The 72089-nt window shown below is 42.3% G+C and overlaps 1 long non-coding RNA gene across 1 annotated transcript; it reads left to right on the top strand.

Annotated features, from left to right (window-relative positions):
- The first annotated feature begins 32332 nt into the window (after positions 1 to 32332).
- On the top strand, positions 32333 to 36717 carry LOC123395710. Its single transcript, XR_006609814.1, has 2 exons — positions 32333 to 33143; positions 36284 to 36717. It is a non-coding gene; the product is annotated as an uncharacterized LOC123395710 (long non-coding RNA).
- The last annotated feature ends 35372 nt before the right edge of the window (positions 36718 to 72089 follow it).

Below are 72089 nucleotides of genomic sequence, written 5' to 3'. Positions count from 1 at the left end.
TGGTTCCATCTGAACCATTTCACGAACTCGACTTTGTATAGGGAATTCACGACTCATCCTACCCTAGGGGTTTTCGGACTCAACAGTCGTGCTTGCTTCATGTCTTGAAGAGGGGTCCGCTCCATCTTCTCGGTCTTCTTATGGCGTTGCCATGTCTCTTGTTTTTTTTTGCCAAAACGACTCAGTTTGAGCCGGAAAGAGTCCTTGACGACTTCCTATTTGGGGAGCTGCTGGTGAAGGCAATTCTTCATGGCTGTCGTTCACACGGTCTTCTTTTGGTGTCGTAATCCTGTCAATATCTCCTCGACTCCGCACGCGTTGAGTGTCCCAAGTGGACAAACTTTATGCAATGACATCAGCAAGGCATGATAGATTTCCGACTTGTCATTCACGTTGATCACAATATCCACACCTAGTGCGGGGGATGAAGAGAACCGTTTTCCAGCTCACATAGGTGAGGCAGACCAAATGACAAGGTTCTCATCCATCGGAGGTGGTCGACACAACTTTGATAATGACAGGGTCACTCTATCAGCGATGCATAACATGGTGTTGCATATATTATGTCCTGATCATCGTAGGTAAAGGTTGCATCACTCCGTGATAGTCTCGAGGGTGTCACCATCTTCTGAGTCTCGATTTCCTCATTCCTCGCGGAGGTAACTTCTGTTAGTGTCATCTTGTCACAACATTGCCAACCTTGTCTTCTAAGGACAATGGCGATCACTTGAAAAGGTTGCTCCCTTCCAACGAGGACTTTAAGCAATACCATGATCAGGGGCACAAGGAGGCTAGGGATCATTTGCATGTTTTGAAAGGTAGAAGGGGAGAGTTAAAGGAACAAGGGTGAAGTGTTAAGGCAAAAACCTTCGCTTCCTTCGGAGATTTAGGAGAGATGACAAATATAGAGGTTTGTAAGTGCTTTTGAAGAGACTGAAAAACACAGTTGTCCTAACTAACGTCCATGCTAACTAAGGGCTTCCTACAGTCAATATGGCTTTGGTACTAGCTCTGTGGGCACCCCGACTTGTAAGTCGAGATCGCCAAATGTACATGCTCAGTGATCCCAGAGATCAATGCTTACCGAACACACATAAACTAAATAACAAGAGTCTTACATCCATACATACCGTCTGATATAAATAATGACCAATTACGATCAAGCCTTACATAGACAGGGCCATGATGGCCAACACACCAATCTCAACTAATAGCGGAAATCTTGGTTAAAAGCATGAACCCATGCCGTCAGCCTTAACCTACAAGCATTCTAACTAGGAAGCGTCCTAGCTCGCAGGAACGTCACCAAGGTACTCTTCACCATCTCCTGTTCTCTCTTACATGGTCAATAAAATAAACATTGGCAAGCCAATGAATACTTTGAATGTACTCGCAAGCAACCCATGATGCGGACAAGGCAAAATGAAGCATGATGTAATTCCAGTATACAGTCTTTGTGGAAAGCAAGTTTTTTCCTAAATGCAGTAACATGATCAAGTGCTTGTATGAACATGCATCATAAGGTAAATGGTAACCACATGTACAGGCTACATATGTCAACATATTACACCAAGGGCTGCACACCTCATGTTCAACCTCTATGCCAAGTCATCCGACTTGACTCAAGTAACCTCTTTCTCATTCAACATCTTTATCACACACGCACACTTGGTTTAAGCGGAAACCACTAGACTTAGTTTAAGAAGGATTACCCAACTATCCTTGACCGTGGACACGACTATTCGAATAGTTTTACACTCTGTAGAGGTTGCGCGTTGTACCCACAAGATTCGGAACACTTCCGTGTCATCCACGACTCGCGGTATTTGTCATACCCGAGGTAAGTACCCGATCAATGTCTTTCCCCCTGTGACACTAACCAACGAGTCCACTCGATTGGTACCCAGGCCTCATGACATACATATTACGAGCCCCACTCTAGGTCGTATCATCCATGTAGAGACCAACGGTGTGCCTGGAACCTGTAAAAATAGCATAGTCGCCCTTCGTGGCACGACCCCGTCATGAGAGTGACCATGCCACTCCCGCCACTAGTAATGCGGGCTCTCTCCTAGCATCGACCAAAGTAGTCACCAAAGCCCCGTTCACATATTGAGGTATCCTGGTCGCACATGTGAGGTTGGGACGGTCGACACATCTTAAATCTAATCCCGTTTCCGAAACCACACACACAAAACCTTTTGTTGGTACACCACCTCTTTCTCAACTGGTCATCAAGTCTTCACCATCATCATCGGGCATTAGTGGCACCCGACGGGGTTTTCAATTTTATTTTGAAATCACCTATGTGTTACCACCACCGTGCATATGCTCACCCTATGGGTAGCACTACTATCAACCTACCAACTTTTTATGTGTGTGACCCTCATAGATGCTAGGGTCATGCTCAAATGCAAGTGCTATCGTGGAACCATCGGAAACACCATACCGAGGGGTTACCGATTTAGTCATGAACACTATACCGAGGGTTTCTTGCCTTTCTCAAATAGGTCTTTGAGGTCTTCGAGGTTTTACGGTCCAACTCCGAGTACTCCATCTATTTTTTCAGCTATCGTCGGAAATAACCACGATAAGCCACACAACCAGATGAAAGACAAAGTGCTCTAAAAATAAGGGTTTGATTTTTCCTGGACATCTCTGGTCATAAGAAAAATACCTAAAGCTTGGTCTAGAAGATTTGGATCACTAGATATATTGAATGATGGAACTGGAGGAAGCACTAGCCCCACAAAAAGTCTACAGAAAATATTCTACTAAAAATAAGTGGAGGCACTCATTTAATAGGTCTTGATTTTAGAAATATTTAGGTAGTGGTTTGACTGGATTTGGAGTTGGTATGAATTTCCTATGGATATTATAATATGGAATAAATAGCAAAAAGAGGCTATTTATTTGGTGCAGCACAAATGTTGCAGTCAAAAATGTTCACCTAGTCTAGAAAATTAGAGAATGACAATCATATGTCGTTTGCAATGAAATATTGGGAACAAAACACCCATATGTCGTTGAGTCGGCCTCCAATGCTTTGTCATGAAAAACCATGGCACAAGTTTGCAAACTATTATCGTGAAGGTTCATCCGCCGAAAAGTGTCGTAATATAAGATGTTGATGCTGCTTCCTCCATCCATTAGGACCTCTATGAGGATATAACCACCAACCAGAGGTGCCACCGCGAAGGCTAGATTTCCTGAGTTATCAACCCGGGAAGGGTGATCCTCTCTGGTCAAAATGATTGGTTGCTCGGACCAGTTGATGTATCTAACGATGCCGGCTCGACCATATTGTTGGCTCTCTGCTTGCGCTCCTCGTCTTATTTGCAAGTGTTGGTGATGAAAATGTGGTATTGACCATTGTTTAGCTGCTTAGGGTTGCTTTCAAACCAAGATGGATTGTTATGCTGCTTATTGCGCTGATCAGGATGTTGCCCATTGCCAGTGTTTCCTTGGTGTTGAAAACCCGATCGCGAGCCGCCTTGTTCATTGAAAACCTGATCATGAGAACCCGCCAGATGAGCCGCCTTGTGATCCAGTTTGACCATACTAACGTAGATGTCCTCCAGGATTAACTCCTTCAAAATATAATAATTCTCTCATGAGTGAGTAGATGGCTTGTCTTGGGTACTATGCTTTGGGCGAGGCGCCTTGAGCGCTTCCTCATAATTGTGCAGCTCTGGCTGCTTCTGTTTGTTTTTTTGACCTTCAGGGTTTTGACCTTGTTGATAGCTCCTACCACCTTCATCTTTGTTGTTCTTTCCAACTTTCTCCTCGTCCGATCCGGGATCCTTCATGTCGTGTGACTCAACATACCTCATCAGAACATCCATTAAATCGCCCATATCTTGAGTCTTCCATTTTAGGGGACCGAGCTTTAGGACTAGTGGCTCAAAAATGGAATTTTTTCTTCAAAATTAGGACGGCTTGGAAGGACGTAATCTTGTCCCACGAGTGGATGGTTTCAGCAACCCAGTGGGTCCAATGATAAGCTGACTCGCCTATGCGCTGGACACAGTGTTGATGATGCATAATTTTCATCGGCCATTTGTATGCTCCTTGAAAATGTCGGGTCTTGATCGTTGGTCACACCAGGTCAAACAGTTGCACTCTGGTGGATCTTAGAAAATTATTGGGAATAAAGAAATCCGCGTGATGCTGAGCCGGTCTTTAAATGTTTCAGCTAGATAGAAATATCTTGAGCCGGTCTTTCAATGCTTCAGATCCACTTTAAAATTGATCGATTAAGGATGTTCTTCCTCTCTCTCTTTTTTATCTCCAGATTACTTGTAGCCCCCAAGCTTCGAGTTTATCAGTTCACGATGACTTGGCGCTTCAGGTAGAAAAATATCTTGGATGTAGACCGCAAGTGCCAGCTTGTCTTGCCTGCAGCAGCCTGGGACTTATAATTTTCTATACTTAAAAAGCTTCAGCTATTGTAGCCCCCAAGGGCCGGTTTGTTTTTGCTTGCAACAACCCAGGACTTTTAACTTGGTTTTCAAATGTTGCAGATAGATAGCTTTGGAGAAATCTGGGTTGTCATGTGAGTCGCCACATATGAGCTGAATGTCTTGAATTTCACATGTGTATCCCCCAAGTACCGGCTCATCTGTATGTGATGGGTCGAGTCTTCAATTTGGACCTCATAATGTGTTAAAACAGCTGAATGTTGTGGCCCCCAAGGCGACTTGGGACTTCCGTGTACTCCTTTCAAAAGAAAACATCATATGATGTAGCCCCCAAGTGTCGGGTCATATGCTTGCAGCGACTTGGGACTGTGTGATACCAATATAACCCATCATAATGCACTTCAAAAAAATTCTGGAGCTGATATTAATCAGATTTGAATGGATCCTTAACTATGGCTGTAATGCAACCCGGTATTTTATCGTTGAAAGAATATCCTAGAATAATGCCTTTGTGCTTGAAATAAAAATCCATGTTCGTGGTTGCGGTACAACACGGCAATTATATGTTTGAGAAGTCCAGAAGCGTTGATTTTTACTAGAAGCACAAGTTGAAATCCAAGAGCAGTCAATTAGATGACCTAGCATTATATGTGATGGGCCAGCTCAGCAATATGTAATTGAGGGATCGATAGAAGAGGTGTCTAGAGGGGGGGTGAATAGACTACTTGCATAATGGTTGGCAGATTTTAGCGATTCTAACAATTCTAGTGCACCCTACACATGGTAGTCAACAAATATGGCAGTGGCAAAGTAAAGACTTTGCACATGTAGTAAGGAATAGAGTTTAGGAAGATCAAACGCGAAGAAGTTGACACGGCGATTTTTGGCATGGTTCCATAGTGGTGCTATCGTAAGTCCATGTTAGTGGAGACTTCGACCCACGGAAGGTAATGGTTGCGAGAGTCCACGTAGGGCTCCACCCACGATGGGTCCATCAAGAAGTGGCCTTGTCTATTCAACCAAGGCTGCCATCCACACATGACTAGCCTCGCTCATGGTAGATCTTCACGAAGTAGGCGATCTCCTTTCCCTTACAAACATCTTGGGTCAACTCCACAACACGAAGTAGGAGCCTCTCAAGTGACACCAAAACAATCTTGGAGGCACCACCCTCCAAAAGGTAATAGATTTGGTATAACGATGAACTCCTTGCTCTTATGCTTCAAAGATAGTCTCCTCAACATTCAATCACACTCTCACAGATCTGGCATGGGTAGGAGAGATTGATTTTGTGGAAAGCAACTTGGGGACGCTAAAAATGAAGGTTCAAATAGTAGGAATGGAAGCTCTTGATCTCAACACATGAGTAGGTGGCTCTCTCTTAGGAAAATGAATCTGGCAATGAAGTGTGTGTTCTGACTGCTTCCTCTATGAATGAAAGGTAGGTGGAGGGGTATATATAGGCCGCAATCAAAATCCAACCGTTACAACTAAATTGACCAACTCAATGGCACTCACCTTATAAACTCGGTGGTACCGACTTTCTCAAAAGGGGAAACTTTTGAATCTCGATGGAACTGATATACACAACTCGGTAGAAGTGAAAAGGTGGCTAACGGTCATATAAGCCAACTCGGTGACACCAATAATCAAACTTGGAAACTCTGATTTTGTGTATCGAGGCAACAGAAGGTTGGTCACCTCAACTCGGTAGCACATACGCAGAATCGGTTGTACCGACATGATAGGTTTGGCTAGGGTTATGTTTGGGTTCAAAACCGGTAGGGACGAATATGGAAACTTAGTGGCACCAATTTTGGATATTTGGCTTGGGACAGAAGTGTTATGTGGGACAATGGCTGAGTATTTTTGCTGGCTATCTCTGACCACTTTAGCAACCAATTCATTTTAATACATCATCCCCTTTTAATAGTATTGGCTTTCCTATGCACTCCAAGTGATTTCTCACAAAGTGAAAACTTAAGAGTCTTCTTGCTTGAAGCTTTAGCCAATACTATTCCTTCCTTCATCAAGGGGCTTCTCCTCACAATCCTATAGCCAAAGTTGTGTGTGGACTATACCTAAAATTTACTAGGTAAAAGTGTTAGTCCAAGAGACAATGTATGTTGTCATGAATTATCAAAACCACCAAGGGAGCATATGTGCTTTCAATCTCCCCCTTTTTGGTAATTGATGACAACATACAAACAAAGCTTCAAATAAAGATAGGCATTAGAATATGACAACTTTGAAAGATACATGACTGGTACAAGCTCCCCCTAAATATGTGCAATCCCTTTTAAAGGATAGTTGCTTTGGAATGCATGGGCACACACAAGGTAAAAGGACAAGACAATTCATATAAATCTTGGCTATATGCATCAAACATATGTGAATGTAGAACTTCCATGTTCAAGACTCACACTTGCAAACAATATGTGCAAGAGACAAGAGACCATCATGAACAAGGATATGATGCATATACTTACCTTCAGGTTCCTAAGCGTCTTAGTAGTAGAAGTACACTTGGGAAAACAAATGTTAGATCACACAAGAGTAATCTATTATAAAGACGCAAAGAGATTCAAAAATACCAAGATATTGAAGACATATCGAAAATAGGATTTGATCACAGATATGTGTCCAAAAGAAATAAGAACTTTCTCCCCCTGAGAATGAATATGTAAGAATTTCTTCTCCACCTGAATCATAGCATGTAGATATTGAGAGTAGGTAGGGTAAGAAAGTTCAATCAAAGGATATTAAAGCAATGATAGAACAATTTTATCTCTCTCCCCCTTAATATGTAAGGTTTGATACATCTCCCCTAAGGTAGATTTCCCTTAGGTAAACCTTCCCTTAGGAACAGATATCTCCCCCTATTGATATTTCCCCCTTTTGTGTAAGCTTATTGGTGATATTTCTCCCCTTTATATTGGTTCATTGGAATCTTTGATATTTCTCCCCCTTTGACATTAATTGCCAAAAAGGTAAGAGGGTTAGGGCCCATTGAGAGAAAAGTATCCTTTATTCTTCTCTCTTTGATAAGGGTTCCTTGAAATTTGTCCCCCTTAGATAGTAGGTAAGGGATCATTGAATCTTCTCCCCCTTTAATATGATTAAGATTTCCTTGAACTATCTCCCCCTATGTTAGGGATCCTCGATGATTCTCCCTCTTATATTGTATGGGTTCACTGAGGATTTCTCCTCCTAGAGAAGTTTCCCCCCCTAGAAAAAATGCTAACACTAATTTTGTTTCCCAATGTGTTCAATAAAATCTTATAGGCAATGAAACATGCGATCATTGATAATCTTTTCCCCCTAAGGAAAAAGTCCAGAAAATATCACAAAATCGAACCGAAGTCACCGAGGTAGTATGGTTCGGTAGAACCAAGAATGATAGCTCGCGTGTGGGAGAAATCGGTTGGACCGAGTTTCCCAGATCGGTGAGACCGAGTTGCGCAAAAAATCAACTCCTGATATCAAAAATAGACACAAACAATATATGTGGATTGGTATAAGATACTAATTGAGAAAGGAAATAAAGACAAGAAACATTTTTTTCGAAATATATACACACACACACTTAGATGAGAGTTGAATGGTTCCAAGAAGATATGAAATGAATAATATGAACCATACAAGAAACTCCATCAAGATGTGGGGCGGTGACTAGGTCACCTGAGTATTTGACTTGAGGATTCAAGCAAGAATACTTGATCATAGGTCATACTCACCGTTAAGAGACCCATTTTGAGCTTAAGATTGTTAATGTCTTCATATCAATTGAGTTTCTTTACCTCATGAATTGGTGTAAAGCTTTTATCAAGCATATGAGTACATACCTTCGAATGATGTGGCATATAGGTGAAGTTATTGTGGATGCTCAGCGTTGATGATGATCATCTTTAGTTGGGAGCTATACTTCTCGTTTTGGTTCACTTTTCACCTACAATAGTTAGTCATGCAAGGAAGAACATAATATATCCAAATGACATGAGTGAATTTCATCAATTGTGAAGGATATGATTTTGTTGTCTTCTTCATCCATCTCCGAAGAAGGGATTGTTGATACTTGGCTATGTCAAGATTTCTCTTGATGTGAGTTGATGGCGATCATTTAAAGTGTTTTTCTTTCAAGTACCTACAAAAGGTTAGATACAATACAAGGCAGCATAGTTTCCAAGATATAAGATAGTGTCAAATTAATGGCTTCAAGTAAGAGCCAATCAAGCTCATGCCCTTGCATGCACCCGAGTGAATCTATCTCAAGTTTTAAGCATCAACGATGTTAAACCCACTCCTCAAATGACAAAATACTTTCTCGTCAAGTGGTTTGGTAAAGATATCAGAATTTTTTTTGTCAGTACAAAAATGCTTAAGATCTATATCTCCTTTACCAACACGATCACGAATAAAATGATGTCGCAGTTGAATATGTTTTGTTTTAGAATGTTGCATAGGATTATAGGAAATTTTAACAACACTTTCATTGTCACATAACAATTGAACATTTCTAACATGAATTCCACAATCCTTAAGAGTTTGAGTCATCCATAGTAATTACGCACATCATGATCCAGTGTCTATATATTCACCTTCGGAAGTAGATAAAGATACCGAGTTTTATTTCTTGGATGACCAAGACACAAGAGATCTCCCAAGAAATTGAAATGTACCCGAGGAGGATTTTCTCTCAACATTATCTTCGACATAGTACGAGTCGGAATAGACAACAAGATTAAAAGAAGATCCCTTGGGATACCATATGCCAAAGTATGGTGTATGTATTAGGTATCTCACAATTCTTTTAACAGCCAATGGATGACACTCTTTAGGTGCCACTTGATATCGGGCACACATGCAAAGACTCAACATGATGTCAGGACGGGAGCCACATAGATATAGCAATCAACCAATCATTGATCGATAAACTATTTTGATGAATTGGTTTGTCGTCCTTAGTGAGGTCAATATGTCCACTCGTAGGCACGTGGGTTCTCATACCTTTCCACTCTTGCATATTGAACCTCCTGATTAAGTCCTTGGTGTAGTTGGTTTGACAGATAAACGTACCTTCTCTCGATTGTTTAATTTGCAATCCAAGGAAGAATCTGAGCTCGGACATCATTGACATCTCATATTTCTCTCACGTCAACTTTCCAGATTTCTCACAAAAATGTGGGTTAGTAGAACCAAAGATAATACCATCCATGTATATTTGACACACAAATAGTTCTCCATTGACTCTATTAATGAATAAGGTTGCATCAATTTTGCCAATTTCAAAACCCTTTTGAATGAGAAACTTCGTTAGGCATTTGTACCAAGCTCTAGGGGCTTGTTTAAGACCATATAAATCTTTACGAAGTTTGTAAACATGATTAGGTTTCTTAGGGTTCACAAATCCAGGAGGTTGTTTGACATAAACCTCCTCCTCAATTTCACCATTTAGAAAAGCACTTTCGATATCCATTTGGTAGAGAGTAATACCATGGTGATTGGCATAAGCGAGAAGAATGCGAATAGCTTCAAGTCTAGCAACGGGGGCATAATTCTCTCCATATTCCATACATTCGACTTGCATGTATCCTTGGGCTATGAGACGTGCCTTGTTGTGTAAAACTTGTCCATCTTCATCTTGCTTGTTTAGAAACACCCATTTTGTACCGATGATATTGTGCTTATCTTCGGGCTTTTCAACAAGTGTCCACACTTGATTCCTCTTGAAGTTGTGTAGCTCTTCATGCATGCCATTCACCCAATCCGGGTCTTGAAGGCTTCTCCTACCTTCAAAGGGTCAATGCTAGAGATGAAAGAATAATGCTCACAAAAGTTAGCTAAACAAGATTCAGAGCGAGTGATTCTCCCGGTTGTATGTCACCGAAGATTTGATTCGATGACTGATCTTTGTCCACTCTTGCTCAAACTCATCAAAACTTCTTCTTGTTGGATGGTGGAGCTTCTTCATCATCATCATCTTGCACATTGTTGTTGACAGTGTCGACCCCTCGAGGTGGTGGTGAGGAAGGTTGAGGTGGATCATCACAATGTACTTCTTCCTCTTTTTCATCATGTCGTGCACCGCTTGTGGATGCCTCCATGTCGTTTTGTGGTTCGCCTTGAAGCAAAGTAGAAGCTTCCACTTGGGTTGATGAAGTACTTTCCTTCACCTCCATGGGACGAATCTTGCTGATAGGTAGATCTTGAATGGATTCAGAAGGTTCCTTATCTCCTACATATTTTGGCAATTGTTCTACTTGCGAACCATTAGATTCATCAAACTTCACATCTACCGTCTCTTCAACTTATCGAGTGAAGCTATTGTAGACACGGTAAGTGTGAGAGTTTGAGTTGTTGCCGAGTAGGAAACATTCATGAGATTTTGGAGAAAATTTAGAGCGACGATGCTTATCAAGAATGTAGCACTTGAAACAGAATACTCGAAAGTATCCAACTTGGTGTTTGTTACCTGTGAGTATCTCGTATGCCGTTTTACCGAGAAGCTTGTGTAAGTAGAGTCGGTTTATGGTGTGATAAGTTGTTTCCACAGCTTCTGCCCAAAAGTGTCTTGATGTTTTGTATTCGTCAAGCATCATTCTGACCATCTATAAGAGTCCAGTTCTTCCTCTCAACAACTCCATTTTGTTAAGGTGTGTACGTTGCCGAGAACTCATGTGAGATACCTTCCTCGTCAAGAGAAGTGTCCACGGTGTTCTTAACTCTCTTCCGTTACCGCTCTAAACCTTCTTGGTCTTCACTTCAAACTAATTTTGAGCTTTCCGAGCGAAGTTCTTGAAGATCTGTTGTATCTGCGACTTATCATCAAGAAAGAATACCCACATAAATATGGAAAAATCATCAACAATTACTAAACGATAATAATTTCCACCGAGGCTCTTGTAAGCATTGGGACCAAAAAGATCCATGTGAAGCAGCTCGAGTGACCTTCTTGTAGTCATGATGTTCTTCACGGGATGACTTCCACCAACTTGCTTTCCTGCTTGACAAGCACTACAAAGTCCATCTTTGTCAAAGATAACATCTCTAATACAAATAATATGATCACCTTTAATAAGTTTTTCAAGATTACGCACACCTACATGTCCTAACCTTCTATGGCACAACCAACCTTTAGAAGATTTGGCAATAACACATGTATGGGGTTTGGATTTTTTAGTAACATCGAAAATGTTTAGATCACCTTGCTGGAATTATGCCCTAGAGGCAATAATAAATATGGTTATTATTATGATTCCTGTATCAAGATAATCATTTATTATCCATGCTATAATTGTATTGAATGAAGACTCATTTACATGTGTGGATACATAGACAAAACACGGTCCCTAGCAAGCCTCTAGTTGGCTAGCCAGTTGATCAAAGATAGTCAGTGCCTTCTGATTATGAACAAGGTGTTGTTGCTTGATAACTGGATCACGTCATTAGGAGAATCACGTGATGGAATAGACCCAAACTAATAGACGTAGCATGTTGATCGTGTCATTTTGTTGCTACTGTTTTCTGCGTGTCAAGTATTTGTTCCTATGACCATGAGATCATATAACTCACTGACACCGCAGGAAAACTTTGTGTGTATCAAACGTCGCAACGTAACTGGGTGACTATAAAGATGCTCTACAGGTATCTCCGAAGGTGTTAGTTGAGTTAGTATGGATCAAGACTGGGATTTGTCACTCCGTATGACGGAGAGGTATCTCGGGGCCCACGCGGTAATACAACATCACACACAAGCCTTGCAAGCAATGTAACTTAGTGTAAGTTGCGGGATCTTGTATTATGGAACGAGTAAAGAGACTTGCCGATAAACGAGATTGAAATAGGTATGTGGATACTGACGATCGAATCTCGGGCAAGTAACATACCGAAGGACAAAGGGAATGATATACGGGATTATATGAATCCTTGGCACTGAGGTTCAAATGATAAGATCTTCGTAGAATATGTAGGATCCAATATGGGCATCCAGGTCCTGCTATTGGATATTGACCGAGAAGTCTCTCGGGTCATGTCTACATAGTTCTCGAACCCGCAGGGTCTTCACACTTAAGGTTCGATGTTGTTTTATGCGTGTTTGAGTTATATGGTTGGTTACCGAATGTTGTTCGGAGTCCCGGATGAGATCACGGACGTCACGAGGGTTTCCGGAATGGTCCGGAAACGAAGATTGATATACAGGATGACCTCATTTGATTACCGGAAGGTTTTCGGAGTTACCGGGAATGTACCGGGAATGACGAATGGGTTCCGGGAGTTCACCGGGGGGCAACCCACCCCGGGGAAGCCCATAGTGGGCTGGTGGGACAGCCCAAAAGGGCCCTATGCGCATTGGAAGAAAAATCAAAGAGAAAGAAAACAAAAGGAGGTCGGAAGGGAAGGAAGGACTCCCACCCACCAAATCAAGTCCAACTCGGTTTGGGGGGGGAGACCTTCCCCCCTTGGTTCGGCCGACCCCCTTGGGGCTCGAGCCCCAAGGCAAGGTCCCCTCTCTCCCACCTATATATACGGAGGTTTTAGGGATGATTTGAGATGACTTTTCCACGGCAGCCCGACCACATACCTCCACGGTTTTTCCTCTAGATCGCGTTTCTGCGGAGCTCGGGTGGAGCCCTGCTGAGACAAGATCATCACCAACCTCCGGAGCGGTCACGCTGCCAGAGAACTCTTCTACCTCTCCGTCTCTCTTGCTGGATCAAGAAGGCCGAGATCATCGTCGAGCTGTACGTGTGCTGAACGCGGAGGTGCCATCCGTTCGGTACTAGATCGTGGGACTGATCGCGGGGCGGATCGAGGGACGTGAGGACGTTCCACTACATCAACCGCGTTCACTAACGCTTCTGCTGTACGGTCTACAAGGGTACGTAGATCTCTCATCCCCTCTCGTAGATGGACATCACCATGATAGGTCTTCGTCCGCGTAAGAAATTTTTTGTTTCCCATGCGACGTTCCCCAACAGTGGCATCATGAGCTAGGTTCATGCGTAGATGTCTTCTCGAGTAGAACACAAAAGTTTTTGTGGGCGGTGATGTGCGTTTTGCTGCCCTCCTTAGTCTTTTCTTGATGCCGCGGTATTGTTGGATTGAAGCGGCTTGGACCGACATTACTCGTACGCTTACGAGAGACTGGTTTCATCGCTACGAGTAACCCCGTTGCTCAATGATGACTGGCAAGTGTCGGTTTCTCCAACTTTAGTTGAATCGGATTTGACCGAGGAGGTCCTTGGATGAGGTTAAATAGCAACTCATATATCTCCGTTGTGGTGTTTGCGTAAGTAAGATGCGATCCTACTAGATACCCATGGTCACCACGTAAAACATGCAACAACAAAATTAGAGGATGTCTAACTTGTTTTTGCAGGGTATGCTTGTGATGTGATATGGCCAACGATGTGATGTGATATATTGGATGTATGAGATGATCATGTTGTAATAGATAATATCGACTTGCACATCGATGTTACGGCAACCGGCAGGAGCCATAGGGTTGTCTTTATACTAACGTTTGTGCTTGCAGATGCGTTTACTATTTTGCTAGGATGTAGCTTTAGTAGTAATAGCATGAGTAGCACGACAACCCCGATGGCGACACGTTGATGGAGATCTTGGTGTGGCGCCGGTGACAAGAAGATCGTGCTGGTGCTTTGGTGATGGATATCAAGAAGCACGTGATGATGGCCATATCATGTCACTTATGAATTGCATGTGATGTTAATCCTTTTATGCACCTTATTTTGCTTAGAACGACGGTAGCAGTATGAGGTGATCTCTCACTAAAATTTCAAGACGAAATTGTGTTCTCCCCGACTGTGCACCGTTGCTACAGTTCGTCGTTTCGAGACACCACGTGATGATCGGGTGTGATAGACTCAACGTTCACATACAACGGGTGCAAAACAGTTGCGCACGCGGAACACTCGGGTTAAGCTTGACGAGCCTAGCATGTGCAGACATGGCCTCGGAACACATGAGACCGAAAGGTCGATCATGAATCATATAGATGATATGATTAGCATAGGGATGCTTACCACTGAAACTATACTCAACTCACGTGATGATCGGACTTGAGCTAGTGTAAGTGGATCATGAACCACTCAAATGACTAGAGAGATGTGCTTTTTGAGTGGGAGTTTAGCGAATAATTTGATTAAGTTAAACTCTAATTATCTTGAACATAGTCTAAGTCCACATTGAATATATTTGTGTTGTAGATCATGGCTCACGCGACAGTCACCCTGAATTTTAATACGTTCCTAGAGAAAGCTAAGTTGAAAGATGATGGAAGCAACTTTGTAGACTGGGCTCGTAATCTTAAGCTAATCTTACAAGCTGGGAAGAAGGATTATGTCCTTAATGCTGCGCAAGGAGATGAACCACCCGCTACGGCAGATCAGGATGTTAAGAACGCTTGGTTAGCACGTAAGGAGGACTACTCAGTAGTTCAGTGTGCAGTCTTGTATGGCTTAGAACCAGGACTTCAACGTCGCTTTGAGCGCCATGGAGCATTTGAGATGTTCCAGGAGTTGAAGTTTATCTTTCAGAAGAACGCCCGGATCGAGAGGTATGAGACCTCCGATAAATTCTATGCTTGCAAGATGGAGGAAAACTCGTCTGTCAGTGAACATGTGCTCAAAATGTCTGGGTACTCAAACCGTCTAGCTGAGCTGGGGATTGAACTCCCGCAAGAGGCTATCACTGACAGAATCCTTCAATCACTGCCGCCAAGCTATAAAGGCTTTGTGTTGAACTACAACATGCAAGGGATGAACAAGTCTCCCGGCGAGTTTTTTGCGATGCTGAAAGTCGCAGAGTCTGAACTCCGTAAAGAGCATCAAGTGTTGATGGTGAATAAGACCACTAGTTTCAAGAGAAAAGGAAAAGGCAAGAAGGGTAATTCAAAGAAGAGAGGCAAGCCTGTTGCCAATCCGACGAAGAAACCCAAAGCTGGACCTAATCCTGAAACGGAGTGTTACTATTGCAAGGGTATGGGTCACTGGAAGCGCAATTGCCCCAAGTATCTGGCAGATAAGAAGGCGGCCAAAGGAAAATCAGGTATATTTGATATACATGTTATTGATGTGTACTTGACCGGCTCTCCTAGTAGTTCCTGGGTATTCGATACCGGTTCTGTTGCTCATATTTGCAACTCGAAACAGGAACTGCAGAATAGACGAAGGATGGCGAAAGATGAAGTGACGATGCGCGTAGGAAATGGTTCCAAGGTTGATGCAATCGCCGTCGGCACAGTTTCACTTCAGTTATCATCAGGATTAGTTATGAACTTAAATCATTGTTATTTAATGCCTGCATTGAGCATGAACATTATATCTGGATCTTGTTTATTGTGAGACGGTTACTCTTTTAAGTCAGAGAATAATGGTTGTTCTATTTCTATGAGTAACATCTTTTATGGTCATGCACCCAATGTGAGAGGATTGTTCATATTGAATCTTGATAGCGATACACACATACATAACATTGAGACCAAAAGAGTGAGAGTTAACAATGATAGTGCCATATTTTTGTGGCACTGCCGCTTAGGTCATATTGGTGTAAAGCGCATGAAGAAACTCCATGCTGATGGAATTTTGGAGTCACTTGACTTTGATTCACTTGACACGTGCGAACCATGCCTCATGGGCAAGATGACTGAGACTCCGTTCTCCGGAACAATGGAGCGTGCAAGTGACTTGTTGGAAATCATACATACCGATGTGTGTGGTCCGATGAGCGTGGAGGCACGCGGCGGATATCGTTATTTTCTCACCTTCACTGACGATTTGAGTAGATATGGTTATGTCTACTTGATGAAGCACAAGTCTGAAACATTTGAAAAGTTCAAGCAATTTCAGAGTGAAGTTTAAAATCATCGTAACAAGAAGATCAAGTTCCTACGGTCTGATCGTGGGGGTGAATATCTGAGTTTCGAGTTTGGTGCTCACATAAGACAATGTGGAATTGTTTCACAGTTGACACCGCCTAGAACACCACAGCGTAATGGTGTGTCCGAACGTCGTAATCGTACTTTATTAGAGATGGTGCGATCTATGATGTCTCGTACCGATTTGCCGTTATCGTTTTGGGGTTATGCATTAGAAACAGCCGCATTCACTTTAAATAGGGCACCATCAACATCCGTTGAGACGACACCATACGAACTGTGGTATGGCAAAAGGCCAAAGTTGTCGTTTCTTAAAGTTTGGGGATGTGATCCTTATGTCAAAAAGCTTCAGCCTGAAAAGCTGGAACCCAAAGCGGAAAAGTGCGTCTTCATAGGTTACCCAAAAGAAACAGTTGGGTACACCTTCTATCTCAAATCCGAGGGCAAAGTGTTTGTTGCTAAAACGGAGCTTTTCTCGAGAAGGAGTTTCTCTCGAGAGAATTGAGTGGGAGGAAGATAGAACTTGACGAGGTTGTCGAACCTCTCATCCCTCTGGATGGTGGCGGAGGGCAAGGGGAAACCTCTGTCGTTGCGACGCCGGTTGAGGAGGAAGTTAATGATGATGATCATGAAACTCCAGTTCAAGTTTCTGTCGAACCACGCAGGTCGATGAGACCACGTGCTGCTCCAGAGTGGTACGGTAATCCCGTCTTATCAATCATGTTGTTGGACAACAATGAACCTGCAAATTATGAAGAAGCAATGGTGGGCCCAGATTCCAACAAATGGCTAGAAGCCATGAAGTCCGAGATAGGATCCATGTATGAGAACAAAGTGTGGACTTTGGAGGTACTGCCTGAGGGCCGCAAGGCTATTCAGAACAAGTGGATCTTTAAGAGGAAGACGGACGCTGACGGCAATGTAACCGTTTATAAAGCTCGACTTGTGGCAAAGGGTTTTTACAAGTTCAAGGAGTTTACTACGATGAGACATTCTCACCCGTAGCGATGCTTAAGTCTGTCAGAATCATGTTAGCAATAGCTGCATTTTTCGATTATGAAATCTGGCAGATGGATGTCAAAACGGCGTTCCTTAACGGTTTCCTTAAGGAAGAATTTTATATGATGCAACCCGAAGGTTTTGTTGATCCTAAGAATGCTAACAAGGTGTGCAAGTTCCAGCGATCCATTTATGGACTGGTGCAAGCATCTCGGAGTTGGAACAAACATTTTGATGAGGTGATCAAAGCATTTGGGTTTATACAAGTGGTTGGAGAATCTTGTATTTACAAGAAAGTGAGTGGGAGCTCTGTGGCATTTCTAATACTATATGTGGATGACATATTGCTGATTGGAAACGACGTAGAGTTTTTGGAGAGAATAAAGGATTACTTGAATAAAAGTTTCTCTATGAAGGACCTAGGAGAAGCTGCTTACATTCTAGGCATTAAGATCTATAGGGATAGATCAAAACGCCTGATAGGACTTTCACAAAGCACATACCTTGATAAAGTTTTGAAGAGGTTCAAAATGGAACAGTCCAAGAAGGGGTTCTTGCCAGTTTTACAAGGTACGAGATTGAGTAAGACTCAGTGCCCAGCAACTGATGAAGATAGAGAGTATATGCGCTCCGTCCCCTATGCTTCAGCCATAGGTTCTATCATGTATGCAATGTTGTGCACTAGACCGGACGTTAGCCTGGCCATAAGTATGGCAGGTAGGTTCCAGAGTAATCCAGGAGTGGATCACTGGACGGCGGTCAAGAATATCCTGAAGTACCTGAAAAGGACTAAGGAGATGTTTCTCGTGTATGGAGGTGACGAAGAGCTCGCCGTAAAAGGTTACGTCGATGCAAGCTTTGACACAGATCCGGACGACTCTAAGTCGCAAACCGGATATGTATTTATTCTTAATGGGGGTGCGGTAAGCTGGTGCAGTTCCAAGCAAAGCGTCGTAGCAGATTCTACATGTGAAGCGGAGTACATGGCTGCCTCGGAGGCGGCTAAGGAGGGTGTCTGGATGAAGAAGTTCATGACGGATCTTGGAGTGGTGCCAAGCACACTGAATCCAATAACCTTATTCTGTGACAACACGGGTGCCATTGCCTTAGCATAGGAACCACGGTTTCACAAGAAGTCCAGACACATCAAACGACGCTTCAACCTCATCCGCGACTACGTCGAAGGAGAGGACGTAAATATATGCAAAGTGCACACGGATCTGAATGTAGCAGACCCGCTGACTAAATCTCTTCCACGGCCAAAGCATGATCAACACCAGAACTGTATGGGTGTTAGATTTATTACAATGTAATTCGCATGATGATGTGAGGGCTAGATTATTGACTCTAGTGCAAGTGGGAGACTGTTGGAATTATGCCCTAGAGGCAATAATAAATATGGTTATTATTATAATTCCTGTATCAAGATAATCGTTTATTATCCATGCTATAATTGTATTGAATGAAGACTCATTTACATGTGTGGATACATAGACAAAACACTGTCCCTAGCAAGCCTCTAGTTGGCTAGCCAGTTGATCAAAGATAGTCAGTGTCTTCTGATTATGAACAAGGTGTTGTTGCTTGATAACTGGATCACATCATTAGGAGAATCATGTGATGGACTAGACCCAAACTAATAGACGTAGCATGTTGATCGTGTCATTTTGTTGCTACTGTTTTCTGTGTGTCAAGTATTTGTTCCTATGACCATGAGATCATATAACTCACTGACATCGGAGGAATACTTTGTGTGTATCAAACGTCGCAACGTAACTGGGTGACTATAAAGATGCTGTACAGGTATCTCCGAAGGTGTTAGTTGAGTTAGTATGGATCAAGACTGGGATTTGTCACTCCGTATGATGGAGAGGTATCTCGGGGCACACTCGGTCATACAACATCACACACAAGCCTTGCAAGCAATGTAACTTAGTGTAAGTTGCGGGATCTTGTATTACGGAATGAGTAAAGAGACTTGCCGGTAAACGAGATTGAAATAGGTATGTGGATACTGACGATCGAATCTCGGGCAAGTAACATACCGAAGGACAAAGGGAATGATATACGGGATTATATGAATCCTTGGCACTGAGGTTCAAACGATAAGATCTTCATAGAATATGTAGGATCCAATATGGGCATCCAGGTCCCGCTATTGGATATTGACCGAGAAGTCTCTCGGGTCATTTCTACATAGTTCTCGAACCCGCAGGGTCTGCACACTTAAGGTTCGATGTTGTTTTATGCGTATTTGAGTTATATGGTTGGTTACCGAATGTTGTTCGGAGTCCCGGATGAGATCACGGACGTCACGAGGGTTTCCGGAATGGTCCGGAAACGAAGATTGATATATAGGATGACCTCATTTGATTACCGGAAGGTTTTCGGAGTTATCGGGAATGTACCGGGAATGACGAATGGGTTCCGGGAGTTCACCGGGGGGGCAATCCACCCCGGGGAAGCCCATAGGCCTTGAGGGTGGCGCACCAGCCCTTATTGGGCTGGTGGGACAGCCCAAAAGGGCCCTATGCGCATTGGAAGAAAAATCAAAGAGAAAGAAAAAAAAGGAGGTGGGAAGGGAAGGAAGGACTCCCACCCACCAAACCAAGTCCAACTCGGTTTGGGGGGGGGGAGACCTTCCCCCCTTGGTTCGGCCGACCCCCTTGGGGCTCCTTGAGCCCCAAGGCAAGGTCCCCTCTCTCCCACCTATATTTACGGAGGTTTTAGGGCTGATTTGAGACGACTTTTCCACGGCAGCCCGACCACATACCTCCACAGTTTTTCCTCTAGATCGCGTTTCTGCGGAGCTCGGGCGGAGCCCTGCTGAGACAAGATCATCACCAACCTCTAGAGCACCGTCACGCTGCCGGAGAACTCTTCTACCTCTCCGTCTCTCTTGCTGGGTCAAGAAGGCTGAGATCATCGTCGAGCTGTACGTGTGCTGAACGCGGAGTTGCCGTCCGTTCGGTACTAGATCGTGGGACTGATCACGGGATTGTTCGCGGGGCGGATCGAGGTACGTGAGGACGTTCCACTACATCAACCGCGTTCACTAACGCTTCTGCTGTACGGTCTACAAGGGTACGTAGATCTCTCATCCCCTCTCGTAGATGGACATCACCATGATAGGTCTTCGTGCGCGTAGGAAAATTTTTGTTGCCCATGCGACGTTCCCCAACACACCTCTATGGAAACGAGTAAAGACCATGTTATAATTGTCCCTACGAAACACTTGGCAATCAACTTCTGTAAATAGCACATTGAAACCAAAGTCTGCTAGTCTAGATATGGAAAGAAGATTGTAGCGAAGGGATTCAACAAGCATGACCTTTTGAATGGAACTATCATGAGATATGGCCACCTTACCAAGACCAAGTACAAAATCCTTGGAGTTCTCTCCAAAGGTCACATACCTTCGAGGTACACGGTTTGGTGTGATATCATGAAACATGTCTTTATCTCCGGTCATGTGATCAGTGCATCCACTATCAAGAACCCACTCCTTTCCACCGTCCATGTAGTCTCTAAGGTTCACCATAATACTAAGGTTCCCCATGGTCTTCTCATACTTGATGTCAAACTCTTCTTCTTCATCGTATTAGCCATGTGCCACATTGTCTTAGTCGGACAAAATATCCTCGTCAGAAACAAGAGTTTCATCAGAATTTTGACTATGTCAATGTTCATATTTATGCATTCGAATGGCTTCAACAATGACATTGGTAATGGTAATGACATCTCCTTTAGCACGCATGAGGTCACGAAGCTCAAAACGCATTTTTCAAAATTAGGATGAGTTGGCTTCATTTTGTGAAAGGCAATGTATTTTTGGAAAATGATCTCAAGATTTTTTAGTGAATAATCGGGATATCTTTTCTCTAAGTCTTTCCACAAGGTGTGAGCACACTCAAAATTCTTGCCAGTCCTATAATGAATAGATTTACAGTTTGAAGATTACCAAGCATATCAAGTTCTTCATCATGAGAAGGATGCAAAGGTTCAATGGGAGGCTCATAGGGATATTCAACATATTTGAGAAAATGGAATTCATCAAGTATATGAAGCATTTCATATTTCCATTGTCTATAATATTCCTCATCAACAATAGGCACCCTACAACTAATATTCCCCAAACTAGAAACATTCATCTTCCTCCAATGGCGATTAAACCAAGGTTTTGGAGACATTGCTCTCATACCAATTGAGGGATCGATAGAAGAGGTGTCTAGAGGGGGGTGAATAGACTACTCGCATAAATTAAAATCCTAGCCTTTTCCCAATTTAAAGGTTGGCAGATTTTAGTGATTCTAACAAGTCTAGTGCACCCTACACATGCTAGTCAACAAATATGGTGACGGAAAAGTAAAGACTTTGCACATGTAGTACGGAGTAGAGTTTAGGAAGATCAAACGCGAAGAAGTTGACACGATGATTTTTGGCATGGTTCCGATAGGTGGTGCTATCGTAAGTCCATGTTAGTGGAGACTTCAACCCACGGAGGGTAACGACTGCGAGAGTCCTCGGAGGACTCCGCCCACAAGGCGTCCATGAAGAAGCGTCCTTGTCTATTCCACAACGGCTTCCGTCCATACAGGACTAGCGTCACTCACGACAGATCTTCACGAAGTAGGCGATCTCCTTGACCTTACAAACATCATGGTTCAACTCCACCACACTAAGTAGGAGGATCCCAAGCGACACCTAACCAATCTAGGAGGCACCACCCTCCAAAAGGTAATATATGTGTTAGAACAATGAAATCTTTTCTCTTGTGCTTCAAAGATAGTCTCCTCAACACTCAATCATTCTCTCATAGATTTCGCATGGGTAGGAGAGATTGATTTGGTGAAAAGCAACTTGGGGATGCTAGAAATCAAGGTTCAAATGGTAGGAATGGAATCTCTTGATCTCAACACATGAGTAGGTGGCTCTCTCTTAGAAAAATGAATCTGACAATGAAGTGTGTGTTCTGAGTCCTTCCTCAACGAATGATAGGTACATGGAGGCATATATAGGTAGCATCCAAAATCCAACAGTTAGACCTAAAGTGAGCAACCCGGTGACACCGAAGTTACAAACTCGGTGGTACGTACCGACTTGCTCAAAAGGGGCAACTTTTGAATCTCGGTGAAACCGATATACACAACTCAATCGAACCGAAAAGGTTGCTAACGGTTGGATGACGCAACTCGGTGACACCGATACTCAAACTCGGAAATTCTGATTTTTTGTATCGAGGCAACATAAGGTTGGTCACCTAAATTTGGTAGCACCGATGCAAAATCGGTTGTACTGAAATGGATGTTTGGCTAGGGTTCTATCTGGGATAAAATCGGTAGGGCCAAATATGGGAATTTGGTGGCACCGTTTTTGGATATTTGGCTTCGGACAGAAGTATTATTTGGGAGAATGGCTGAGTATTTTTGGTGGCTATCTCTGACGAGTTGAGCAACCAATTCATTTTAGTACCTCATCCCCTTTTAATAGTATTGGCTTTCCTATGGACTTGAAGTGATTTCTCACAAAGTGTAAAACTAAAAGTCTTCTTGCTTGAAGCTTTAGCCAATCCTGTTCCTTCCTTCATTAAGGATCTTCTCCGCACAATCTTATAGCCAAAGCTCTCTGTGGACTATACCTGAAATATACTAGGTAAAAGTGTTAGTCCAAGAAACAATGTATGTAGTAATGAATTATCAAAACCACCAAGGGAGCATATGTGCTTTCAGTAATATACCAGCTCAGCAATATGTGAGAAACTGCCCTTTCAAGAATATTTATTTCTCCTGAACTAATTTGAAAAATCCCCATCATCTCATACTAGTTATGATAAACCATGATGAAAAAATCCGGCCAGTTTGGCTCTCAAAGATGTTTGTGCAAAATTTATGTTGTAACCCGGTTTGAAGATCGGCATGATATTTATATACGATGCATAATGCAATCCAGGGTGATGTATGATTGAACTGGCCATAATAAGACTGTAACTTTTGTGACCCGGTCATTCACGATAAGAAGATAATAATAGTACTTGTACCTGAAAATATCAAGTGATCACGATATAAAGCAAGAATAATTCGGCTGAGTGAGACATGGTAAAAAGAGGCTGACTTTTGAGGTAAATCTTGCTTCAATGAAGCGGGTATGATAACCCATGGTTTATGCATGCTTTCATTATGTCGGCTCTCAGGTGACAAGACAATGTTTTAACCTTGCTAATCCAGGGTCCACAATGGATTGAATAGTCAAGAGTACTTGGAGTCACATGGTCAGTGTCGCGTCAAACATACCGGCATGTTTAACTATTTTGTGGCGTCTTTGCCGATCAAGAGGGTGAGAACGCTAAACTCGATGAGTTGGAAGCCCGTAAGTGACCTATGATCAGTACAAAAGCCCATTGTAGAAGACAATGCTATTACCGCTGAACAACCTGGGGACCAGTAGACCCCAGATAAGTCGGCTTGATTGTATTGACCATGATAATATTTGTGGCATCTTTGCCGGACCAAGAGGGCGAGAAAGCTAAACTCGACGATATGGAAGCCCCGAAATGACATATGATCATGGAAAAGCCGTCATAGGATTGCAGAAGACAATGCTATTACCGCCAAACAATTTGAAGATCAGATAAGCCGACTTGATTCCATTGATCATAACATGATAATATGATAATCCAGTAAAAGAGAATACATGTGTTCGAGCAACGCATCATGGCAGATAGTTATCTTTGGCAATTTTTAATTTTTTGTCAATACGGTAGCAGCCCCCGGGTTTCGAGTTGTCGTCCCTGTAATGACCCGAAGCTCTTGAATTTGTTGAAAACAAACGAATCTGCTGAGTCATGAGCATGTAGCTCCCAAGTGTTAAGTCGACTTGTGGAGGCGGGTTGAAAGTCTTCATACTTGTTTGTAGCATAATCCTGTGTAAGATTGACAGCCGAATTCTGGTAGTTGATACTAGAGATGATATGGCGAGTTGATGATCTTCGTGATGCTCATCGTATATGTTTGCCAAATGTCGTGGTCAAATTGAGTTTACATGCCTCTTGATCCATGCTTTGTTATTCTCATGTAGTCTAGCTCTCCTTGGTCCTACAGGGCAATTTTTTCTTTGTTGTTGTTTTTGAATTACCGGCTCAATGTTGGCCACCTCAAATTGTATATTCTCTAGGGATTTTTCCTTCATGGAAAGCTCGTATGTTTCTTTTGATATGTTGGAGTAGATCGTGCCACGGGGATGGCGGCTTGCACGCTTCGGTTCAAAGATATGGTGTTGACAGATGCTGACGCGTGATAATATTGACGCGAGCTCCATATCCACGATACTATATCACCTTTGTAGTGAGAACTTTGTCCTAGGCAGAAAAATATTTCGAACAAAGTAATTGTTCTCAAAATAAAAATTATATCGATAAAATAAATAAGGTGGATAGCACTTAGAAATTCTTCATGGATGAGTGTACCAAAAGCTTCTAACTTATTTGATATAGACCCGACCGCGGGGGCGGCGGCTTGCGTCGTCCGTTAGGCGGCTCGAGCGAGCAGGCGCGGACAGTGAGTTGATGTGGATGTGGGGGTCGGCCGCAACATTGTAAGCCAGAGCGGACAGCGAGTCGCCACGGTGTTCGAGGTCCGCGTGGACGAGAGAGTCGACCATAATGTTGCGAACCGGTGAGGACCCGCGAGACGGCCATGGTGTTGATGTAGACTGGACTCCAAGGACGGGTGATCGAGCCGACCGCAGCATTGGAGGCCAGCGCGGACGCACGGGTCGCACATGGTGTTGTGAGCCGGTGCAGATGTGAGCGCAGAAGGTAGAGTTGTCTGCGGCGTTGAAAGTCGACATGGTCGCATGAGTCGGACGCGGTGTTGTAAGCCGGATGCTTGAGTTGGCCATAGGGGCGACGGTTTGCATGAGTGTCTGTGGAGCAGCATGGCAAAAATGAACGTCGGTGCAGATTGCAGAACCACGTGTCTCTAGTATAGCATTACTTTTGTTTTGAATGATTGGCCGTACAGCCATTTACCACATGCTCTTCCAATCTAGACTCCTTTTACTACCTGATCTCTGTCATTTTTACGTCCACGTATATTGATATGTTGTGCCTGTCACGTAGCTGCAATGTGTGTCCGGATTGGATTCCTGCGCAGTAGCAAGCCTATCAATGAATCGAATGTAGAAGACTGAACATCTTCAAGGAAGCCAAATATCTGATCCATAAGGTCGTTGTACTGAGCTTGGGGTTCATGGGACAGCTCCAGGCTGCATCAACTGAATATATCTAGCCTTGGAGTGTTGGATGGATGTCCCACGCTGTTGCAGTTGTTGATTCTTTCGCCGTTGTTTTGAACATCAGGTTGTTATTGCCTCGGCGTGGCGCTTGCAGTTGTTGGCGCGAGCTTCAGTGTTGAGACGAGAGCCCTAGTCTATAAAACGTGGGAGTGCAGCGAGCATCGTGAGGCGAGGCGGAGTAGAGCCGGCCGGGGTGTGGCGATTGCTGGAGAGGCGATGTGAGCCACGGCAGGAGTACAACGGAGGCAGGTGCAGCACCTGAGGCAGACGAGACAGGGCGTCGCCGGCTCAGGGCGAGGCGAGGTGAGCCACGGCGGGCGCGCGGCAGAGCGAAGCGACATGGGCCGGTGGCCAGCACGCCGCGAGCGAGGCGGGGCAAGGTGTAGAGAGGTCGTGAACTCGTGATGGATGGATGTAGGCATTGGTCCTTCTCTGGCCGTTCGCGAAGGATGGTTGTGTGACTTCTTCTCTGCTCCTCATTTGTCTTTTGTTTGTCTTCATGTGGTGAAGAACCGACTGTAGCATTATACTACTCCAGAACATGCATGTATTACTGCTTGTATCGTTCGGTTGTCCTCAGGCGAAGTAACCGGCTGTGGCCTAATTAGCTAGCTGTTTTTTGACTTCTACGGCAACTACTACAGCACGCGCACGTGCAGGCCTCCGGTACTCAGCGAGTCGCTAGCACGTGGCCTCGACGGGCGACACTTTTCTTAGCCAGAAGCAGTAGTAGCTTAACAGATCGAAAAGGCCGGGGGATTTGATCGTTGTGCAACACCATGCCGGACACCTTGAGATAGTTTGATATGACGCGTCGTACGGTTGTGTGTGCGCGTTAAGGAATGTTGTCCACATGTTTCGTGTAGTGTGTAACGAAAACAGGTCATATATCTGCGTGTGCGTAAAACAGCTAACGCCTACATCGCATGCTTGCATGTGGGTATTTTTTCAAATTTTCAATTTTCAAAATGTTTTATCTTGTGAATGAAAAATTCGATTAAAGATTCTTTTTATCATTAAATCCATCGCGATGAGATCTTCGAAACTAGATCTCATATCAATATGTTTTGAGAAAAAAAATCGGACAACAGTTGCCATGATGTTATAGTGTAGTTGCCACGATGTTTACACCAAAGTTGTCATGATATGTTTCAGCTATTTTTTCTTCTACATTTAAAATTAAATTTTGAAATATTATAAAACGGGGAATTAAGAAACTAGACTTGTCATGAACCATAAACTAAAATTGTCATGGTCAATTAATAAAAAATGTCATAAAAATTAGTTAAAAAATAGCGGTAGCTTGAAATCTAGAAAAAAATAGGTAGAACATGCCATGATAACTTTAGTGTAAATAATATGACAACTACAGTGTAAACATCATAGCAACTTTTGATAAAAAAAAAATTCATCGACCATGGTTAAAATTCTAAAATTGCCATGATCTATAAACTAAATTTGTCATGATGGATTACTAAAATTTCCATGATCCATGCATTAAATTTGTCGTGGTTAATTTACCATGGTCAATTAATAAAATTTACCGTAAAAATAGTTGAAAATATAACGATAGCTTTAAATTTGGAAGAAAAAATAGATAGAACATATCATGGCAATTGTAGTGTAAGCACTATGACAACTACAGTGTAACATCATGGCAACTATTGTTCGGAAAAAAATCATCGAAACATACCAACATGGGATCTGGTTTTGAAGATCTCGTCGAGACGAATTTAATGATGGAAACTGAATTTTAATTGGATTTGTAATTAGGAATAAAACATTTTTTAATCCAAAAACCAAAAAAAATCTTGGTTAAATGCCCAACACCAGCCTAGTCCTACATGGCACAAAAACACTATCAAGAAATGCCAAGATTAGTGCAAAACACAAACGGGTGCATATCCATGCGTGTGGGCAGTTTACAAACGCCCACACGTGTGGCCGTTATCTTTTCTCATTCTTGTTCATTTCGACGACGCACGACAGCAATGACACAACTCCTTCTCTTATTCGGATTCGAGTTTCGAGGATGTGTCGTGCTGACGGCAAACACAACGTGAGACCCTGATTTCTCTTGAACTAAAAGCTCATATGGCTAACTCCAAAGTTCATCATAAATCTGATCATAAAACCATGAATTTGCCGGCTCTGTCCAAGGTTGTCCCATGTCAGGTTATCCATCGTGATTTATGTTGTGCCCTCTCCGCTTCATCTAATCAATCGTGAGTTCCTTGATTCTTGAAAGAATTCCCTCCAAGAACACAAAACCACCGTGCATGCCCCATGGTGGGCGCGAACTGTCGTGGTTTTGTCACGGCAGGTGTCCTCGTGAAGGACTTAGGTGTGAGGCCATCGCACTATGTGGCGGCTTGAGAGGGGTTGGTCGAAATCGAGAGACGCGAGTTTACCCAGGTTTGGCCCCTCCGATGGAGGTAAAGCCCACGTCCTGCTTGTGTTTCATTGGTGATGATGATCTCGATTTAAAGGGTGCGAAATCGCTACCTCTAATCTCGAGGGTGTCTAATTTGTCTATCTAATTATTTGTCTTGGCTAGACCTAACTTAACTTGTCCCTCTTGGGGTGCCCCGCCCCTCCTTATATAGGTCGAAGGGGTAGGCCTTACATAGAGTCCTACTAGGACTAGGACTAGTTTATCTGGAATCCTAATCTAGGTCTTGCTTCTCTTGGATGGAATTCCTCCTTTTCTTAGGCCTTCTTTGTGAGTCGCCTTGCGCCGGCTTGCATACTGGGCCTTGGGCCTTGTCGTCCTGGTTCACCTGGTAAACACGATGCTTCGTATGAGCCACCAAACGATGGGCCGGGTCATACTCTTGGTCGGGTCAAATCGTGCGAAATATCCCCCACAAGTACCGACCTAGGAGCCCCCTTGATTGATCGAACTTGGCCGAGTCCAGTCTAGTGAAAACTACTTTGAGTCTAGTTATATATTGGAGAGTAGGATTGAGTCTAGTTATATATTGGAGAGTAGGACTGTTTTTACTCCTCTTCTATGCTCTGGTGAGGAATCCTTGCATAAGAATTTTAATTCTACTCCTCTTCTCACCCCAAAACATTTTTAGGATCACGCGGGTATTTTTGGAACCTCTATGATGTCGATGTGACATAATTGTGAGTTGGTTCCTCATGTTATCAAGGAGTAGATCTCCAAGGGGTTTTGATACATCGTTATCGTTCATCTTCCTTAGTATCTCACGACGCGGACATTGAAACGCTTCAATACTTTGCTTGGTGGAAAATAGTGCCGTGACTTTTCCCTAATACTGGTGGAGATAGTTCGGATGATCTACTGGTTCTAGTATCGTTGTTTTTCTGAAGGTCTGAGGTAGATGAATTTGCGGAACTTCTCGGATATGTGTTGATAGTTGCGGGAAAGGTCTTGTAGATGATTACATTGACTATGTTCCCAGACCGCAACCTGATAACATAACCAAGAAAGATTTTGGAAGCTCTCAGGTGGGAATTCAAGTAGTTACCTAGGATTATCTTCCAACAGATCCATGATGTGATTTTGGGGTTCGACATCTAGTGCATTTGTATGTTCACGGTCTTTCTTACACAAGCCAGTCTCGATATGCTTCATCACATATGATCCATCAAGCCTTGTAGTTCACTACGCCTAGGGAGAATATTCGAGGGTCATTTCAATATGAAAATCGAATGTACGATCGAGCCCGTGCGAGACATACCACAAAAATATTGAACGGAATCTCTGTCATGAATTTGTTTCTGGCGAATCTCTGTCATGAATTTTTTTCTGGCTTATTTTGCAAGCCCCGTCCTTTGTTTTGTTGGAATATGATAATTTGAGTTGCTTCGATGTCAAGTGGTGATTTCATATCTTTCCTAAGTTGTGTTCTTATATTTTTATTGGAATGTTGATCATTTCGTTCAATCGAAGTTGTCATGTCAAATTCTTTTCCATCGAGAGTGCTTCTCTTCAAGCATTCAACCCTCTCCAATATTTGCAAGATCATTCCTCGTATTTCTTTCGGGAGTTCATCTCATCTGTCCCAAGTTGTTTTTGTTTTTTCCCAGCCTCCCGCCCTTTTCTAAAATAATTTAATTATCATCCAAGTGCCTTTCTTTCAATGTTGCTTTCGCTTCCTTTTTTCTTTCGTATAGTATCCGGTGATTCATTGTGAAGATGCTCAGTGTTGAGTTCATTATTCTTCATTCTTGTTTCCTCTCAGATGGATTCAATTCAAGCTTTCGGTGTTCATCATATCCTTCCCATTCGTTGAATGCTTTCGATGTTGGGAATTCTCATCCAAGCCTCTTTTGTTTTTTCATCCCTCTCTATTCTATGTAGAGTGGTGAAGATATCTCTAAAGATTCATGTTTCCGTTCAAATCATTTTCAATTATTTCGAGGTTCTCACCTCATCAAGCTTTCATTTGTACTGGTGCAATTTCTCTTCTAAGCAATCATTTCAATGGTGTTTTCTTTGAGTGGGCCCATAACCCACATGTTTTCCGAGGATCTTACCTAGCTCTTCTAATCTTTTCCGGAGATCTCTAATTATTTTCAAGTGTGACGTAAGAATGATTTTCAACAGTCATATCCCTTCTCAACATCGTTTTCAAATTACTATTTCTTTGTTGGGTCAACCGTTCTTTATTCATTATTTTTGAGTGTCTCAGTAATTCTTGATGGTGCTTCTTTCCATCATTCTCAGCTTGGAAAGACATAAGAAGTGTTTTTCTTAAATCTTTGTCCGTTCTTTTTAAGATTTGTCATGACAGTTTCATGTTGCTCTCTTAAATTATTTCCAATCATGAAACATTCCTTCCATATCTATCCGAAGCATTTCAGAGTTGTTATCATTTCTAGATCCTCCGAAGGCCGTCATTTTAGATGATTTCCTCGTTCTCAGCTTTCATCTTTCATTCACATATTCTTCTCAATTGAGTCTGTTCGTTCGTATCTCAATTATTCTGGTGCCTCATTCAAGGTTTCTATTAATTGGATCATAGTATCTTGGTTCGCATGTATCTCCATTATTTCTTGGTATCCTCATTCATTTGTGCATTCTTACCGGTGGTTCTTTCAAGACTTCTTCAAGTTTGTGCTCGATCTCTCTCTCCAATCCTTTCAAGAGGAATAAGTAGTGTGCTAAATTTGTTACTTGTCATCAATTTAACTTGATGAAAGATGTGCAAAATATAATTCTTATTCTTGTTTCGTCAAAGTGATTCAATCTTTCTTCCGGAGTTGTTCATGATATCAAATTCTTTATGCCAAGTGCTCCATCTTTTCTTTTCCGGAGATCCAATTCTTCTCAAGTATCTCTTTCTGAAGCTCCGTATAAATTTTTGCAAGGTCATAATCTTATTCTTTTCAACCTTAATTTCTCTTCACCATTCTTTTGTATATGGAGGCTCTTCATGGTGGTTCGTTAAGGACGTAATTCATTCTTGAAGTGTTCTTCAAGATTATTGTTGGCTGAGCTCAAGTATCCTTCTATTGCATTCCAAAGTGCAATTATACCTGAATTATCTTTTGAGATGGTGTTATAGCATTCTTGATTCATGAGGAGTCTCGAAGAGAATTTGTTTCAAGAATGAGATATTTAAACCCACCTATTTCTTCGATCATGAGATATTTTCAACCCATGATTTCTTCATTCAAGCTATATTGGATTGGGATTCACCTAAAGAATTTTCCTAAAGATTGTTGCTATCATGGTGCCCATCAATGATCCAAGTTCTCAATATATTTGATGGTGGAAGAAGTTTTGCATATCTTGTTGTCCAAAGTAATCAACTCTTTTCGTTAGTGGCTCGTTCTCACCTCATAATTTTGAGCTGGTTTCCATAAGCCCATAACAAACTTTCTTTCGTTGTTGATTTCCAACAAGTCCATTCAATCCTACTTTGTAAGATTCTTTTCAAGTTCAATTGTGGTAGAAGTTTTCATTTTCTTCTCCGTTCTTTCTTCCCAATGATCTAGTTTCCACTTTTTTTCTAGAGACTTTGTGATGTTGCTCTCTTTTATCCATTATCTTATTTTAACAAGATCACGTTCTTTCCTTGCTTATCCATTTAATAGGAGTGTCGTGAAATATTTTCAGCTTCTTTCCATCTTATCAAGTTTTGCCTCTCTTTTCTACCGAAGTGCTTCCCAAATTTCTATTGAATTCTTACTTGTTCCTCATGTCATTCTTCATCTCGTTGAAACCTTCAAGGATCGTTGGTTTCACTCTTTGCCAAAGAAGCAACTAATTTTTACCTTTTCGTCATTCTCTTCCTCTTCTCATTCTAAGGTCTCTGGGCGAGATCTCTTGTTAGTGGAGGAGAGTTGTGACAGCCCAGCACCGACGCTCGAGAAGATTCTTGTTTCATTCCATTCCTGATGTGTAATTTCTTCGGTTGTTGCTTTCATCATTGCATCATCTGCATTGCATCGGCACTCCGTTGTCGTCATTTTTCAAAATTTGCATCCGTTATTAGTTGCCCGTTCTCTCCTTTCTTGTCGTTGACCGTTTCGTGACCAACCCCACACACGCACACCCACGACACCATTAATATATTGTTTTTAAAAGTGTGTATAAAACTTTCTCAGATTGGGTTGAAAGTTGACTTGCATTCTTAATATAGTGTAGGATGGCCGTCTGCCAAATGTCATCGCAATCGGATTCCGTTTCATCCCAAAGCATTAAATGTATAGCGTCACTATAACTCGATTAACATCGGATGTTTTCGGTGTTTGAAAAAGTTTGTCACATGCCACAACCTCCCTCTCATCTCAGCCTAGCCCTCTAAAAAATCCCAACTAGCCCACCTAAACCTACTCTGCGATCGGTGTCGTCCGATCACGATCGGATGGTCCAAAAATGGGCAAAAGCCCCTAAACCTATCCCTCGCCTGCTATAAATAGATAGCCAACAGTCCATCTTTAAAACCCTAGCCCTAACCCTCCTTAAAATCCGTGACAGCCGCCACCTAGTAGCCTGCCACCTCTCTGTGCCTCCTCTCTCCTCCCACGAGCAAGCAGCGGCCTGCTCGGGCCCGAGATGGCCCTAGCTCTATCGCTGCCCAGCGGGTTCTCGTGAGCCTCGCTACCCTCGCGTGCTCTAGATCTCGAGCTGCGCGCACTCGTCTCCGCCCCCGGATGCCGCCGGCAAGCAGGTCACCGGAGACTGAGCCCGTGCCTCCCCGTATAGCCCGGGCCCGACAGCATCTCCTCCTAGCTCCGCCTGCCCCGCCATGGTGTGGCTCGTTGAGCTCGGATCCGGCCGCCCTGAATTTTCCCCAGTCGGATCTCCGCGCCGTCGACCACTGCATTCGTGCCGCCGAACCACCGCATCCGCATCGCCACACCATCGCACTAGCGCCCCATCTCCATGGCCTCACCTGCATCTTCCCGCTCGGGACCGGGAGGACAAACCCCCACTCTACCACAGCTTGGGTCGCGCCGAGCCGCTCCACGTGGCCCATCCGGCCTCGTGGACCGCAGCGCACCGGCCTAGCTTCGCGCATGCGAGCGCCCGGATCCAACCCATTCGCGAGGTGAGCTCTGCCTTGCTATACCCCACCCGTGAGAGTGATTTAGTACCCAATGCCCGTGTTCTGTTTTGGTACAGTGCTAAGATTTGTCGTGTAGACTATTTTTTCATTGTTTGCGAATTTATCAGTTTACTGTTTTGCTTAATTTCAGAAAAATACATTACCTTGAATTGCTCATAATTAATTAATCGTGCATCGCATGTAAAAACTTTATATATGTAATATGATCTGATTTTTTTGTAGATTAATAATATTCAACTTTCATCTATGTTAAAAATATTTAAAATGTTGTTTGCACGTAGTTTGCATACATGCCATAAACTTGCATAATTGTTATGTCATTTTTCCCATAGTAAATGCCCACATGTTATATATGTTTTTGTGGTAGGAAAACCCAATGAATTTAACTATCCATTTAGTTTTGTAATTTGAGTAGGTTTGTGTGCATGCTATTTTGTTATGATGCCCTTTTTTATTTTTGTGAGTTAATCCGTGCATCGGAATTAAACAAACTTCATATTAAAAATGTTTAGAATTTTGTGTAGCTTCGCAATATCCAAATTTCATGTATGTGTAAAATATTTAAACATGTTGTTTGCATTGTTTTGCATAAATGCCATGTTACAATGATTTATTTCATAACTAAATAACCGTAGCTCCGATTTAAATAAACGTTGTATAAAAATGTTGTGCTTCATGTGCTCTACATGATTGTGGCATTTACATGCATAGTAGGTTGCATCTACATGCTCATATCTTGCAAGTGCATCATGAATATATATGAAATGTTATTTTGTTCAATATTGTGTGGATGTTTGCATCTAGTTCGTAGGTCTTTTGCATATGGTTCCTTCGTGAGAATTGATCTAGGATATGTCTACTTTGATGCCATGCTGCTGGTTGCCATGTAGATTATCATTAACATGTTCGTTTGTTGCTCCTAATGTGCTATCATGTTAAAAACTGCAATCTTTTTTATCAAGTTCCATTTTGCGAAGCTCGAATTAAGCAAACCATGCCTCTTTTGATTGAGTGGAATGGAGTGATTTTAGTAGGCTATGACTAGTTGTTGTTAGTATGTTTCCCATGCCATGTATGTCATGCTTAGTTGTAGTTTTTATCATGCGAACATGGTTAGATGATGTTGCTGTTTGGTAGGGTCAAATATTTCTAAGTCTGAGAATTCGATATTTCAGCATGCCATGTTGTGTTGATGCTATCTATGAATGTGTGCATATTTAGACCTTTCTAGTGTGGAATAAAATGAAGTGCATCATGCCCACTACCGTGCGGTCAATTTTCATGCTATTATATACCCTGTTGCATGTGTTTTTCTTGCTGCCAATATGCCATCATGATAAAAACTGCTATGCTAAAACTGATAATTTCACTAAGTCTGAAATTGTGTTCAAGTAGACATTTTGTGAGCTTCTTTCCTAGTGATCCATGCATGTATTCAATTTGTCGTTAGGAGATGGCTGTTGTGCATCTTATCCACTACTGCCTCATGCCTTGTTTGAGCATTTTAGATTCCTATAGCTTGTTCTTTTGGTGTGTATAAAATGTCATGTTGCTGTTTTGGGCAGATTATCACTATATCTTGTATTGCTTGTATTTGTTGAACCGTTGCTCCTTTTGAACATGACATAAATGAATGTTGCTTAGAATTTCTTGTAGTTTCATAATAAATTGTTGCATCCATGATTTAACATGCTTGTGGGTGTTATTTGCATACATTTTGCATTCATGGCCTATTGTCTTGTGATGGTCATATCTTTTGGACTGTAACTCGGTTTTCGATGGTCAATATATGTAAATCGACTAGAATGACGTGTATAATCACATATTCCAATTTAGTTTTCTGTCTAATAAATTTAAAATGTGTTTAATTAAGACCGAGAACGATTTTAAATTAACATATCGGGTCATTTCAGAAATGTTATATGTTGTTTCTGACCTCATTTAAAATGCCTAGACAGTGTAGTTTATTTATGCTTCACCTCTTGACATGTTTCACAACATTTAACACCGCCATGTACCGAAACAGGAGTGAACTAAATAATTTGAATGTGGAGTTTCCTCAATATGAAACTCATAGCATATTGGGCTTCATTTAATGTGTAGTATTTGATTGTTGTGATTGTCATGCCCCGCATATTTCAAACGGACATGCATCATATGTGTTTGTGCGTCCTGCCATGTATATGTTGTGGTGTTTACTGTGTGTTGATTGTTTGTTTCCGAATTGTTTCTTCTCGATAGAGTTCCGAAAATGCGTTGGAGTGTGAGGATTCGTTCGACTAGTTGGTTCGTCTACTTCATGGAAAGCCTCTAACCCCTCCATATCCCAGCAAACCTTTGTTTGGATATTTTACTGCTTGCTCAGCCTTCTTACAGTGTTGCTAGTTGCAGGTGCAGATGCTTCCATGTGACAACATGAATTCCTCGTTATATCATAGTATTATTTCTATTTAATTTAATGCCTATATATACTTGGTAAAAGATGGAAGGCATGTCCTCTAGCTCGGTGTTTTGTTCCATCTTTGCCGCCCTAGTTACTTGTGTACCGGTGTTATGTTCCATAATGAGCGCTGGTAACCTTCTTGGGGTTGTAATGGGACCCCCTTGATTTTCTTTCTGGGATAAAACTCTTCCATCAAGGCCAAACATTGGTACTATTTGCTTAATAACAACTAATAAAAATTACATAGGGCATTGATCACCCCGTGGATAATTAATCAACCCCGAGGGCTAGTTCTCCTCGTGAGTGTTGGTCCAAACGGGGTGATGTCCAGCGCCCCCTGGTCACCCGGGGTTTCACCCAAACCGACGTCTTACAGATCTGGTAGTGCCCGTATCTTCTCGTGAGCTCTGTATCTGAGAGAGAGGACATGGTGGGGTTATGTTTGACTTGTAAGTAGGTGTTCAGGATCATTTATTTATCATTATTAGTTCATGTCCATTTATGCGTAGATCACCCCTCTTATTTCTTGTACTCATAAGGTAGCCACTCAAATAAATGCTTAGTGCTTGTTGTAGCCTCACCACTTAACCATACCTCACCCATTAAGCTTTGCTAGTCTTGATACGTTTGGAAATGAGACTGCTAAGTCCTTTTGGCTCACAACTTACTACAACAATAGTTGCAGGTATAAGTAAAGCGATACTTTGACGTGAGCGCAATGATTGTTCTATTTGGAGTTTCTTATTCTTCTTCATGGATCATAGGATGCGTTCCAGGGCCGCACCTTGGGATAGCAAGGATGGACATCGTTTTATCGTTTGGTTTCTTTCGTAGTCGGACCAGGCTCATCTATATGCAGGTTGAATGTATTATTGTATTGAGATGTTCATGATTATCTTGTGGTGAGTGTATGCCAATTCCATATACTCATCTCTTCTTTACATGTACTTCTAACGATATCCATTCTTGCAAAACAACGAGATGTGCTTATATCACTGTCGAGGCCCCCGTGCAAAAATAAGGATAGGATCACATCTTGGATGTTACAAGGGCCCACCAACGTGTCTATTGGAAATATGCCCTAGAGGCAAAAATAAAGTGGTTATTATTATATTTCCTTGTTCTTGATAATCGTTTATTATCCATGCTATAATTTTATTGATCGGAAACTCAAATACATGTGTGGATACATTGACAAGAATGTGTCCCTGGTAAGACTCTACTAGACTAGCTCGTTGATCAAAGATGGCTAAGGTTTCTAGCCATAGACATGAGTTTCCATTTGATAATGGGATCACATCATTAGGGAAATTATGTGATGGACACGACCCAAACCTTAAGCATAGCGTTTGATCGTATCTAGTTTACTGTTATTGCTTTGTGCATGTCAATGTATTTGTTCCTATGACTATGAGATCATGCAACTCCCTGACATTGAAGGAATGCCTTGTGTGTATAAAACATCACAACGGAACTGGGTGATTATAAAGATGCTCTACATGTATATCGGAGGTTTTTTGTGGATTTGGCATGGATCAAGACTGGGATTTCTCACTCCGTATGACAGAGAGGTATCTCAGGGCACACTTGGGAATACAACATCACCATAAGCTTGCAAGCAATGTGACTAAGGAGTTAGCCACGGGATCTTGTATTATGGAAGGAGTAAAGGGACTTTCCGGTAACGATATTGAACTAGGTATGGAGATACCAATGATCAAATCTCGTGCAAGTAACATACCGATGGACAAAGGGAACCACATACGGGATTGGCTGAATCCTTGACATCGTGGTTCGACTGATATAGATCTTCATAGGATATGTAGCAACCATTTTTTGCATCCAAGTCCCGTTATTGGTTATTGACCGTACATGTGTCTGGGTCATGTCTACAAGTTCTCGAACCCGTAAGGTCTGCACACTTAACGTTTAGTGACGATCTACTTTAGTTGAATTAGTTTTTTGATGACTGAAGGTTCTTCGGAGTCCCAAATGAGATACCACACATGATGAGGAGCTTCAGAATAGTCCGGAGGTAAAGATTGATATATTGGAAGTTGGTATTCGAGTTCCGGAAGGTTTCCAATTTTATGACAGAGGTTCGGGAAGAGTTCTTGGGGTCCGCCAGGAGGGACCACTTGTCTCGGAGAGCCCCATGGGATATGAGAGGTGGCACATCAGTCCCTGGTGGGCTAGCCGCCCCTCCCACCTAAGTCCATGCGGCCAAGGATCGAGGTGGTCTGGCCGAGAGGTGGCCATCGCCCCACCTTCCTTGAGGGCCAAGGCAGGCCTTGGTGGCTCCCGCCCCACCCTTGGGGAAACCCAAGGGTGCTAGTTGAAAAGACCTCGATGACGCCTAGAGGGGGGGGGGGTGAATAGGCTATTTAAAAACTTCTTCGGATTTGGCTTGAACGTAATGCGGAAATAAACTAAGAGGGTACTTGTCAAGCACAAATCCTAAATGCACTAGGCACTGCAACGTGTATCAACGACACGATCTACCAAGATGGACACAATGCAGTTACTAACAAGCACAAGTAAGTTACACAAACTTACTTGAGCTATATCACACGACAAGTAGGTAAATAACACAAGATACTAGATCACACTATATCACACGATATATCAAGGGTTGCAAGTATGTACATATGGATATAGAGGGTATGCTTGAATGATTAATCTTGTACAAGAAATGGCCAACACAATATAATGAGCACAAGCAATATGCAATGTATGTATGCTCAAATAACACAAGTAAACCACAAGTAAGGAGTTAGGGTTAAGGATAACCAAGGTCACTGAGACGAAGATGTATCCCGATGTTCACTTCCTTGGAGGGAAGCTAGTCACCGTTAGAGATGTGGATGTTACCACGAAGGCACACCAACGCCACGAAGGCTCACCCTATTCTCCCCTTGAGATAACACCACGAAGGCGTTTCTCAACCACTAGTGGTAAGACTTTGAGGTGGCTTCCAAACCCTCACAAACTTTTCCGGGGGAAATCACACGAATTGATTCCTCTGCGAAGAACTCCTACCGCCTAGGAGTCTCCAACCTCCAAGAGTAATAAGATCACGGGGAATGCTCAAAACTTGCTCAAATCACAAATAGCTTGGGTTGACAGAAGGAGAGGGAGAAGATCTATCTTTTGATTGGAACAATTCTCAAACTGGCTCACAAATGCTCTTGGGATCTAAGATTTGGAGTGAGCAAATGTGTGTGAGGTGGAAGTGTGTTCTTATGAGGATAAGGCTGTATTGGGCCGCCCTCTCACGAAGTGGGAGGGGGGTATTTATAGTGTGGAGAGAAAAAGAGCCGTTGGGGGTACTTTAAGTCACACACGGTCCGGACGTCCGACAGTTGTCGGAAGTCCGGGCGTCCGCGAGGGACCGGACGTCCGAGACCTGTAGGCATGACTGGAACTCTTCTGAATTCATCAGCGGCCGGACGTCCGACAGGGGTCGGTCGTCCGAGGCCTGTAGATGTGCCTGAACATATTTGAATTCATCAGCATACGGACGTCCGGAGTGGCCCGGAAGTCCGTGTTATACAACACAATTTCTACTGGTGGTAGGTTCCGGATTTCCGACGGGTGTCGGACGTCCGGCGCTCGGACGTCCGGAGGGAGCCGGATTTCCGAGATATAGAACTCAACTTCTACTGGTGCAGGCTTCCGGATTTCCGGGACTTGGCCGGACATTCGGGCCTCGGACGTCCGGAGGTAGCCGGAAGTCCGAGTTATATGGCTCTGAATTCTCTGGTATAGGATTACGTATTTCCGAACCTGTCGGGCGTCCGGCCCTCGGACGACCAGAGGAGGCCGGATGTCCGAGGCACTGGTTCTATTTTCAGATAACAGCAGAGCAGTGGAGATGTGATCTGAACGGAAAGTGAAGATGTAGTTTGAGCAAGTTCATCGCAAAACCTGTGATCCCCTCTTAATAGTGCGGGATCCCTAAGGACTCAAGAATCATAAAAGAGTACTGATGATCCATACTTGAGTGTATACTTTTATTCGCTCATCATCACTCCGCACAACTAACGTCAAAGGAACTGATACCTTTGAGTTATCCCTTTCACCTGAGGTTGATGTTGTTGTTCCTTCTTGGCTCAAGTTGAAAGCAAGACATGATGAAGTCTTCAAGTAGCTTTCCCATACACAATGCGGAAAGCCTAGCTTATGTATTCATCTTCATTTGTCCACCATGTGAACATCCACAAGAATAAAGCATGAAGTTCTCAAGAATGTTTATCTTGATCTTGTCCTGTCCACCATGTGTACATCCACAAGAATCAAGCATGTAGTGCTCAGGAATGCTTATCTTGATCTTGTCCTTGTTAGCAAATGAGGTTGTCCTTGTCAGCACATGATCATTGACAATAGTTTCAATGATATATTCATGCTGATCCACTTGAACTTGCACACCACAATCTTGATGACGATCACCACTTGACGTCATCCTTCATGGGTTGTATGAGATCTTCCTTTTGACGCAAGCCCAATGGAAACACACCTAACCCCCACATAGGAGTCTCACAAAGACCATGGGTTAGTACACAAACACGTAATGGACAATGCTTACCATACCATGGGATCATTTGATCCCTCTCGGTACATCTTATACGCTTTGTGTGTTGATCATCTTGATTTGCTCTTAGTCTGAGATCTTGATCAACCTAGTGTTTCTATGACCATTCTTTGGATAATACCTTGAATAACATCTTGGTCAACATATAAACTCCTTGAACCCAACAGATGGACTTCAAGAAGTGCCTATGGACAAATCCTATAAATATAACTTAAGGCAACCATTAGTCCATAGGGAGTTGTCATCAATTACCAAAACCACATATGGATATATATGCTCTAACAATCTCCCCCATTTTGGTAATTGAAGAGAACCACTTCAAGAGAGTTTATATAAGGAGATAAGCATAACCAAGCGCACACATACAAGGTAATAATGCGTGTGTGCAAGATGTAAATGCTTACGGAATAAAAGCAAAACCCTCTAGACATATGCAAAGTAAACTCTCTAAACTTCTCCCCCGTTGGCATCGATTGCCAAAATGGACGACAAGTTTAGAAAGCCAAAATAGTAGGTGGTCCTCCAAAAAGTGTGTACTTCTCAGCAAATGAGTGCAGAAAAATACACAAATACAATGATAAGTAGTTGGAGGAAAACAAACTATATTGAGGACCCAAAGATTGCAAATAAAAGGATCGTATGCCACAAAGACATACAAACATGGAGGCAAGCAATCAAAGAATTCCAGATGGAACAAACAATCATATGGTCCTTCGAACCACATGAATAAAAGATATTATGATAGAGGCAACATAGTGCTTTATCAAAAACTAGAGAAGCTCCCCATGATTTGTGCACTAATATGAGATTTTTGTATTTGACACAGGTGCACAAAATAGGATCGTTGCTCCCCCAGAATTAATAGACACACACAACGAGTGCAAGACGATAGATGAGACAATAGGCATATCAATTGCACAAAACTAATGGTTGAGCAACATGTAAAGGAAGCAACTTAAGAATAAGCTCAACCAAAGTAATGTGTGTGAGTCATGGCAAAGCACTTGAGAAGACTTAAGATAAGGATGAGCAATGCTCATGAACATAGTCTTGATGAATATGAGATACAAAGTGCAAGACATATCATTCCCACACACACATACTAGAAAATGGGTTCACAAGCTTACTAATAAACAAAATAAGAACCAACACTTATGACAACCCATTGTGAAGATAGGAAGTAAGAATCTTGTCAAGAGGAGGGATACTAATTGAAAATGGCAAAACCCTCATCAAGACAAGTATGAGGAAAAATAATCTTCACGGCCAAAGAGTGCACCAAGATGTAGGAAGATAAGATACACACTTAAAACAAATCCTTTCACGTTGCCACCAAAACCGAAAAAGGAAATGCAGCGGTGGACGTGAAAGAAAAGAGGATATCAATTAGAGATGTAACTTCTCTCATGTGACCAAGATTCTAAGTAGAAGACAATCATGATGATATATATATCCACAAAGAAGGATGTACACACGAAATGATTACAAGAAGGAAGAACACTAGATATCCAAAAAGGGAAGTCATAAATATATCAATGAGATCTTTTGCTTGGAAGCATAGCACATGGCCTAATATTTTCTTATTGTATAATATGAACTTCCAACATACGAACATCAAAGACATCCCAACTAGCAGTAAGACATCATCGTTCGGATACTTTGAGAAAGAAAACAAGTACTACGAGAACAAATCATGAGATTCATGCCATGATGCAACCTGGAAAAGAAAAGACAGGTTGGGTCCTTTGTAAGAAAAGAATGCATGAAGTGGATACTTGTTACCGAGACAACATTGGATTGATGTAATAGATAGTTGTTCTTTGATCATCCTAACTTGGCTTCAATAATCACATGGTCTCAACATCTTTCTTATAGGCGAGCCGAGCATCCAATGCATCTCCAGTTGTTCCTGGAACAACAAAACAAACAAAATGGTGCCCAAACTCATTGGGACCAAAGAGTTAGAAAACCAGCAATACATAGGACAAACTCCACATACATATGTGCATATAGATATGAATTTGAATTTCATGCACACTTTAGCAAATTTATGACAAGGTGGAATTTCCCCTATATATTGGGTCAAAGAAGGAAAGCAAGCAATAGAAGCTGTATAAAGTAGATATGGTACGCATGCTCAAGACTCTTAAGAGTCAACTCAACACAAAGTTGATAAGTCACCAAAAGACAAGGTATCAAGTGATAATAAGATCCTAAAACAAAAGAACTATCACTTGAAAGATATCAATTGAAAAGATACATCAAGGAATGAGATATCCATTGACACATGCCAATTAGAAGGCAACAAGAAACCAATTGAAGGAAAACAAACACGAAGTATCTAGTTTCCAAGAGAGAGCTAGGTTCCAACAAACAAATCCCTCTACAAATTTTCATGATGGCACAAAGCATCATAAAGAGCAAGACTTGCCTCCCATCAACACACACTTGATGGGGATCAAATGATTTTATGATGGGTGAATAAAGAGAGTGTTTTTAAAGGGAATAGGATAGCTCCCCCAAGGGACGTGCATTATATAGAATTTGCATTTGAATACAAAACGCACATGATGGGATCATCAATTTCTCTATATCTATAACCACACTAGACATGTTAAAAATACATTCATAAGAGGCAAGAAAGACAGACGAAACACAAAATCCAATGTAAAGATGATTATCAATTCCAATCATATGATGGGAATACCAATTGTCAAGGACAAGAAGTATTTTTAAAATGATACTCATTGGTAGATCACAAATATATCCAAGATCATCTTTACCCATAAAACGCAAGCAAATGAAACTTGTAGAGCTACATGCCACCTAGGAACAAGATAATTTACAATATCAACACTAAGTGGTAATACGTCAAATGTACACATTTTCTAGGTTTGTAATATGCACATAGCATATTACTCCCCCATAATGTGATAAACCAATAACATTAACAAGTGGCAAATTAAAACCAACAAGATATACTTAATGGACCATATAGAATTTGAATTTCTCATGAGTAAGACATACCACATAGACACTAGATAATCTTGAAGCATCAAAACTAAGTGGTATTCCCCATGTATACACATTTATAGGATTGTGAGGTGTGCAAAGCACAACACTCCCCCACAGTGGGATAGTCCATTAATCTCTCACAAGAGCCAACAAAAATACAGACAAGACGCAAATAGGCTCAATACAAGACTCACATGTACATGATGTGCAAACCAACATACACATACTTGATTACTCAAGATAGGCAAGTTGGAAGCACAACATATACACACGCATGCAAGGTACAAAACCACAACATGCAAAAAAGGGGCAAGCTCCTAACAATGTAAACAGTTTAAGTATAAGTTACCGTAAGGAGGCACATTGGATATAAGATAGAGACTCGATAATCCAAATGACTTGGCGTGAAATAATATGAATGATGAAGACCCCTTAATTCTTCATTATGTATCCAAGTCTCTAATGTCCTCCAAGGTCACCTATTGATCAAGTTTGAGCTTGTTGGTCCCCAACTATGTTGGGTCCTAAGAGGTTAATCATAATAGGCTTGGCAACCCAAATGGTTCTTTTCTTGACACCATTTTGAGTACCAACAAACTTGGCAAAGACATTGCCAACCTTATCCTTCCCAAGGGAATATGTATCATCAATAGTGATTGGGTTGGATAAGTTACCTTTCGTGCAAGACGAAGCTACGTGACCCTTCTCACGACATAAGTAGCAACATCTACCCTTTGTTTTCTTCCCAGTTGATTTCTCACCTTGGGGAGTGTTGGCTTGGGTCTTATTGGGAAGAGGCCTTTCTTCAACTTGTAGTTGAATATGTGATTGAGTTTGTGGCCGCTTCCCTTGTTGCCTGTGACTTTGAGACTTCGTCTTCAGAGGGCAAGATCTAACATGGTGCCCTTTAACTTTGCACTTGAAGCAAATGATTTTGGACGAATTCTTGACTTGTTCTAGGCCCCTCTTGTTCTTGTTTGAGTTTACTCCAAACTCATTTTTGTCATTCGGAGATGTTTGCTCACACAGGACATTGTTGAGTGTGGGCATCCCTTCATGACACTGTTCCAAGTCTTTCTTCAAAGAAGTGACTTGGGCCTTGAGCTCTTTGATTTCCTCTGCACGGTTAGTATCAATGCAAGTACTAAAGGAAGTGTAAGCTTCAATGTTAGAGCAACAAGGCAAGGAAAGTAATTCATCACACGAGGTAGCAACATTATGAGTAGACGAATTACGAGGACTAGCACATGGTAATATAGTACTTTGACTAGAAGTAGTGCCATTGTCCACATGAGGCTCGCTTGATGTTACCTTGGTGATGATAGCCTCATGAGCTAACTTTTGCACATTATGGGATGTTAGAAGATCGTCATGAGAGCTTGTGAGCATTACATGGTTTTCTTCCAACTTCCCATAATTGCTAGTTAGTAAATCAAGTTGAGCATGTAGCTCAACATTCTCCTTCAATGTTGATACTTCAAATGAGGTAGAGTTAGATGTACAAGTATCATCAACAATATGAGAGGAGTAAGTAGCAAATAGAGACTTCTCATGAGTAGATTGAAGCTCCTCATAGATCTTAGAGGTTTTGATGAGCTCTTCCTTGACATCATTGCATTCAAGGAGAAGGACCTCAAAATCCCTTTTAAGTTTATCATGAGCAACTTCAATCTCTCCTTTTGATGATCTTAAGTCTCTACATGCTTGATGACTCTTCTCAAGTTCATGTTCAAGTTGTTCACTTTTAGCTTGTTCATGATTAAGTGAATCATTACAGTTTTCAAAGTAAGCAAGAACATCTTGGAACCTTTGAAGAGAGTTATTTTTAGCTTTATGAAGAATTTTACTGATCACATAGATATTTTCAGTCAAGTCATCATCATCATCCTCATCGCAAATATTATCGTTATTGCATAGGGAAGATGATACCTCATTATTACCTCTTGCCATGAGGCACATGTGAACTGGAGGAGTTGATGATGATTCTTTTGGTGAATCAGAATCTTCATTAGCCAAAAGTACTTCATAATTCTTGATTTCCCCTAAATGGTTAGTCATAGAGCAACTAGGGAGAAACAAGATATTTTGATCAAGAGGACATGAGGAAGCATGCATATCACGACAGACATTTGTGAAGGAATCTTTAGGTGAAATGCATGACCTATCAGCACAATAATTTACATTATGTGTGGTGCTAGATATGCTCGTGTCCATAGAGGCTATGCCACTTTCATCAACATATATTTCTTCACTCACCATGTCATTACCTTGTGAGATTGAAGATGCTCAGGTGTGCAAGCAATCGGATATGGAAGTAGTGGTGGACTCTTTAGGATCGAAAAGAGTGAAGAGCTCATGCACCAACTCCTTCATCATAATACCGTCTTCATAAAGATTGGACCCACCATATATATCTTCAAGTTTAGTCCAAACTTCATGAGCTGACTTGCAAGTCGAGATAGACTTAAACACTTCAGGACTTATGGTTCCATGAATGGCAAGAAAAGCCTCACAATCAAGATACATTTCATTAGTAGATGAAGATGCATCATCCTTTTTGTCGTCAATCCCTTCAAGAACAATTCGTAAAGTATTTGGGCCCATGGCCCGAAAGTGATGAAGCATACGAATTCTCCATAAGGTATAATTTGTGCCATCAAAGTCAAAGATGCCATTGTGCACTAATCCAGTAGTCGACATCGATACTCTCTAGGTCGTGAAACCTAATTAAAGAGAGACCTAGCTCTGATACCAATTGAAAAAACCTCGATGACGCCTAGAGGGGGGGGTGAATAGGCTATTTAAAAACTTCTTCGGATTTGGCTTGAACCTAATGCGGAAATAAACTAAGAGGGTACTTGTCAAGCACAAATCCTAAATGCACTAGGCACTGCAACGTGTATCAACGACACGATCTACCAAGATGGACACAATGCAGTTACTAACAAGCACAAGTAAGTTACACAAACTTACTTGAGCTATATCACACGACAAGTAGGTAAATAACACAAGATACTAGATCACACTATATCACACGATATATCAAGGGCTGCAAGTATGTACGTGTGGATATAGAGGGTATGCTTGAATGATTAATCTTGTACAAGAAATGACCAACACAATATAATGAGCACAAGCAATATGCAATGTATGTATGCTCAAATAACACAAGTAAACCACAAGTAAGGAGTTAGGGTTAAGGATAACCAAGGTCACTAAGACAAAGATGTATCCCGATGTTCACTTCCTTGGAGGGAAGCTAGTCACCGTTAGAGAGGTGGATGTTACCACGAAGGCACACCAACACCACGAAGGCTCACCCTATTCTCCCCTTGAGATAACACCACGAAGGCGTTTCTCAACCACTAGTGGTAAGCCTTTGTGGTGGCTTCCAAACCCTCACAAACTTTTCCGGGGGAAATCACACGAATTGATTCCTCTCCGAAGAACTCCTACCGCCTAGGAGTCTCCAACCTCCAAGAGTAATAAGATCACGGGGAATGCTCAAAACTTGCTCAAATCACAAATAGCTTGGATTGAGAGAAGGAGAGGGAGAAGATCTATCTTTTGATTGGAACAACTCTCAAAGGGGCTCACAAGTGCTCTTGGAATCTAAAGATTTGGAGTGAGCAGATGTGTGTGAGGTGGAAGTGTGTTCTTATGAGGATAGGGCTGTGTTGGGCCGCCCTCTCACGAAGTGGGAGGGGGGTATTTATAGTGTGGAGATAAAAAGAGCCGTTGGGGGTACTTTAAGTCACACACGGTCCGGACGTCCAACAGTTGTCGGAAGTCCGGGCGTCCGCGAGGGACCGAACGTCCGACAGAGGTCGGACGTCCGAGACCTATAGGCATGACTGGAACTCTTCTGAATTCATTAGTGGCCGGACGTCCGACAGGGGTCGATCGTCCGAGGCCTGTAGATGTGCCTGAACATATTTGAATTCATCAGCATACGGACGTCCGGAGTGGCCCGGAAGTCTGTGTTATACATCACAATTTCTACAGGTGGTAGATTCCGGATTTCCGACGGGTGTCGGACGTCCGGCGCTCGGACGTCCGGAGGGAGCCGGATTTCCGAGATATAGAACTCAACTTCTACTGGTGCAGGCTTCTGGATTTCCGGGACTTGGCCGGACATCCGGGCCTCGGACGTCCGGAGGTAGCCGGAAGTCCGAGTTATATGGCTCTGAATTCTCTAGTATAGGATTCCGGATTTCCGAAGCTGTCGGGCGTCCGGCCCTCGGACGTCCGGAGGAGGCCGGATGTCCGAGGCACTGCTTCTGTTTTCAGATAACAGCAGAGCAGTGGAGATGTGGTCTGAACAGAAAGTGAAGATGTAGTTTGAGCACGTTCATCGCAAAACCTGTGATATCCTCTTAATAGTGCGGGATCCCTAAGGACTCAAGAATCATAAAAGAGTACTCATGATCCATACTTGAGTGTATACTTTTATTCGCTGATCATCACTCCGCACAACTAATGTCAAAGGAACTGATACCTTTGAGTTAGCCCTTTCACCTGAGCTTGATGTTGTTGTTCCTTCTTGGCTCAAGTTGAAAGCAAGACATGATGAAGTTTTCAAGTAGCTTTCCCATACACAATGCGGAAATCCTAGTTTATGTATACATCTTCATTTGTCCACCATGTGAACATCCACAAGAATCAAGCATGAAGTTCTCAAGAATGTTTATCTTGATCTTGTCCTGTGCACCATGTGTACATCCACAAGAATCAAGCATGTAGTGCTCAGGAATACTTATCTTGATCTTGTCCTTGTTAGCACATGAGGTTGTCCTTGTCAGCACATGATCATTGACAATAGTTTCAATGATATATTCATGCTGATCCACTTGAACTTGCACACCACAATCTTGATGACGATCACCACTTGACGTCATCCTTCATGGGTTGTATGAGATCTTCCTTTTGACGCAAGCCCAATGGAAACACACCTAACCCCCACATAGGAGTCTCACAAAGACAAGGGTTAGTACACAAACATGTAATGGACAACGCTTACCATACCATGGGATCACTTGATCCCTCTCGGTACATCTTATACGCTTTGTGTGTTGATCATCTTGATTTTCTCTTAGTCTGAGATCTTGATCAACCTAGTGTTTCTATGACCATTCTTTGGATAATACCTTGAATAACATCTTGGTCAACATATAAACTCCTTGAACCCAACAGATGGACTTCAAGAAGTGCCTATGGACAAGTCCTATAAATATAACTTAAGGCAACCATTAGTCCATAGGGAGTTGTCATCAATTACCAAAACCACATATGGAGATATATGCTCTAACACCAGTGTCCTCCACCCTCCCTCCTATATATACTAGAGGAGAGGGAGGTCAGCCGCACCGGAAACAACCGCCACGCTGCCAGTAGAACACAAAGTGTTTGTGGGCATTGATGTTCAAATTGCATACTTCCTTAGTGTCATTTTTGATTTGGCGGTATTGTGGGATGATGCAACCAGGACCAACCTTACTCGTCCATGTACGAAAGACTGGTTGCATAGAATCAGATTCGACAGAGGCTGTCCTTGTAGAAGGTTAAATAGCAACTTGAATATAACCATTCTAGCTATGCGTAGGTATTGGTTCTTGCTAGTCACCCATAGCAGCCACGTACAACATGCAACAAGAGAGTAGAGGACGTGTATTTTATTTTTGCACGGTATGTTGTGATATGATATGGCCAAAGACATGATGAGATATATGTGATGTATGAGATGATCATGTTTTGTATAGATTATCACGACTTACATGTCAATGAGTACGACAACCAGCACGAGCCATAGGGTTCTGTTCAATTATTTTGTGCCTTCTTCTTAACTTTATCGCTACGAGTTAGCAATAGTTGTAGAAGCATAGTTGCCGCAGCAACCCAATGACAACACAATGACGGATATCATCATGATGGATATGATGGTGTCATGCGAGTGACGATGGATATCATGTTGGTGCTTTGGAGATGGAGATCAAAAGCACAAGATGATGATGGCCATATCATGTCACTTATATGATTTGCATGTGATGTTAATCCTTTTATGCATCTTATTTTCCTTAGGACGATGGTAGCATTATAAGATGATCCCACACTAAAATTTCAAGATAAAGTTGTGTTCTCCCCAAGTGTGCACCTTGCGAAGGTTCGTCGTTTTGAGGCACCATGTGATGATCGGGTGTGATAGACTCTACGTTCGCATACAATGGGTGTAATCAAGTTTTGCACATGCAGAACACTTGGGTTAAACGGACGAGCCTAGCATGTACAAACATGGCCAAGGAACACAAGAGAAACAAAGGTCGAACATGAGTTATATAGTAGATATGATCAACATGGAGATGTTCACCATTGAAACCACCACATCTCAGGTGATTATCGGACTTGGGTTGGTGGATTTGGATCATGTTAAATTGAAAAACTTGAGGGATGTTGATTTGAGTGGGATTTCTTAAGTATATGATTAATTGAACTCATTTATCATGAAGAATAGTCTAAGTTGTCTTTGCAAATTATGTTACAGATCAATAGCTCACTCAGTAGCTCCTCGGAATTTTAATGCGTTCCTAGAAAAAGCTAAGCGAAAAGATGATGGAAGATAGTTTGCAGACTGGGTCCGTAATCTGAGGATTATCCTCACGGCTTCGCAAAAGGCTTATCACTACTGGAATTCACAAATTTGCCGTTTTCCTTTCCTTTTCTGTCTGCTGACACATGGAAAAGAGCTTCTTTGCCATCAGCTGGCGCAAAGCAGACGACAAAGTCAACACCTAAGGCAAAAAAATTCTTTGCCGTCGGCCAGCGGACGGCAAAGGAACCATAGGCGGACGGCAAAGGGGTGGCGGACGGCAAGGGGGTGCCACCGTACACCCCCTCCCACCCCATAACAGCCGCTCCCTTTGCCGTCTGCCCTCCTTCTCTTTGCCGTTGGGGGCGGACGGCAAAGCGAGCCCCCCCTAACGGCCATCTCCCTCTCCCTCTCACTCTCATCCGCTCCCACAGTCTCCTCCGCTCCACCAGTTACTCTCTCAGCCGCTCGTCCCCCGCCCGCCGGCCGCCTCCTCCCCCGCCCCTCCCCCTCCCGCCGGCCGCCTCCTCCCCCGCCCCTCCTCCCCTCCCGCCGGCCGCCTCCTCCCCCGCCCCTCCTCCCCTCCCGCCGGCCGCCTCCTCCCCCGTCCCCTCCTCCCCGCGGCCTCCTCCCCGCGCCCTCCTCCCCGCGCCAGCCCGCGGCACCCCTCCTCCCCGCCGGCCGGCCGCCTCCCCTCCCGCCCCCTCCTTCCCGCGCCCTCCTCCCCGCTCCCTCCTCCCCACACCCTCCTCCCCGCCCGCCGGCCGCCTCCCCTCCCGCCCGCCGGCCGCCTCCCCTCCCGGCAGCCGGCCGCCTCCCCTCCCGCCCCTCCTCCCCGCCCCTCCTCCCCGGCTAGCTGAGTTTTTTTATTTAATTAGATTTAGTTAGTTGATTTAGTTATTTGATTTAGTGGTAGTTGATTTAGTTAGTTGTTTTAATTAGATTTAGATAGTTGATTTGAATAGTAGGTTTAGTTAAATAGTAGGTTTAGTTAGTTATTTGATTTGTTAATTTAGAGGTAGATTCTATTTTGTTAATTAGTGGTAGATTCGTTTTTAGTTAATGATTGGTAGATTTTTGTTTTTGTTAATTTTTTTTGCTGTTTAGTGCTATATAGGTTTAGCGATAGGTTTAGTGATAGGTTTAGATTCTACATAGTTATAATTGAAATAAGGAGAAAAAAGATGAAGAATAAAAGAAGAATAAGTAAATAAGGGAAGAAGAATAAGAAGAAGAGGAGGAGGAGGAGGACGAGGAGGATAAAAAGAAGAAGAAGAAAAACAGGAGAGAGGAGAAGAATAAAGAAGATGAAAAAGGAAAAGAAGGAAGAAGAAGAAGGAGAGGGAAATGGAAAAGAAGGAAGAAGAAGAAGAAGAAGAAGAAGAAGAAGAAGAAGAAAAGAAAGGAAGGAAGAAGAAGAAGAAGAAAAGGAAGAGGAGGAAAAAAAGAAGATGAAGAAGAAGAAAATGACACCCTGACACCTCGACACCCCGACACGATGCCCGAAACCCCGACACGACATCCTGACGACACCCTGGGAGAATACGCCGCCCCCGACGCCACTGACCCTCAACCCCCGACCTCCGACACCTCTTGGGCCTCATGTTGACCGAAAAGTCCCCCGACCACTGACCCCTGACGCCACTGACCCGGGACCCCCGACGACACTGACCCCCGACCACCGACGCCACTAATCCCCGAACCCTGACGCCACCGACACCCGACACCACCGACCCTCGACGGCACTGAGTCCCGACGCCACTAACCCCCGACCCCCGACAACTCTTCTGCCTCCGGTTTAACGAGAAGGTGCTTTTCGGCCTTCCACAAACCGACGGGGTCATAGTTTTGTAAATTATGAGTTAGGTCACATATTTTCCGATTATGTTAATTATAAAAACATCATATTTGTGTTGATCGTGTGAATGTCAATGTGCAGTTGTTCGACGACCTCCACGTGCATTGGACGAGCTCCGTCCTTGCGTTTGTTGGTGAGCACAAATGACTTCTCCTCCTACCCCCTTAATTTGCTCTATCCCGGTCTTCGTGCCGATGAAACTTGATAGCTATAGGTTTCTTCAATCATGAGTATGCGTGACCAGTATGCGTCTCCCGTTCGAAAGGGCGACATCTATAAATATGCATTTCTTTGCATATTTATAACCGCCATCCTTTCGAATTGTCCAACATTATCCATGGACAGGCCGAGTATGTGTAGATTGGGTTTGTTTTCCCGTATGCTGTGCTCCGGATCCGATGCAGAATTTCGTCAGTGCCTCCCCTGTTGTTCTCCGGGTACACATCCTCTCTGTTTATTGTCGAGACGTGTATCATGAGAACAGCGGGGAGGTGCTGCCAAAATTCTACGTCGCATCTGGAGTAGAGCATGGGAAAAGGAACCCAGTCTACACATACTCGGGTGGGATTAGGACCTATCTTTACCTATTAGCGTGTAGGTTGCATGGACGTAATAAAACTGACAAATTTGATTAGCGTATGAATATAGATGATGAATTATATATTTATTTCTTGTGCCCCCATAGGTAGCTAGGCAACATGAGTGATCGTGCTTGGATGTACACTGGTCACCCTAGTGAGAAAGACATGACCCATGAATGGTTAACAAAAACCAGGGGGTTTGTGAGAGCCGCATTTGCAAATGTCCAGCAAAAAACATGGTGCCCCTGTCCCAACTGCGACAACTGGAAAAAGCAGACAGAGTTTGAAATGGGTAAACACCTGCAGAAGTGGGGCTTTACGCCTAGTTATACGGTGTGGAGTTTTCATGGTGAGTCTGACCAACGTGCCAGAGCTGAGGTGATTCGTCGTCGCACCGATGAGCATGGTACCGGGATTGAAGACATGGTGCAAGACTTTGATGATGCTCGGGATTCAGACGATGAGATGGAGGAATCTGCAAAGGCCTTCTATGAAATGTTGGAGTCTTCAAAACGTCCTCTCCACGAGCAGGCTGAGCTTTGTCAGCTGGATGCCATTGCGCAAGTAATGGCTCTGAAGGCTCAATTCAACCTAGGCAGAGAATGCTACGACACGATGATGACGATATTTGGACGCTTTCTACCCAAAGGCCATGTAATACCTGCAAACCTGTACCAGTCAGAGAAAATCCTCCGTGTACTTAAGATGACCTATGAGAAGATACATGCCTGTGAGAATGGATGTGCCTTATTTAGGCTTGAGTATGCGGCCTTGAACTATTGCCCCATTTGCAATTCTTCTAGGTATATTGTGGTAGACAACGGCATGGGTGAGAAGAATCAGACCAAAATCCCCATTAGTGTTCTTTGTTATCTGCCAATTGTACCAAGACTTCAACGTCTTTTCATGGTCGAAGAGACGACCAGACTGATGACATGGCACAAATTGGGCAAAAGAACCGAACTAGATGCGGATGGGAACAAGATGCTGGTACACACTTCAGATGGTTTTGTGTGGAGGCACTTCGATGCAATACATAAGGATAAATCGGAAGATCCAAGGCAACCTAGAGTTGCCATCAGCACAGATGGGTTCAATGTGTATGGTATGACGGCAGCACAATACAGTTGTTGGCCTGTATTTGTCATTCCACTAAATTTGCCACCCGGAAGATTATGAAAAGAAAGAACATTTTCCCGACGTTGATAATTCCAGGGCCCAACTATCCGGGGAAGAATATGAATGTGTACGTGCAGCCGCTTAAGGATGAGTTGCAATAAGCCTGGGATAATGGGATCAAGACCTACGACGCGGCAACCAAAATAAATTTCAAAATGCATGTGTGGTACATGTACTCGACGCATGATTATCCGGCGTTTGCGCTATTCTCTGGCTGGTGTGTGCATGGAAGGTTCCCGTGCACCACATGCAAGGCAGCTCTTCAGTTCCGTTGGCTGCAGGCTGGTCGCAAGTATTCTTGCTTCGACATGCATAGACAATTCCTGGATCCTGACCATAAGTTCAGAAAAGACAAGAAGAATTTCATCAAAGGTAGAGTTGTCAAAAACACTGCACCAGCTGCGTTGACAGGCCAACAGACCCTTGATCAGTTAAACGCTCTCGAGCCTGATCCTTTGCGTCCAGGATACTTCAAAGGGTATAATACGGAACCCTCATGGACTCACAAGTCATGCTTATGGGATCTGCCTTACTTCAAAGATCTCCTTTGCCCACACAACATTGACGTGATGCACACTGAAAAGAATATTGCGGAGGCCATTTTTGGTACATTGTTCGGCATAGAGGGGAAGTCAAAAGATAATCCTAAGGCTAGAATCGACCTGGAGGCTCTATGTGATAGACTGTTGCAAAACTTGCGACAACGGAAAGGGCCATATATGAGCTCTTCGTGGTAAGTTTCTTCTTCATGTTATTTCAAATCTTGCATTTGAATGTCCGTTTCATTAATAAATAAAAAGTTTGACTTGTCGAAACCAAATGTACAGTCTATGTGCGAGAAGAACGACCAAGTCCCTCCGCCGATGCCAGTCATTAACGTGGCGGGGACGGTGACTTTCGTTTCAGTGCAGTGATCTTAAGAGTGTCCTCATGCTAACTACACATTGCAAACGATGTTTGGTGCAGAATATCTCCCGAAATGCATCGCACGACCCTTCTACAGTCGAGCCTTCTCCAGGGCAGTCTTCTCCAGGTGAAACAAGCCAGAGCCACCATGCTTCACCGCTGTGATGATGATAATGGTATGTTATTTCTAGTGTTTTAATAAAAAATAGCTAGACTTCCATCTAAATGACATAATTAGCATAGTTACCTCCAAGAAAGACTAAATTGGCTAATTATCCTATGAAATTACATAATTAGATAAGCTAGATCCAAAATGGCTTAATAAGCATAGTTTGCTCCGAAATGACCTATTTTACCCAAGTTAGCTCCAAAATGACCTATTTAATAAAAAATGACCTATAGTTAGCTAAGTGCTCTCCTAAATGACATAATAAGGCTTACGTAGCCGCAAGATGACCTACTCCCCCTAACTTAAGTATTAAATGGCTTATAATTAGCCTAGCTAGATCCAAAATGGCTTAATAAGCATAGTTTGCTCCAGAATGACCTATTTTACCCAAAGTTAGCTTCGAAATGACATATAGTTAGCTAGGGTTCCACCTAGATGACATAATTAGCTTAGTTAGCTCCTAAATGATCTATTTAATAAAACATGACCTATACTTAGCTAATTATCCTCGAAATGACATAATTAGCTCCAAAAGACATTCTAAGCCAATTTAGCCCGAAGAAGGGGACAAGAGGAGAAGAAAGAGGAAAAATGAAAGGAAGGAAGAAGAAGAAGAGAAGAAGAAGAAGGAGAAGGGGGAGGAGAAGAAGAAGGAGAAGGAGGAGGAGAAGAAGGAGAAGAAGGAGAAGGAGCTCCTCCTTCTCCTTCTTCTTCCTCTTTCTTCCTCCTTCTCCTTCTCCTTCTTCTTTTCTTCTTTTCTTCTTCTTCTCCTCTTCCTTCTCCTTCTCCTCCTCCTCCTCCTCCTCCTTCTTTTACTTCTTCTTGGCTTTCTCTTCTTCTACGTAGCTTAGACTCATCCAAGAAAGGCTAAATTGGCTAATTATCCTATGAAATAACATAATTAGCTGAGTTAGCTCCAAAATGACCTATTTAATAAAAAATGACCTACAGTTAGCTACGTTCTCTCCTAAATGACATAATAAGGCTTACGTAGCTGCAAGATGACATATTCCCCCTAACTTAGGTATTAAATGGACTATAATTAGCCTAGCTAGATCCAAAATGGCTTAATAAGCATAGTTTTCTACGGAATGACCTATTTTACCCAAGTTAGCTCCGAAACGACCTATAGTTAGCTAGGGTTCCACCTAGATGACATAATTAGCTTAGTTAGCTCCTAAATGGTCTATTTAATAAAACATGACCTATACTTAGCTAATTATCCTCGAAATGACATAATTAGCTCCAAAAAGGCATTCTAAGCCAATTTAGCCCCGAGAAGGGGACAAGAGGAGAAGAAAGAGGAAAAATGAAATGAAGGAAGAAGAAGAAGAAGATAAGAAGAAGAAGGAGAAGGAGGAGGATAAGAAGAAGGAGAAGAAGGAGGAGAAGAAGGAGAAGGAGCTCCTCCTTCTCCTTCTTCTTCCTCCTTCTCCTTCTCCTTCTTCTTTTCTTCTTTTCTTCTTCTTCTCCTCTTCTTTCTCCTTCTCCTCCTCCTCCTCCTGCTCCTCCTTCTTTTACTTCTTCTTCTCTTTCTCTTCTTCTACATAGCTTAGACTCATCCAAGAAAGGCTAAATTGGCTAATTATCCTACGAAATGACATAATTAGCTTAGTTAGCTCCAAAATGACCTATTTAATAAAAAATGACTTACAATTAGCTAAGTTCTCTCCTAAATGACATAATAAGGCTTACGTAGCTGCAAAATGACCTATTCCCCCCAACTTAGGTATTAAATGGCCTATAATTCGCCTAGCTAGATCCAAAATGGCTTAATAAGCATAGTTTGCTCCGGAATGACCTATTTTACCCAAGTTAGCTCCGGAACGACGTATAGTTATCTAGGGTTCCACCTAGATGACATAATTAGCTTAGTTAGCTCCTAAATGGTCTATTTAATAAAACATGACCTATACTTAGCTAATTATCCTCGAAATGACATAATTAGCTCCAAAAAGGCATTCTTAGCCAATTTAGCCCGAAGAAGGGGACAAGAGGAGAAGAAAGAGGAAAAATGAAAGGAAGGAAGAAGAAGAAGAAGAGAAGAAGAAGAAGGAGAAGGAGCAGGATAAGAGGAAGGAGAAGAAGGAGGAGAAGAAGGAGAAGGAGCTCCTCCTTCTCCTTCTTCTTCCTCCTTCTTCCTCCTTCTCCTTCTCCTTCTTCTTTTCTTCTTTTCTTCTTCTTCTCCTCTTCCTTCTCCTTCTCCTCCTCCTCCTCCTCCTCCTTCTTTTTTGTTCTTCTCTTTCTCTTCTTCTACGTAGCTTAGACTCATCAAAGAAAGGCTAAATTGGCTAATTATCCTACGAAATGACATAATTAGCTTAGTTAGCTCCAAAATGACCTATTTAATAAAAAATGACTTACAATTAGCTAAGTTCTCTCCTAAATGACATAATAAGGCTTACGTAGCTGCAAAATGACCTATTCCCCCTAACTTAGGTATTAAATGGCCTATAATTCGCCTAGCTAGATCCAAAATGGCTTAATAAGCATAGTTTGCTCCGGAATGACCTATTTTACCCAAGTTAGCTCCGGAACGACGTATAGTTATCTAGGGTTCCACCTAGATGACATAATTAGCTTAGTTAGCTCCTAAATGGTCTATTTAATAAAACATGACCTATACTTAGCTAATTATCCTCGAAATGACATAATTAGCTCCAAAAAGGCATTCTTAGCCAATTTAGCCCGAAGAAGGGGACAAGAGGAGAAGAAAGAGGAAAAATGAAAGGAAGGAAGAAGAAGAAGAAGATAAGAAGAAGAAGGAGAAGGAGCAGGATAAGAGGAAGGAGAAGTAGGAGGAGAAGAAGGAGAAGGAGCTCCTCCTTCTCCTTCTTCTTCCTCCTTCTTCCTCCTTCTCCTTCTCCTTCTTCTTTTCTTCTTTTCTTCTTCTTCTCCTCTTCCTTCTCCTTCTCCTCCTCCTCCTCCTCCTTCTTTTTTGTTCTTCTCTTTCTCTTCTTCTACGTAGCTTAGACTCATCAAAGAAAGGCTAAATTGGCTAATTATCCTACGAAATGACATAATTAGCTTAGTTAGCTCCAAAATGACCTATTTAATAAAAAATGACCTACAGTTAGCTAAGTTCTCTCCTAAATGACATAATAAGGCTTACGTAGCTGCAAGATGACCTATTCCCCCTAACTTAGCTATTAAATGGCCTATAATTAGCCTAGCTAGATCTAGAATGGCTTAATAAGCATAGTTTGTTCCGGAATGACCTATTTTACCCAAGTTAGCTCTGAAACGACCTATAGTTAGGTAGGGTTCCACCTAGAAGACATAATTAGCCTAGTTAGCTCCTAAATGGTCTATTTAATAAAACATGACCTATACTTAGCTAATTATCCTCGAAATGACATAATTAGCTCCAAAAACGCATTCTTAGCCAATTTAGCCCAAAGAAGGGGACAAGAGGAGAAGAAAGAGGAAAAATGAAAGGAAGGAAGAAGAAGAAGAAGAGAAGAAGAAGGAGAAGGAGGAGGATAAGAAGAAGGAGAAGAAGGAGGAGAAGAAGGAGGAGAAGAAGGAGAAGGAGCTCCTCCTTCTCCTTCTTCTTCCTCCTTCTTCCTCCTTCTCCTTCTCCTTCTTCTTTTCTTCTTTTCTCCTCTTCCTTCTCCTTCTCCTTCTCCTCCTCCTCCTCCTCCTTCTTCTTCTTTTACTTCTGCTTCTCTTTCTCTTCTTCTACATAGCTTAGACTCATCCAAGAAAGGCTAAATTGGCTAATTATCCTACGAAATGACATAATTAGCTTAGTTAGCTCCAAAATGACCTATTTAATAAAAAATGACCTAAGTTAGCTAAGTTCTCTCCTAAATGACATAATAAGGCTTACGTAGCTGCAAGATGACCTATTCCCCCTAACTTAGGTATTAAATGGCCTATAATTTGCCTAGCTAGATCCAAAATGGCTTAATAAGCATAGTTTACTCTGGAATGACCTATTTTACCCAAGTTAGCTCCGAAACGACCTATAGTTAGCTAGGGTTCCACCTAAATAACATAATTAGCTTAGTTAGCTCCTAAATGGTCTATACTTAGCTAATTTCTCTCCGAAATAACCTATATATACACTTCTTCATCTAGTATTATTCTTCTAACTTTCTTATTTGTAATTTTGCAGATTACCTTCACTTCACGGGAAGCTTGGATTATATTGATGGAATGCTTGAAGATGATTTCTTGTACCATGGCTTGTATTGAAACTATTGTAGTATATGGATATATATGAAACTTTGTATGCATGTGGATGAAACTGGTGTAATATATCGCTTGGTACGGATGCAACTTGCATAATATGTATGCACGATGGATGAGAGTTATTTTAATATGGTTATGAGTACGGAAAGAAATTTATTTATGTCAAATATATATATATATCCTGATTATTGTTAAAAATGCTGGATATAATAAAAAATAAATTAAAAAGGGGCTGGTTCCCCCCTTTGCCGTCTGCCCCCACATGGCAAAGGGGTGTAGGCAGACGACAAAGGGGGGAATGTGCCCCCTCTCTCTCCCCTCTTTGCCGTGTGCCCTCACATGGCAAAGGGGTGTAGGCAGACGACAAACGGGGGAATCTGCCCCCTCTCCCTCCCCTCTTTGCCGTCTGCCCCCACATGGCAAAGGGAGGGGGGGGGGTAGGCAGACGGCAAAGGGGTGAATCAGCCCCCTCTCTCCCCTCTTTGCCGTCTGCCCCCACATGGCAAAGGGGGGATGGCAGACGACAAAGAGAGGAGGCCTGCCGTTAACACTTAACGGGGCCGTTGTAGTATATGTCGTCTCAGTTAATTTGCTGTCTGCCCCCTCACGGCAAAGATTGTTTGCCGTCCGCTTTACAAAAGCACACGGCAAAGAACCTCTCCACCGGATTTTTTTACCGTCTAGTTTGCCGTCTACTGACCGACGGCAAAGCCTTTGCCGTCCGTGGTGCCCCCCTTTGCTGTCCGCCATGCCAGACGACAAATTTCTGTATTCCAGTAGTGTATGTCCTTGATGCGCCACCCCCTCTAGTGTCATTTATTGACGTTGTGAACGTCTTGCATGCACGTGCTGATGACCACTCGATAGTTCAGTGTGCCATGTTGTATGGATTAGAATCGGGACTTGAAAGGCGTTTTGAATGCCATGGAGCATATGAGATGTTCCAGGAGTGGAATTTTGTATTTTCAAGGAAATGCACGGATCGAGAGGTATAAGACCTCCGATAAATTCTTTGCCTACAAGATGGAGGAGAACAGTTCTGTTAGTGTGCACATACTAAGAATGTCTATGTAGTACAACTGTTGGACTCAACTTTCTGCCTCAGTTGGTCACTGTCAGAGTTCTTCACTCACTACTACCAAGCTACAAGAGCTTTGTCATGAACTATAACATGCAAGGTATGAACAAGTCCATCTCCGAGCTATTCGCGATGCTAAAAGTCGCGGAAGTAGAAATCAAGAAGGAGCATCAAGTGTTGATGGTGAATAAAACCACTAGTTTCAAGAAAGGAAAGGAAAGAAGGGTAACGCTAAGAAGAATGGAAAAGCAGTTGCCGCTCATGTGAATAAACCCAAGGCTGGACCCAAGCTTTAGACTGAGTGCTTTTGTTGCAAGGGAACTGGCCACTGGAAGAGGAAATGCCCCAAGTATCTGGCCAATAGAAGCTTGGCAACATCAACAAAGGTATATATGATATACATGTTATAGATGTATACCTTAATATCTCTCGTAGTAGTGCCTGGGTATTTGATACCGATTCGGTTGCTCATATTTGTAACTCGAAATAGTAACTACTAAATAAATAGAAGTTGGCTAAGGACGAAGTGAGGATGGGCGTGGGAAATGATTCCAAGGTGGATGTGATCGTTGTCGGCAAGGTCGTTATTCGATTACCATCGGGATTAGTTATGAACCTAAATAATTGTAATTTGGTCCTTGCGTTGGTTTGAACATTATATTTGATTCTTGTTTAATGCGAGACGGTACTCATTTCAATCATAGAATAATGGTAGTTCTATTTCTACGAGTAATATCTTCTATCGTCATGCAGCTAATGTAAATGGTTTTGTCGGGGGAACGAACCTGTGACGATCTATGGGACGTGGGAGGCCCCTTTTACGGTTGTGCATGGGTGTCTTGGTGCGCACAGGGCATCAGTGGACAAGATTGCATGCAAAGGGGTTTATATTGGGTTAGGCTGCTCGGAAGCGTAAAACCCTACATCCTATTGGTGGTGGTTGTTGATTAGGTAGGAAGAGTAGAGGAGCGCATTGGCCGAGCAAGGATGCTCGAGGGCTCTACTACATGTGTGACTAAACGGGGTGTCCCCCTTTTTTTGATGGACAAGGACCTCCTTTTATAGGATCAAGGGGTTACCATAGTGGCCAAAATGGTCTTCTTATTAGGTGTATAGTACGTACTGCAGCGACATGACTACTTGCTAGAGAAGGTAGTGGGAAATACCTAACTATGACGGACTAGGACAGGCGCATTAAATGCACCGTCACGTGCCGCACGGACGGCGTCTCCCGACAAGGACTGCCTCTCTCTCTGTATGCCGTCCGCCCAGCTACCTCTCTATCCTACTGCCACACTGTGGGACGGGTGTCATCGCGGCTAGGATGCGCCCGCTACCATGGCCACGTGCCTCTGTGTTGGATCAAAAGTATTTCTAGAGGGGGGTGATTGGACTACTTGAGAAGATAAAAGCTTAGCCTTTTCTCAATTTTTAGTGTGGGCCAGTTTTAGCAACTATGACTAGTGAAGTACACCCGACAAATGCATATCTAAGAGTATTGCAGCGGAAAGTAAAACATGCAACTCTAAAGTAGAGGGTAAGGTAGGGAGATCAAATGCAAAGGTTGACACGGTGATTTTTGGCATGGTCCGATAGGTGGAGCTATAGCACGTCTATGTTACTGGAGACTTCAACCCACAGAGGGTAACACCTGTGAGATTCCATGGAGAGCTCAACCCACAAGGGGTCCACGAAGAAACGCCTTATCTATTCCAACACGGCTTCCATCCACACAGGACTAGCCTCACTCACCGTAGATATTCATGAAGTAGGCGATCTCCTTGCCCTTACAAATATCTTGGTTCAACTCCACAACACGAAGAAGGATGCTCCCAAGCGACACCTAACTCATCTAGGAGGCACCACCCTCCAAAAGCTAATAGATGTGGTAGAATGATGAACTCCTTGCTGTTGTGCTTCTAAAGATAGTCTCCTCAACACTCAAGCACCCTCTCTCAGATTTGGCAGGGGTATGAGAGATTTATCTTGTGGAAAGCAACTTGGGCAGGCTAGAAATCAAGGTTCAAATAGTAGGAATGGAATCTCTTGATCTGAACACAAGAGTAGGTTGCTCTCTCTCAGAAAAATGGATCTAGCAAGTGTAACTGTATTCTGAATGCTTCTTCTACGAATGAGAGGTAGGTGGAGGGGTATATATTGGCATCTCCCAAAATCCAACCATTACAACATTATTGGACAAATTGGTGATACCAAAATGTTAATCTCGGTTGTACCGAGTTGCACTAAATGTGGCAACTTTGAATTCTCGGTGAGACGGATATATGAATCTCGGTGGTACCGATACGATGACCTAGACCTTATTTCCAAACTCGGTGAGACCGACTTTAAACTCGGAAATTCCAAAACTTGAAATTAGCTTAACCGAAAGTTGGTCACCCAATCTCGGTGGCACCAATCAGAATGTTGGTTTTACCGAGATGGTGGGTTTGGCATAGGATGTGTCTAAGTGTAAAATCGGTATAGCCGAGTAGGAAAAATTGGTGGCACCGATTTTGCATGTTTAGCTTGGGAAAAATATATTTTGTGGGAAAGTGGCTGAGTATTTTTGGTGGATATCTCTAAGCACTTGAGAAACCAATTCGTCATAATACCTCATACCCTTTTAATAGTATTGTCTTTCCTATGGACTCAAAGTAAGTTCTCGCAAAGTGTAAAATGAAGAGTCTTCTTGCTTGAAGTTTTATCGAGTCCTATTCCGTCCTTGCATCAAAGGGGTATCTCCACACAATCCTATAGCCAAAGCATCTTTGAACTTTTTTGAAATGTACTTGGATAAATTCATTAGTACAATGATGCATATTTTTTGATTAATTACCAAAACAACGTTAGGGAGCAATTGTCCTTTCAATCTCCCCCTTTTTAGTAAATGATGACAACATATCGATCAAAGCTTCGACAAAAGACATAATGAATTATTAGCATCAACGCTTTGAGAAGTATGTGAAAAGAAAGAGCTCCCCTAAATTTGTGCATTATTTTAAATTTGCGTTTGAATGCAAATGTACAATCTATTAGGATCATGGGTTACTCTTCCATGTCACATACAACTTGGTGGTGTGCACAAATGATAAGAATGAATAGCAATGCACATAGCACCAACAAACAAGTGAATGATCATGATGTAGATAGCTCAAAGGTAATAACGTGGTATCATTACACAATCAAAGCATATGATCAAAGAAACATCTAAGCGGATAAAGTCATCCAAAAGACCAAATGAAGTTTTGAAAACCAAACGAGGCCAAACGAGAGAAAATAAAGTCAAAAACTCTCCCTCTCTTGAAGCCCTATGATCTATACACTTCTCTCCTTTGACAACAAGTACCAAAAAGTTCAAAGGTCTAATCTAAGCGTCTTTGTGGGCATGATCTCCTCTGGTAGCATAAGTTGGAGTAGACAAGAGGGCATCGACGAAGGCTTTGGCTAATGTCGCTAGAGCAGGAGATGGATGTGTAGACACTAGAAGTGGTGTAGCAGGAGCTGAAGCTTGAGCTGATGATTGATGGTCTATCTTCTCGTACTCGCATAGCTGATTACCTGGTCTGGGTCATAGAACGTCTGGTAGCACGAAGAGGTGAATCATCATCATCTTCATCATCTGAGTGTGGAATGTTCACTGAGCCAACTTCATGCTGAAGCTGCTCAACAATGGTGGTCAACCCCATTACCTTCACATCCAGGTCATGGAACTTTGTTTCTATGATCCTCTCTAGGCTCTTCTAGTTTAATAGAATCTCTGAAATATATTTCTCAATCCCTCAGATGGTGCTAACCAAGAAAGAAATCTGCTCATCTCTGGTTTTGAGCTGGGGAGGTGGAGCTGGAGCATTCATAGCAGCCTCTGCAGCTGCTACCTCTGCAACCTCTCTTTTTGTAGCTGAGCTTGGATGAGTGTGATCCATCACAACTTCACTATCCTCAAATTCTGTCTTAAGTGGGCAATGACGACGATCAACATGATATGCATGTTTGCCAACCTTGGCATTGATGATCGTTTGAATGTATGGTATATGTCCGCAAGATCTCTTCTGGTCTTCAGAAGTTCTCCTAACAGTCTCAGCAATCAAATCCATGACTTTGAAGCGAGTGTGGGTGTCTAAATGATGCAACATATTAACGTAATAGCCTCTATTCATTTTTTCATCACCTCATTTGGGCATCAGGGTATGCCTCAAGATAGTGTTGGTAGTGGTTATCCCAGCTTGCAAGAAATAGACAAACCCAAGCTTGTGAGATTGCGGATAGTCACTCAGCACTGGCTTATACATATTGGCCATGGAGTTGTGATTCTTCTTAGGTTCAGAATATACATCCAAGTCCTCTGCTCTTGAGTTTGGAGCACCAATGATAGTAGTCCATTCTTCAATTGTGTCTTCATATATATGACCATCAGTCATCCAAACAGTTGTACCATATGAATAGAAATGAACTGTTGAATAGAATTGCATATTCATTTCATCATTCGATGTAGTAATATCTCTACCAACAAACTCTTCAATGTCAACAAGACTGAAGTTCTCTCTCACACGGGGAAAGAAATCTTCATTGGCTTTGACATATTTCTAGTCGACATATCTCATGCCACTCACTACTGGACACTTGTCAAACAAAACTGTCTCATTGAAGTCTGGTTGTTCCCTTGTATGAAACCTCGGATCGCAGCATAGTGATCAATATGTCTCCACTTGCTAAACCCTGCATCTCTTCTCTTCTTCATGTGTTCAGCTATTGGATGAGCCTCGCTTTTAAGTGGCAAATGAGGACTTAGCTTCATGAGAATAGGTGCATTCTCATCTTCCTATGCAGCAAAGGCTCTTGAACTAGTGCCTTTCTCTTTAGCAGTTGCACGTATGTCCTTCGTAGTCCTCTTATGAACTACATGCTTGTTAGGAGCTGAAGGCTTTGGAGCAGAAGGCTTCATAGCATCTTCCATAAGCTTCGTTTTCCTATTTGGAGGAGGGGCCTTAGCTGGTATTTCTTCTTCCTCTTCCTCAGCAGCAGCAACAGTTTCTGTTGGGTCTTCATACATGGAAGTTTATCTACCAATGGCAAGAATAGTTCTCTTCCTGGCTCTCTTCACACCTGGCTTCTTAGGAGGTTTCTCAAGGGTAGGTGCCACCCCTTGCCTTGCAGAGTCCGGAGATATCATGTTAGGAGGTTTAGAGTAATCCTTCCTGACAGGCTTCTTGATAGTAGTCTTCTCTTTCTGCTTGTGTGGAGCAGACTCTAGAGGAACAAAATCAGAATCTTCCTCATCGGAATTCAGCTTCCTCCAGGTCCTCGTCGCAGCCTTGGGCAAACTATTGGAGCTAGGAGTGCCTGTATCAAAAGGTGAACTCTCAGGACTAGTGCGTGAATCAGACTTGACATGGGGCTCACTAAAGTTGTTCTCATCGTCACCGGAACCTGACATCTTGCAAACAAAGCATACACAAACTGGCTGACCCTGTGAAAAGATATTTAAGAGCTTGAAAATATAAGCATCACAAAATCGCATAAGATCTTCAAAATTTGAACTCAGAAACTTTGGGTATGATCGGCTGGAGAATGTATTCGGTGGCACCGGGTTGAAATTTTCGGAGTCACCGAGACTGACCACTTGCATTTACAGAAAGTTGAGCAGCCTTTTAGGTGTAACCGAAACGAATTACTCGGTCTCATTGAAGTGGTTCTCAGAAATCCTAAAACTAAGTCGATGGCACCGATTTTACCAACTCGGTATCACCGAGATGAATGTTTTTTTGAAGGAGGTCAGATCCATAATTTCTTTGTTCTCTATTCTATGGAATTTTCTAGTCGCATAAAAGAATTTCACACTCTGGATTGTAGATGGGAGTAACCTAATGCGCATGAATCAGATAGAGGAGCACACAAGGGGTTGGATTCATACCATAGCTCGGTGATGAATCCGCTAGGCAACGACGGCGGTGAAAATTCCGTCGGTGGCGGCGATTCCCAATAGAAAAGGCGCACGGGGACGCAAGGGCGACGACCAAGGGGTCCTAGCGTGGCAGTTTGGGGTTGGGGACTTGACGTTTGAAGATAGAATTTCAAAGCATCGGGTCCTGCGGATATAAGTACACCTCACTTTCGGTGTCACTAATACTAAAATTCAGTGCCACCGAGTTCCACTCCTATGTGTTGGCAGGGAAACTCGGTGATGTCGAGATTATGGTATCGGTGGTACCGAGATGAAAACCTAGATCAACTTTGAGAATCGGTACAATCGAGAATTAAGGGTTGGTTTACCGAGATTCACAAAGAGGTTTTGGAAGGAATCCCTTGTCGACATGGAACTTCGAGTGCTCCTCACACACAGGGATCGAGAAGTGCTTGTTCAAGTTTTGTGTTCTAGAATGAATAGAACTTAAGAGGAGAAAGCATAGATAGCTAGAGAAGGGTCCTAGGAATTCTTTTCCATCCAATTGGAAAAAGATAAATCAAAAGCCAAATAGATAAAATTGGATATCCTCGAATGAGGAAATCATGCAAATCAACATGCTCACAAAGTAAGATGTCAAATGAAATCAAGACGAACATGCACAAACATCCTAGCATCAATCAAGCACTTCGGCGATGACGAAGTCATCTATATATGAGTATATTGACTTAGGAGTCAAGTAAGAATACTTGATCATAGGTCATACTCATCGATTAATCATAAGTGGAGTTACCCCTTTTACATAATGCATTAATGTGTTCACATCATTCAGGAGACGCTTGTACTCAAGTCTTATAGTAAAGCTCCCCCTAGATCTGGCATTCTCCCTAAGAGGGATCAACTAACCTTGGGTTTTGATCAGAATCATTGCATATGTGTTTTTATTTGAGGTGATTTGTGATAAAAGTCATGCAATAATTTATTTATGTTATACGAAAAAAAGTACTTCTCCTGTTTTATTTTATGCCTAAATGCAGAATGGCCGAACACTTGTATGAACCACGTGTTACGACAAGGGAAGAGGAAATGGTTGGATGCTATTCCATAGGTCCTCTCATGTCAAAGGAAATAATTAGTTGTTGTTCAAGAAGTTCTCTCACGTCACTTTTATCCCAAGAGAACATAGAGTCCAAGCCTCTCACGTTATGGAGTCAGATTCGGACAGCACAGACATGCCTGTACCAAAACACCAAGAACATTTACATCCGGACTCCAAATTGGATGATTCTTTTTGGGCTACAAAATAGATTTTATGTTCTTTCCCGCCCAATTGGACTCACCTTCAAATTCGTCTGGAACATGGAGATATAGACCAAACAATACGGTGAATGATGAGGACATGACTACCTTGGATATTATCACAATCATTGCATATGCGTATTTATTTGAGGAGATTTCTGATAAAAGTCATGCAATAATTTATTTATGTTATCCGGAACAAAAATACTTCACCTGTTTTTATTTTATGCCTAAATGCAGAATGGCCGTACACTTGTATGAACCACGTCTAACAACAAGGAAAGAGGAAATGGTTGGATGCTATTGAAGAGGTCCTCTCATGTCATAGGAAATAATTAGTTGTTCTTCAAGAAGTTCTCTCACGTCACTTTTATTCCAAGAGAAGATAGATTCCAAGTCTCTCACGTTATGGACTCAGATTCGGACTGCACAGACATGCGTGTACCAAAAGTCCAAGAAATTTTATATCCGGACTTCGAATTGGGTGATTCTTTTTGGGCTGCAAAGTAGATTGTACGTGCTTTCCACAGCAATTGGAATCACCTTCAAATTCGTGTGGAGCATGGATATATCGAGCAAAGCACTCTTCTGACGAATTTCAAGGTGATTCCAATTGCGATGTAAAGCACATACAATCTACTTTGCATCCCAAAAAGAAACACCCAATTCGGAGTCCGGATGTAAAAGTTCTTGGAGTTTTGGTACACGCATGTATGTGCAGTCCGAATCTGAGTCCATAACGTGAGAGACTTGGACTCTATCTTCTTTTGGGCTAAAAGTGGCGTGAGAGAACTTCTTGAACAACAACTAACTATTTCCTTTGACATGAGAGGACCTCTTGAATAGTATCCAACCATTTTCTCTTCCCTTGTCATCACACGTGGTTCATACAAGTGTTCGGCCATTCTACATTTAGGCAGAAAATAAAAATAGGCGAAGTATTTTTTGTTCTGGATAACATAAATAAATTATTGCATGACTTTTATCAGAAATCACCTCAAATAAATACTCATATGCAATGATTGTGATAATATCCAAGGTATTCATGTCCTCATCATCCCCCGATTTTGAAAATAAAGCCGTCCTCGGTGCTGCTTAATATGAAATGTGGCTAACAAAAGATACAAGGTGTACATGTTGTATATGTATATGTCATCCATTTTTACTTCACTTGGTTTTTGCACATATGACACATGTATACATGTTTAACTTCCATATGTTTTAAACATAAATCCAAAATATTATCACAAAAAGTAGAAAGCATGAAAATATTGCAACTCAGCTTGCACATATGAGTGAAGTCCTTATTCATATCAAAAGATTGACAATGTTCATCATTAAACCATCCTAGCATTAGTGAATACACTTTCAGTTTTCAATTTACGTGATACAACATGCTTAAATAAACAAGCATGCAACAAGTCATTTGACATAGAATCATGACAAAGATTAGAGGCCATATCAAAATGATTAAACATTGGCACAATTATTTAAAAAAATATATGATGCAAATTTGATTCATTCTCTGATTCACATGGTTCTTTTCATCAACAGTTAATCGGTTCACTCAACATTGTTGATATTGTACTTAGTTGATCACATGGCAAAGTCAAATCATGAACATAGTCCTCCAAAATTGGTTGTGTGACCAAAGTAATGAGTAGCTCATCACATGGTACATTGCAATTGACAAGGCATTCATCATACTCATGTGGAGGTGGAAGATAAATACCTTTGTCATTACCTCTTATGATCAACTCAGATGATGTAACCACTCTCGATTGTAACGTGTCACATGGTGAAGGTGATATAGCGCTCACAACAATTGATGTGGTTGTCATCAAACGCCCAATAGTTGAAGGAACAACCATATCGACTCTTGGAATAAGCACCTTGCACTCTTTCTCCTTGTGGGGAACAAGCCGTTTTATTTCCTGTTCAGATTTGCAAGCAAGACGAAACAAACGATCCATAGGATACCACTTTTCATGAATTAGTACCTCCTGAATATTATGGTTTAATCCTCCCCAAAATATATCCATAAAATCTTCTTCAATTTCTTCTAATGACGAATGCAACAAGGTCGTTTGTAAATCATCATAATATTTCATTACAGTGTCACTACCTTGTTTTAAATGTTGTAAATTTTTAATCATGCCACGAGTATAATAAGGAGGAACGAATGCGTGTCTCATGGCAAGTTTCAAATCATCCCAAGTAGTAGGTATACAATCAGGGTGTAATAGACAATATTCGGTCCACCAAACTGAAGCATAACCGGTGGAATAACCAACCGCGACCTTAACTTTCTTATGTTCAGCAAAATTATGGGAAGCAAACATATCATTTATTTCAAATTCCCATTCAATATATAAAGTAGGTCTAAAACGGCCATCAAATGATGGTATAGAAACATTAACCTAATCATGCGCATTTGGATCTCTGTGCACCTCTCGGAACGGTTGTTTTGGTGGCACGTCTCCCACGATCGAAGAAGCCCATGGATTGAAAACTCTAGATCCTGTCATGACTAGTAGAAAAAAACAAAATCCAAAAATATTGTTCCTATGAACTACTCGAAGTGGTGGTGGTGGTGGTGGTGGTGTGTCACAAATTCGTCACGCCAATCTCGAATTCTTACCAGTTCTTACCCAACAGCAGGTGGTGATCAGCAACCGGTGTAGCCAAAACTCTCAAAGCTTGGACAGAGTGATTCCCAGGTGGCGTCAAGCACACGATGTCGATGTATGTGGAGCTGGGAAGGCTTATAATGTGCTGTAGCAAAATATTAGCAATAATCAATTCAGAGATGCAATGTTGAATAAACGCTCAACGACGGTACTGTGCTAGACCTAGGCTAGACCGTACCAGAGACACGAGCCTAGAACACTAATGGAGTAACGACATACCACAAGTATCAGAAATGGATGATATAAAGTAGCTCTGAATAGGAAGATATAAGTGAAGATCACAATGGTAGTAAATATAGTGATGATAAATGACCCCCAAGCAGGATAAACCAAAACTATCTCTACAACTCCCCTCTTGAAAATATGATGTCAAATTTCTGACATTTTTTCTCAAGAATGCTACCGACTCAAGCTTTCGAATTCAAAAAAGAATCACTCAATTCTGAGATCATATTAGGACTCAAAAATTCTGGAATGGACCTAAAAAATATTGAAAAACTGTGTTCCTGATGTTCAGTGGGCAAAAAGTCCTATATAGAAGCTGATTTCGAGGTGATAATAGTGAAATAGCTAGATGAACTATTCACATACGGATCGTCCATAGCTCGAATTTGAGTAATTATGGAGCCAAAATGGACATCATATGAGGAAAATACACCTGTTTTACTGAACACCGCGCACAAGAGTTTCCAATCCGAATTTAGATATGGGATTGCGTCTGGATAGATCCGAAATTTTTGTTTTTTCTCTTCTCTTTTTTTCTCTCACTTTTTTATACTTTTTTCTCTCTATTTTTCTCTCACTCTTTAATTAATTTAGTTTTTCTCTTTTTTAATCTCATATTGTTTCTCTTCTCTCCAACCAATCAGATAAGGTGTAGATTGGGTCATGTGTAGATGTGAATGGTAAAAATTGATGGATAGTGGTGGGCGACAACGGAAGGGATGACAGCGACATGGAAGTGGTATATGGTAGCAAAGATGAATATGGTGCGGCGGCGGCATGAAAACTTGTGAGCCCAACTCGAAACTCTAAAAGACTATACGCTAAGACCAGCAACTTCACACGACGATGCAACCGATAATTCAACTATGCAAGCACTAAAAACAAAATTGCAAAGGCTCAGACTGGCTTGCACAAAGGATGACTAGATCTAACTTTTTGTGTGGTTTTTTCTTGGGTAATAGGTAAGAAAAATAAATTTAATCTATGGATAATTGGAAATTCTCACCGAGCAACCTAAAAACTGATACCACTTGATATAGGAGAGGATGTCCCTAGATAGAGGCGAGGGTCCCGATTTTTTGATGAGATGATACCTATCGATTTGGTGGAGATGACTTTGATGATCCGACTACAAACATGCATGACATTGCGCCTTAGCGGTCACTAAACCGATTTCCAAGAGGTTATTAACCATGCTCGAGCACAATCAACCTAACCACGAAGGTCTATTCCTGCAGGCAATCGAAGAACAAGCAAGAATATGATATTGCAATCTGAATATTGCGAATATAGATGAAGTATTTATAAGGGTGGGGATCCCAAAGCGTTCCTAGTCTCGTCGTTGGACAGAAACGAAGTACACGAAGTTGTAATGGCTAACTTTAACTAAACAAATCCCAGGCAGAAAGCTACTAGGTTGATCTACTTATATAGGAGCAAGGGGTGGTGTACAAGGAGGTGGGAGGACATCCCAAGGCAGCCTAAAACTAACCCTAAGTCGTACAAGGTCTATCAGGCCAAGTGGAGGTGATGCAACACCTTTGGACTTGTTGTTTGACTTGGATTTTGGTGCACCGTCATATTATTTGATCGTTATCTCTACTCTCCAGACGAATTTGAAGGTGATTCGAATTGGGTTGGAAAGCACATAAAATCTACTTTGCAGCCCTAAAAGAATCATGCAATTTGGAGTGCGGATGTAAAAGTTATTGGCGTTTTGGTACATACATGTCTGTGTAGTCCGAATCTGAGCCCATAACGTGAGGGACTTGGACTCTATCATCTCTTCGGCTAAAATTGGCGTGAGAGAACTTCTTGAACAACAAATAATTATTTCCTTTGACATGAGAGGACCCCTTGAATAGAATCCAACCATTTCCTCTTCCCTTGTCATCACACGTAGTTCATACAAGTGTTCGGCAATTCTGCAGTTAGGCACAAAATAACAACACGTGAAGTATTTTTGTTCCGGATAACATAAATAAATTATTGCATGACTTCTATTAGAAATCACCTCAAATAAATACGCATGTGCAATGGTTTTGATAATATCCAAGGTAGTCATGTCCTCATCAGGTTTTGTCCTAGAAGACTTCAAGTAGGTGAAGTAGTGGTGGATTCTCATTACTGATGAAGTTCACCTTGAGTTGGGAGCAGTCCTTGTTCTTTCTTACTCTTCTCACCTTCATGGGTTAGTCCGAAAGAAAAAGGA

Source organism: Hordeum vulgare, chromosome 5H (genome assembly GCF_904849725.1).
Source record: "Hordeum vulgare subsp. vulgare chromosome 5H, MorexV3_pseudomolecules_assembly, whole genome shotgun sequence".
NCBI classification, from domain to species: Eukaryota; Viridiplantae; Streptophyta; class Magnoliopsida; order Poales; family Poaceae; genus Hordeum; species Hordeum vulgare.
Note: the sequence above shows the minus strand (reverse complement) of the source record. Positions and strands in the feature narration are given on the sequence as shown.